General features: G+C 42.0%; 3 protein-coding genes across 6 annotated transcripts in view; 1 reads left to right on the forward strand and 2 right to left on the reverse strand.

The window, feature by feature from the left end:
- Positions 1-3,656: 3,656 nt before the first annotated feature.
- Positions 3,657-43,061, reverse strand: LOC138972484 (uncharacterized). Its single transcript, XM_070345114.1, has 11 exons — positions 42,801-43,061; positions 39,613-39,724; positions 11,877-11,909; positions 11,285-11,500; positions 9,686-10,657; positions 8,670-8,875; positions 7,687-7,816; positions 6,509-6,682; positions 5,953-6,121; positions 5,153-5,806; positions 3,657-4,871 (listed from the first exon to the last, which is right to left on the reverse strand). Exons 4-11 carry the CDS (start codon positions 11,447-11,449, stop codon positions 4,375-4,377), a joined length of 2,967 nt encoding a protein of 988 aa, XP_070201215.1. The 5' UTR covers positions 11,450-11,500; positions 11,877-11,909; positions 39,613-39,724; positions 42,801-43,061; the 3' UTR covers positions 3,657-4,374.
- Positions 43,062-50,654: 7,593 nt separating this feature from the next.
- Positions 50,655-55,434, reverse strand: LOC138972486 (uncharacterized). The gene is made up of 3 exons (XM_070345115.1): positions 55,138-55,434; positions 52,969-53,355; positions 50,655-51,209 (listed from the first exon to the last, which is right to left on the reverse strand). Exons 1-3 carry the CDS (start codon positions 55,346-55,348, stop codon positions 50,806-50,808), a joined length of 1,002 nt encoding a protein of 333 aa, XP_070201216.1. The 5' UTR covers positions 55,349-55,434; the 3' UTR covers positions 50,655-50,805.
- A 6,069-nt stretch (positions 55,435-61,503) lies between these two features.
- Positions 61,504-72,089, forward strand: part of LOC138972490 (probable maltase-glucoamylase 2) — a 66,804-nt gene continuing 56,218 nt past the window's right edge. For all 4 annotated transcript variants that reach the window (XM_070345118.1, XM_070345120.1, XM_070345119.1 and 1 more), the window contains exons 1-2: positions 61,504-61,643; positions 63,894-64,283. In XM_070345118.1, coding sequence (XP_070201219.1) covers positions 61,586-61,643; positions 63,894-64,283 — 448 coding nt within the window. In that variant the 5' untranslated portion in view covers positions 61,504-61,585. The remainder of the gene's footprint in view (positions 61,644-63,893; positions 64,284-72,089) is intronic.

Genomic DNA, 72,089 nt, shown 5'->3' on the forward strand with positions numbered 1-72,089 from the left:
AACTGAGCTATATCCCCGCCCACAAATAACAATGATGTCATGATGAGCAATTTGACGGCTTAAGCTTGTTTTATTGATTGACATGAATGATTGCGGACCAACATGACAGGACGTGTAACCGGCGCTTGCTTTCCGTAATTCTCTGCTACATGGACGGGTCATCGGGAGAGCTATAGATAGAGCAAGGTCTGTTCTGAGTTAGTACTGTGCATTTTCTTCTGGAACGGCTCGACAGGCACGATGATGTCGGATTGTGTTAGCTACATGTTTTTCTTCACAAGGAAGCGTGCTCGCTGCTGTCAAGTTACCTGTGCGCAGTGTCACGTGTCGCATTTAGTGTGGGTCTGTCGACTGATGTGTGCACCAGGGATATATACCTCAGCTCTGAACTGCACAAAATCTAGCAGAGGAACGCTATGCAAGTCTGTTTTCAGCGGCCACTAATGGAAAGTACCTTAACTTCTCTGCTACCGTGACCGGTCAACCAGTGACAGGTGAGTCATCCACGATCAGTTATAATGTTCGTGGTGTGGCGACACTTTTTTTTGTGCTTTAACCCATTGATGTCATTTGAATCGAGTTTTACGTTGAGTATAAATGGTGCATTAATGACGACGCATAGGCCGGTGGGATGAGAATTATTCTCGCATTGGAGGAGGGGGTGGGGGAGGAGAGCTGACTGCGTGTGCATGGGCGCGGCCATTTCTAAAAGAGTCCGAGCAAAATTCCGCAGACACCATTGATAGGGAGAAATGCTCTTTACACCTGATTAACTGCACAGGCCGCTTATTGGGTACAATTAATTGCAATCGTGTACGACGGAACGAGAACAATGATAGCTGATTTTTTTTCAGATCTATGTAAAGCATTGGCATTAAGCGTTACTTCATTATGTCACGACCTGTGTAGCCTAGTAGTCCTAGAGATGTGGCCTTGACCTGACCGAGGTATTGGTGCACAGTTAGTCGACATATTGTGCAATCGGCACAGTCTATTCATCGTTACGACATATCTGTTTTTACCCACCAGCTGGGCCTAAGCTTGTTTCTCCCTGGTCGATACGTTTCCTTCTCATTGAGCTTCCTCATTGGTACATAAAATAACTTGACTCTGCGTATGTCTTGTCTGCCTGTCTGTCCGTCCCTCCGTCCGTCCGTCCGTCCGTCCGTCTCTCTCTCTCTCTCTCTCTCTCTCTCTCTCTCTCTCTCTCTCTCTCTCTCTCTCTCTCTCTCTCTCTCGCTGACGTCATTTCTTTTCTTAGACATCATCAAGCTAGTCGATACTTTCGCACCAGCAGAGGGCAGTCTGTTTTGTTAGCCTTTATTGATCCGGACGAGCCCGTTACGTTTTGTTACATATTCTTTTTATTATCTAAAAAAGAGGACTTGTGTTATTCTGTGCTAGATAACACATGCTCTGAGCCTGATATGATTTGGGAGAAATCGACTTAGCGATGTCAACTTGACAAAGCTTGCTGCACGGATCTTTGACACTGACTTTTCGCGAAGTCAATTTCAGGCTCAATTAAGTGTAGCCTTAAGGCTAGTTATATCAAATCTGCACCTTCCATGTGCCGGGCAATATGTAGTGACGCGGAACCAAGGTACTGTTCTTTTCATTGACATTTTGCTCACCTAAATGCATAATACATAATTATACTCGGATGCAAGCGTTACAAGTTTATCATACACGAGATAATGATGTTCGGGGAAATAAATATCTTCAACACGTTATGATCAACATAACTGACGCTACAAATAATTGGCACACAACTATTGCACAGACACTTCAACAAAGCAAAACAATTGAGTCATTAGGTCATTGTTTGACGTAGTTCAACTGTCGCAGTTGCCGAATTAAAAATGGAATAACAACTTTAAAAAGCATTGTCCTGGGATTGATAACGGACAACAGAAACAATTGTTTTCATCTTTAGATAAACACAAGTTTTTGTTTGGCAAAGGACACCTAAATTGCCCCACTTTCAAAACAAGAGGCGTGTCTATGTCGTGCCGGATTCACGTAATTGCCCAGTTCCGCAAAAACGCTGCCCAATACGTGAAATCCGCAGTGTTTGGCTTCTTAAATTTGCCCATTTTGCGAAATCGGCAGGACCATACAAAATATAGTAGGGAGGTAAAGCAATGTTAATGCAATGTTCTGGTGACACAAAAAGTAACAGACTGGCTTTCGCTTTTGCGAAATGGGCAAATTTTAGAAGCCTTTCCACCTTTTCGCTGCCCTACACGCCACCAGGCGTGAAAGGCAGTAAGTAAGTAAGTAAGTTCCACATTTTCGGCAAAACGCTGCCGATTTCACGTATAAATGGGCACACATGTTGCCATTTCCGCGGATTTGGCAATTCCGTGAATTCGGCACGATATATATGTTAAGAACACGTCAACGAGATTTTCAAGAAAATATGTATCACAGTTTGCATATTCTTCTAAATCCGCGATGTCGTATCCATGGATAATTTAAAATGGGCACATAAACAAGCAAGCAATATTACTTTGCACACAAAGGTGCTAAAATATCTTTTCTCATAACTATCACAGAAACTGGTCAATCATAGAGAGTGCACACACACACACACACACACACACACACACACACACACACACACGCATACACATACACACACACACACATACGCATACACACACACACACACACACTCACACTCACACACACACATTATGCGGACAGATATTTGAGCAAAGTCTAACAAAAGTTATATGCATCACAGGTTATGAGGTATAATACGATTGTCGGCTGAATGTATGGACAGATATTAGTGATTGATAATACACTTTATGAAGGGTATTACACTAAAGAAATAAGAAACTTGAATATGGGGTATCGGACTGTTGCATAAGAATAAACTACTGAAGTAACATTGAAAAGAAACAAACAAGTTGCGGAAGGCGAAATTACTACATTTAGTCAAACTGTCGAACTCACGGGATGAAACTGAACGCACTGTATTTTTTCACCAAGACAGTACAGCTTCGTCAATCCCCGCGTGAAGGAAATCGCTCACCTTCCACGTGCAAAACGTAGTGATATTGACACGCCAGATTAGCGCGGTAGCGTATTGTGCTAAGCGGGTAAGCGCGCTTTTCTGTATTCTTGTTAACTTTCTGAGCTTGTTTGTTTTGAATCCAACCTATCATATATATTTATATGTTTTTGGAATCAGGAAATGATAAAGAATAAGATGAAATTATTTTTGGATCGATTTCTCAAATTTTAATCGTAAGATTAATTAATCTATTTTCGTTAATTGTGATCACATTTTAAGAGTAAACATGACATATGTATATTGTTTTAGATTCAGAATGTGATGAAGAATACGATGCAATCAATTTTAAATCTGTTTGCGAAAAATCGATTTTAATGACAACTTTAATGAGCAAACTCATCAATTAATTTGTAAGCCTTTAAGCTGAAATGCAATACCAAAGTCCGGGCTTCGTCGAAGATTACTTGACCAACATTTCAACCAATTTGGTTTAAAAATTGAGAGCGTGACAGTGCCGCCTCAACTTTCACGAAAAGTCGGATATGACGTCATCAAAGACATTAAAAAAAAAATGAAAAAAACCCGTCTGGAGATACCATACTGATGATATCTCATGTCAAGTTTCATGAAGATCGGTCCAGTAGTTTTCTCTGAATCGCTCTACACACACACACACACACACACACACACACACACACATACACCACACCCTCGTCTCGATTCACCCCTCTACGTTAAAACATTTCGTCAAAACTTGACTAAATGTAAAAACGTCCCCAAACATGAATACCTGATATTAATCATTTGTGTTGCATTTGGTTTATCTTTTGGACCTTTCTGTTGTTGTATGAGTTACCATTTCTGTTTACTTCCTGTTCTAGGGGGTAGACTCCAGCCTTAAGGAATAAAATGTACCAATAATTTAATGAGAGCATACCAATCGGGCCCACATGAAAAAGCAAATTAAATGATAAAGGGTTGCAATACCGTTACACCAAATAAGCTAAACTCCCGAAATGAATAAGAGTAAACTTGAAAGAAGAATACAGTCGATAAATGACGGTACACTTAATCAGTCCTTAAACAATGAGTGTACACCAAGTGATAAAGAATATATTAACTGAATGAAGGTACACCGAATACAAACAGACCTAAATGAATGAAAATACACTGAATGAATGAAAGCATACACGCAAAGAATGAAGGTAGCCTACATTGGATACTGTTTCAGTTATGGAACAAGCCAAGTTTGTGGGCAATTGTAGACACTCAAAAAGTGGTCATTCGACAGTGGAGCTGGCTTTGTCGACATTTCAGAGCACAAGCAGTGTAGCTGTGCGTAAGTCGAATCAGTCATGAAGACGTACAGTGTCAGTGAACATGTTCTCTAGGCTTGGACCCGTCTCGCCCACAAGCACCAGTTGCGCCGTGCAGCGAGACATGACGTCACAGGTCGGGTCCACGTAACGCGGGTACGTCTTCCTGACGTCACTGGTTCCTATGACAACCACGACTGGACGTTCAAGTCCAATGATGCTCTCTGGTTCTGCTACCTGCACGAGGTCAGGGTTTACTGGTTCAATGAGATGATCGACTGTCTCCGGATCGCTTCCCCCGATGACGTCATACAGAACGCCCCCTGTGTTGAGACCTGTGAGAAACCCTGGTATTTGGGAGGACGCAGTGTCCTCATCTGTGTCCATGTCTCGTGCTGACGTCACATGGCGTGTTGTGATGCTGTGGTCCCCGTCAGCGTGACGCAATATGTAGCCCGAAATGAGCACGTCACAAAAGCGCAGAGACTTCTGTTGTTTCTCTCCGGTTGTTGTAGAGGACTGAAGAGAACCTGAAACAATGCGATCATCATCTGTTCAGAACAATGTCTAACATAATGTTGATACTTTCCTGCCTTAAAACAACACTGAAAAACCTGGTTCATTCTGGCCGATGTAAATGTATTTAATTGAGAAGGGGGAATGTAGGGGAAGCTCTAAACAAAACACAGAATATTGCTATCGGTTTCTCTGTGACATCACAGCCACTGTACACCCATTGAAAAACTCCCTCCTTTGTAAGACCAGATTGTTCAGATGTTTGGAGGTGTTAAAGGTGTTCCACTGTACTCACCAAGCTGTAAGTCATGTGTGAGGAAGCGCGCCACCTCCAGTCCACACGCCCGACAGGACCACACCTCTCCGCTGTGTCCGTCACCGACGTGCTTAATCCGCTTCACCGGAGGTCCGTCAGAGGGGAACGGCGTACCGGACAGAAAGGCGGTGTCGAGTGGGGTGTAGCAATGTTTCTGAAACATCTCGTGCGTCACGCTCTTCTCAATCTCCTTGACGACTACGGGGGGACAGCGAAGGGGCTGGGTCAGGGTGACATCGGAGAAAGGGGTGGGGACCGTGGTGGACCGCGATGACGATGCCCACACCACCACCCTCTCCCTCCCCACCGCGCGCTCCAGTCTGTCAAGAAAGTGCTGGAGGAACCAGGGGGCTTCTGGTAGCACGCAGTGAATGGTCTCATGTGTGTCTCGAACTGGCTGGGCTGGCTGGGCTGGCTGGGCTGGTTTGGTTGAGTTGTGTTTTGTACTGTTCGTTACCTGGATGCTCTGGTTGAAGTCAGTAGATATCCCCTCCCCGTTCATCCCGCAGTGATTACTTACCTCCAACCCCCAGGCTGGCTGGTCAAATGTAGTGTTTGTTCTGCTCAGCAGTGGGATTGTGTGGTTGTGTTGAATATGACTCATTTCCTCGCTGTCTTCCTCTATGTCCGAATCTGTGAGACACCACAATAAACCGTAGGTGTGTTGTTGTTTTACATATATATACATGTTTGTAAATTTCATGACTATGTAAACAGAATTGAACATTGTTTAAACGAATCTGTGAGAGAGGTGGAGCTATGACCATAGATCTACTCACCTGTTCGCTGCTGGAAGAACGTCTGCTGGGGTTGCTTCGTGTGTGGGGCGTTGTCTCTGTTTGCGCGGCAGGATGTGATTTCCGTCAGAATATCGTCTAGATTTTTCGTTCCCTGTCCACTTAGCACAAGATGAGGCTGGTGGCCGTGTGCTCTCGTCTGTCCCTCGAGCTTAAAACAATCCGAACGCCCAGGTCGTTAGTTGGAACAAGATTATTGCAGTTGATGGCCACTCGTTAAGTGAAACATTGTTAATAATACCGGGTCAGTGCAGAAATTATGAGAGATGGATTGTTCACTTGTCCAGGATGGTTTTGAAATTGTGGTTTTAGTTTCTCAGGATTATTTCTAAAAAGTACAGTTTTGTTTGAATGGTGTTGTTTTTTAAAACTTATAAAAGAAAGGCTTAACAATTTGAAACGCTGATACATCGAGAGTTCCAGTTTTGTATCTTTTGTATCTGTTGTATATATTTTTCTAATCCAAACCAACAATCAAAAGAATAAAACAGAGTGACAAGTTTAAACAGATGTAAAAGTAAACTAAAACGAAGTGTACCTGTGAGAAGATGAGCTGTGAGACAGTGTCGCTGCCTTCCCACAGACTGACGATGACCACTGTCCTGCCCTCCTCCAGCCACTGCGAGGCTTTTAGTGACAGCACCAACCACTTGCCTGTACCTGCTGGTCCCGTCACTAACAATCGGCGGTATGAGTCCTTCAGAACTTGCACCTGTTGAGCAAAATATACTGTGTGTCTTTCAATTATTATTCTTCAGCCTTCCAGAATTGTCTGATTACGTGTGAGCTCGTTTGCCCATTTGGGTTCCCCACACTATGCTCTGAGAGCATAGTCAGCTTCACTCCGCTTTCGTTGAGTAGGCATGCTGAGTATTTTCGTGTTTCCATAACCCACCGAACTGACATGGATTACAGGATCTTTTCCGTGCGCACTTTGTCTTGTGCTTGCGTGTACACACGAAGGGGGTTAAGTCACTAGCAGGTCTGCACATAAGTTGACCTGGGAGATCGGAAAAATCTCCACTCTTAACCCACCAGGCGGCAGCGACCGGGATTCGAACAACTCACGACCTCCCGATTAAGAGGACGACGTCTTACCACCACGCCACTGCGCCCGTCGTGTCTTTCAATGTTTCTAAGTGAACCAAGTTAGGACCGCTGTTGATCCAATACCCACAATGCTCAGCCTTGCATAACATTCATGGAAATAATATTGAGGATTATTACAGGTGTACTTTGCGAAAGCAATTCAACACCATTTTGTTCAATCTCAATAGAGCTGTCAGTTCTGTGTATGTGTCCAAATTATCAACAACAACAAATATTGATGGCGGTGAATCGGACAGTCTAACCGGGAAGTAAGCTAGATTGCTATATTTATTTGTATGTGTGTTGCCTGACTCAAGAGCCCAGCATTGATCATATTCTCTATATTGCATATCACAGTCAAAGGTAGAAGGTTCCTTCAAACTTATTTTCGACTCGGAACAATATCCACCTCTTCCAAAAAGTTAAACAACAAAATAATTCTATACTCATGAAAGCTTCATCAGGAAACAGACAAAAACAAAGGCCAACAACAAGCCCAAGCAACACTGAACGGAACGAACACGGACACGGTTGGATGAAGAAGATTGAGGGGCAACACCAGACAGTTAAAGAAGAAACCGACATTGGTCAACAAGACCTTTCAGACAGAGAGAATGACGTCATTACCTGTCGGTCAGTCAGGACGCGGTCCGAGAAGCAGAGAGCGGTCTCCATGACGGCCTGTGACAGTGTCGCCACGTTGGCACGTGGTGTCCGTGCTGTGATCACGTACTGTCGGGTGGCGGGTCCGCACAGCCTGGGACAAACAGACACACAATGATTTGTCTTGAAGACACTGGGGCACACTGGTAATCAAAGAAACAACATGATTTATGATGATCCAAATTACCCCTTTGTAAAATAATCTCTCTTAGTCTCTCTGTCTCTGTCTCTCTCCCTTCTCTCTCCCTCTCCCTCTCCCCCTCCCTCCCCCTCCCTCCCCCTCCCTCCCCCCTCTTTCTCTCTCACTCTCTCACTCTCCCTCTCTCCCTCTCTCCATCTCTCTCTCTCTCTCTCTCTCTCTCTCTCTCTCTCTCAAATACATAATGCAACAAAACATGTGCTGAATGGTTCATCAATTCATTTAAAATGTATATGCATGTTAAACAAAATTGTAATAATATTCAGATCTAAATTAAGTTATGTTAAAATGTGACACTTTTTATCATTGACAATTGCACTAAAAATGCAGGATGACAATTTATTTTTAAATTTGTATCTGTATATACAGTATAATGTGTTAAGTTTGATGTGATAGTTCTTTGATTATATTGTTTTCTGTTCTTGTTGACCCTATATTAGGGCTAGGGCTGGATGTAAAAAAGCAATATTCTTGCGTATCTATTACCCTCGATAATAAAGATTTGTCTTGTCTTGTCTTCTCTCTCTCTCTCTCTCTCTCTCTCTCTCTCTCTCTCTCCCTCTCTCCCTCCCTCCCCCTCCCTCCTCCCCTCTCTCTCTCTCTCTCTCTCTTTCTCTCTCTCTCTCACTACCTCTCTTTCTCTCTCTCACCCCCCACCCCCCCCCCCCATTCTCTCTTTTTCTCTCTCACTCTCTCAGTCTCTTTCTCTCTCATACGTGTGTCAATATGTTGGAAACAAGGCACTTACCGCGCAATGATGGACTCGTATTCTTCGTCACTTAATCCTTCAAACTGTACACCTTCCTTTAGCTTCGCCCAAAACTGATGACGTATGTCATTCATGATGTCATTAGTGACGTCAACAGACCGGCCGATGGGCGGCAACTGCTCAGAATAAATGCACCGGTCAAGTGCTGCTTCCAGGCCGTCCACTCCAAGACTCTGGTAGAAATACTGGAACAAAACCACGCCGATATCAAGGATTCATTTCGTCACAGGGGAGACAGCAGACTGCGACCTGGCAGCTGTGCTTGTTTCTGTTTGTGTGTTTGTGTGTTGTCGTATTCACGTGGCTAGGCTTTACATTGTGAGGCAATGTTTTCCTCAGGAACGAGAAAGAAGTGGAATCTGTGTTGCCGCTCAGTCATCCATGGCTTGATTCACTTCAGTGCCGTATCTGGCGTGTAAGCCATCAATGTTCATTGTCAGTCCATTCCATACCCTTTTCCCAATCTATCTTACAGAGCTATTCGGTCAGGTAAATGTGTGTTCATGTTTCTTTTGTATTTGTTTCAAATACTGTCTTATCATGAAATCCGACCAACACGTATGACATCGCACGATAATTCTGCCGATAGTTCACCCGCCTTCCCCCCTCTCCATATGAAGCAGGAGGATGCAGATTGTCTGCTTGGTTTTATTGTTTTCTGAATTTGTTCAAATGCTGTTTTACCACCCCCACACCCCACACCCACCAACCCTGGCAAAGCTTAGCGTCGTGCAGCAGGGTTACACAGACTGACTGCACTGTTTTAATCCATTTGTTTTCTTCTTCTGCACTTGTTTCACGTGCTGTCTTGCCTCCCCACCCCCAACGCACGCACACACCGCCCGCTCCTCCACTTCCCCCATATGCTGTCTAGCCTTGAAGTTAGTCAACACACGTATGGCATCTCACGATAATTGTGCGGATAGTGCGCCCTCCCCCCACCCACCTTCACCCAGCCCTCCCTCCACCCACCTTCACCCAGCCCTCCCTCCTACCTGGCAAAGCGTCCTGTCCTGCATGAGGGCGGCACGGACTGTCTGTCTGGCCAGGTTAGGCAGCACCAGCCCCTTGGTGACCGGCAGTGACGTCACGTCCACAACGTCCCCCACCAGCTGCCTGACCACCGCCTCCTCCTTGTCCAACTGTTTCAATGACCGCTCCACCTTTTTCCTGATCACCGCAAACTGCCCGCCAATGTCGAGGTCACTGGACAGGCCGAAAGCGTCTCCCATGGCCTTGACCTTCAAGAGGATGACCCCTTTCTTGCGGTGGATGATGAGGATGTCGAACCTCCCGCGCTGTAGTGAGCTGTCAAGGTCACGAGGTCTTCGGAACAGAGATAAGTCTGCTTCGGTAACGGTAACTTTATGGTCTGTGTTGGGTGTTGAACAGTCTCCGTTCTGATGCAGAGTGTTTTCCCTGCGTAAAGCTTGACTAGACTGAGCTGCCTCTCTGTTCTGGTCACGCGGTCTTGGGAATTGAGATACATATATTTCTGTTACAGTTCCTCTGTGGTCTGGGTTAGACGTCGAACAGTGTCCGTTCTGTTGTAGTGTTTTTTCCCTGTGTGAAGCATGACTGGACTGAGCTGCCCCTGTTCTCTTGTCTCCTTCAGTTTCTTGTATTTCTGCATCAGTGTTCTTCTTGCGTTCTTCACACCCGTCGCCGGCAGTGTCTGGGGTGTTCAGGTAGTTGTCAAAGTCAAGGTTAAAGATAATGAGCATGACGTCATCAGAGCCGTGTACGTCACAAAGGCGAGAGAGTACGGCGTGAATACGTTGCTGTGACTCGTCCTCTCTGACGTCACTGAGCTGCTCTGTGGGCTTGGGTACTGTGACGTGTTGGCTGCCGATAGTGACGTGTTGGTACAGCAAGCGGTTGAAGTGCACTGGAGGAACAATGTAAGCCCTGCTGTGAGGGTGCGGGTACTGGCGGTGAATGTGGGCCGACCACTGAGACATACACCTCTGTGTGACAAAAGAAAAACAAATTGGTCGGGAAAACTCTCTCTTCCTTCACTCTGCCCCCCCCCCCCCCCCACCCACTCAAATGTTGCAGGTTGTTGTTGGGTGGGTTATGGATTTTTTGTCCAATGAAGGTTTTAGGACAATTGTGTTGTTCCTTTAACCTGTTATCCTCGTAAATCATACATTGTTCATTTATTCAGCCTCTCAGTCTCTCAGTCTCTCAGTCTCTCTCTCTCTCTCTCTCTCTCTCTCTCTCTCTCTCTCTCTCTCTCTCTCTCTCTCTCTCTCTCTCTCTCTCTCCGTATATTTGTATATCTGTGTTTCACCTCGCACAGCCTGTCTGTCTGCCTGTCATATAGGTTGTACTTCAGATGTACGTGTTAGTCTTGTGATCGCTGTGCTATTTATAAGAAATCCATATATAAGCGTGGGAAGAGACACGATAGCAAATAGCACGGACCAAAGGACCTTTTGAACAAGAATGGCAGCAATGGCAAACAAAGCCTAAAGGTGGTTCTTCATTGAGTCCGACAATTTCGTGCAAACGCTCCGTGTGGCCAGCTTTGGGCAGTAAGCTTTGCAAAGTCGACTCCGCCATTTTAAATTGAGTCTTAACAAAACACTTACCAGCTTCACTTGGTTTGATGTAGACGGATCATATCGAGTTTTCTTGAGCCCCTGCTGGTGGTTTTGGTTGGCAGTGGTGGGGCCGCCATGTCTTCTCCGGACACTCTTGGGGTGATACTGTTGGACCCTATGCCAACCTTGTGTGTGGTCAGTCGGTCTCTGCATCCTCCGTGGCTACATGTGTCGCATGTATTCCCCCTTGTCACAGCAGCTGCCCTGTAGAGTTGTCTGCCTTGAGCACCGAGCTAGTTCAATTGTTTTCTCTCTCTCTCTCTCTCTCTCTCTCTCTCTCTCTCTCTCTCTCTCTCTCTCTCTCTCTCTCTCTCTCTCTCCCTCTCTCTCACTCACTCTCTCTCTCTTCCCCCCTCTCTCTCTCTCTCTCTCTCTCTCTCCCTCACTCTCTCTCTCTTCCCCCCTCTCTCTCTCTCTCTCTCTCTCTCTCTCTCTCTCTGTCACACACACAAACACACACACACACACACACACACACACACTGACACACACACACACACACACATACGCACACACACACACACACGCACGTACACACACACACTCACTCAGAATTAAAGTCAAACAAACATAGACATACCTTACGACAAGTACGCCTGGTTGCCGTATATTACTGAAACAAATCAGACGGAGAGTGATACCAACATGTGTGCCCGTGGTACGGGAGAACTTCCTCTTTGTCGGCACGTATACCTCCCTGTAATATGATCTGAGTTGATTATTATGTAACACTCAAAATCCCCTTCTCTTACTTCCTGGTTTACAATTAAAGGACCATAACAGGCTCTTTTTTAAGGTCAGATAAAGCAGTTGGGGTTGATTTAATGATATAGGTAAGCATCTACATATGCAAAAACCGATCAGTAAATCTCAGGTTTTGTGTTGCATCAGTCTAATTTTACACAAAATGCATGCTCAAAAAGCGACCAAATTCGTCTGCTACGCGAGACTTCAAATTCCCCGCGGCGGCAAGCCCTTGGCTGTGACGTCACAAGGGGGAACCAGAAGCGAAAGTAGCAACGCTCGGTGTGCGTCTTTGCTGCAGCTGTGGATGCGCGCGTGCTCCCGACATCATGCCGAGAGAGTGTGCTGCTGCCGAATGTTCGGAGTTGCAAAAAAAAGACTCAGGCTTGAGTTTTTATTTGTTTCTATCCGACTGGGTAACAACTTTACAACGACGACAATAACACTGACAACAACTCGAAAACCAAGAACAACTACAATGTCAACAACAACAGCTTTACACTGATAAACTGCAGGTGGAACACGATTGATTTGACACGTTACAACCCTGGGACAGGCTGATCTTTCTTAACCCAGTGTGGGATTTTCAGTGGGGCGACCACCCCCAACCCAGCGCGTCCCCGGGTGGCGGATAGGGGAACGGTCTTCAGATATGGAAATCAGCCGCTTGCGGCCGCGGACCAAACTGGCTCCGGGTGGGATCCCGGCAAATCCTCCCCCCTGTGCTCTCAGGGTAGGACGTACGGGCCATGAGCTAAGGGTGAGGTAACCCCGACAGAAAACCCCGAATGCTGAAGACGGAGGACCCGGGCCGCACGGCGCATTCTAACAAACCACGGGTACACGCACTTACGCAAATGATGCGAACACCAAGAAGAAGAAGACACGTTACAACCTTGGTTTCATCTACGACGACGACAACAACAACATCAACTTAAATTCGAGAACATAATTATACGTCTTCAACAACATAGCCAACAACAAATCCGATAGAACTTCAACTACAATCACAACAGTGATCATGGGCTGCCTAATCTATTTGTTGAGTCTGGCAGACATTTTACTTCCACCCTTGAGAGAGAATGTTTTTTCCTCGTACACTTTGTGCCTCAAACCTGACTTTCTTTCTTTATTTGGTGTTTAACGTCGTTTTCAACCACGAAGGTTATATCGCGACGGGGAAAGGGGGGAGATGGGATAGAGCCACTTGTCAATTGTTTCTTGTTCACAAAAGCACTAATCAAACATTTGCTCCAGGGGCTTGCAACGTAGTACAATATAATTATTACCTTACTGGGAGAATGCAAGTTTCCAGTACAAAGGACTTAAGAGAAAGGGGGAATGTACGTTCTGGCTCACCGATTCCGACAGACCCTAAATATTAACGCAAAATAGGCTTCTGGACTAAACTTTTACTAAAATGAAACATGCGACAAAATCAGAAAAATACTGCATAAATCCATACAAAAAAAAATACAGTAAAGTAAGGTTGTTTTGAACCAATGCCGGGTCTGTCGGAATCAGTAACCCAGAACGTACATTCCCCCTTTCTCTCATACAACCACGGAAATTACAAGCCGTTGCAGGTGTTCAAGCTAAATAATCGTCTCGTATCGAAAACAAAAGCAGACGACAAATTTAGTCAGTTGGAGTTGTCTCCCGTACTCCTGTAGCATGCACTATTCAGTTTAGATCAGTGCGCTGCAGATCTCTGTGGCTGCACCAGACGGTTCGGGAATTCCCAACAAAAGAAAAGATCAATACGGCACTGGCAACTTCAGTGTCAGCTGAACACGAGAGCGTTCGGTCTTTTAGAAGATTTGTATCTTGAAATGAAAATTAACGAATATCGCGCTGTCCGAAGGAATGGAGTACATATCGGACAATGACCACGCTCAGGCTAAAACGATAGGACATCTGACCGACATGCGGCAATGTGAATCTGACATTTGGGGATTTTCATCGTTATATGTCCGACGCCTAACGACATCCCTGCCTACATTATTCTGATTGATCACAACCAAACCTACTATCATTGGACACATCCAAATGCAAGCGTCTGTTCTTGAAAATTTCCCACTGATCTAAAAATAAAACCAGTGCAATTTCCTCTGTCGCGCTTTGCCACAGAAACTCACGGTTTGGCCTGTATTTCTGATTTGTGCGCAAAAGCTTTCTTTCTTTTTTCTTTTTTTTAACATAACAATGTTTAATGTCACTGTATGTTTAAAAGACCATGGTCATATTTGTAAAAAAAATGTTAAATTAGAAAATAAATAAGACTTTGTTATATGATTTTTCCTACACCTGTGCTCAAAATAAGACATAAAAATGTTGGTATATAAGTCGCTCAAATACAGTTAGGTATGAATGGCTCGGTTTGAGTTTGTTGCAGTTGACCCTGCACAATACAATCTATGATGTTTTTGGTAACAATTTTGCCGTCTCCCCCTCCCATAGGGTGACGTATTTCACAACTTCCTGTGTTACACAAACTCAGTGATGACCAATTTTGCCTGTATGTGTACCAGAAACAAGCCAGCTCCGAAATTCTCAAGAATTCTAGGATTCTAAAAATAGTACCGTTCACGCGTGAACGGTAGGTCTTGCTGGTAAACCGGCGGCTTGGGTCACTCTGTTCCAACGCTTCGCTTCACTACGCTTCAATATTTAGGCTGCCTTTTCAGGCGGCCACCGAGTGCACTTTATGCAAATGACTTGTTTAATATTGTTCCACCACGATTGGTTCTGGTGTATCACGTGGTTCATGAATATTAAAACTTGTTTATTGAATCAAGCTTTGAAAAGTGTACTTGGTGGCTGCTTTGAAACTCAACAAAGCCTACTCCCCTTTCACAAACACTTCCCCGTCATAGCGGGTTTTCCCGATTGACAAAAATTCTTATTACACACATTTGGAGTCGCGTTTGTCCTCCAGTGTCCAATTGCATAAGAATATTCTGGTGATGAATAAACGCGCTTTGTGTCATTAGCATCTAAAGATTTCTTGTTTACAATAGTTGTGTTGATCTGATGAAGCGCGGAACTGATCTTAGGGTTGTCATGGTGAAACACTCGCTTCTGAAACAGTGCTTCCTTGTAGTTATCATGCGATATGCTCGACTTTACAACCTGTTTGCTTACACCCTTTGCTTTTTTAACCACCCCTTTCTCACTTGCAACACTGTACATCTTTGCACGCAATCCAACATACTCCTTAATTATCTTCCCATTCATTTCATCTTTCATCTTTCCAATAACCTTCTTGTTAACATTTGAGTGCAATGGTGATTCTTTAGGGTAGTCGCAAGTGTCATAAAAAGAATCTTTTCCTTTTACTGCAGGACTTTCAGCTTCTAGATCTTTGTAAATGTCATCCGCTGGAATGTCAAGTAAGAATGAATCTGTGTCTGTGTAAAGTACTCTCGATTTGGGATATCTTGGTTTCAAATAATCATACAAAAACTCAAGCATCAACAGTTTTGACAACTCTAGCACAGTAAAGCCTATGAATACTGGTTTGTCAAGCTTGACTACAAGTTTTTTCATTAAGATACCATACAGCTGTTCATGAAAGTATTTAAAGTCTTGATACTGTGGTTTGGATGTCAGCTTGATGGCCTCATTTTCTCTTGTAACAAGTCTAACATCCTTTCTCTTGTGTGGGTTTTCCATTGTCTTACCAAAGCAACTGTTGTTCATCAGTTTAAAAAAGTCTTTCTCTGATGCATCAGCGGCTTTGGTTCTCAGTTCTGTGTTTTTCATGATGTAAGGTTTCATAAACTGTTCTTGATCAAATAAAATTATACGATGAACAGCCTTCAAAATTAATCCATGTCTAATGTAAAACTGTAACAGTCTGTAGTGACACACATACTTCTTTTTGTGAAACAGATTGGGCACCAGCTTTGGAGGTTCTCTTGGGTTTACTTTTAACCTCTCAGCCGCTAAAGGATAATCATTATGTAGATCATGAAGTGATAGTGGATAGTCTAAGTCAACTTCTAGTATCCATCCCTTTCGACTGTCTGGGCCTGCTTTTAATATTGTCAGCACAACACATTGTGAAAATGGTCCTGAATAGATCTTAAAGTTCCGAAGTGGAAGCGTCTGACACATTGCCCAACCATACAAATTGTTTGCATCTAGATACATGATGTAATTAGAAGGTTTCATAGGATCAAAGTCGTCCAAGTATTTGTTGTTGGCTTTGCAGTAATTGTGTGAAGCCATACTGATTCCTCCACGTAGTCCATTTTCAATCATCTGAAGTGTAGGAAGATCTGATAGCAAGTCAATCTTTACTCCTGTAAATCTAAGAAATGCATCCCAGCTCATGCCTGGTGCAGATATGTAATGTGAAGGATCTAGATTGTAGTGCTTCATACATGTTCTTCTGTAATTCTCAAATATATCTGCAAGTAAACAAACATCAGCCAACAAATATTGATCATGATAATCACCCATTGTATTACATCCTAATTTATTCCATGCAGTCTTAGCGTGTTCATAGTCTTCGTCACTTATACCTTTACCCTTCAGCCGTGAGAAGTAAGCATCCTTTGGTGGTAACTCATCTTCATCAAACCTCTCCCACGAATCCATGTATTCATATGGATAGACTCCCTTTCTAACTAAGTCACTGTCAAAGTACTTACATGTGATTGGGAAAGCAGTTAGTGATGAAGATAAAGACTCAAGTGTTCCCATCAGATGTTGAGCAGAATCGTAGAAGTATAAACTATTCAGAGTAAAGGCCATGTACTTTTCTGAAGACTGCGCAATGCATCTTGCTTTGTATTCATCAGTTACTGCCTGCATGATCAGATGTGAATCATAACCGCGCAAGTTATGGAAGAAGATTGGAAGCTTCCAAGTCTTAGGATCAAACTTTAATTGTAGATTACATTTGCTGTGTGCTGCTCCTCGGAACTGCCCACTTACATGATCATGATCTCTTACTATTGGATTGTCTGTGTTTGGTGTTAGACTTTGTTCGCATATCCAACACTGTGTGGTAGAGTTAAACTGTTCTTGGTCTTCAGGTTTCATAACAATGTCTGAAAGATTCAGTTGTTTGGAGCAGTCATTTCGCACTTGGTTCATTTGCTGTAAGAAGTTCTTTGCTGCATTAGGTCCTCTGTACAATTGCGGTTTAGAATGTTTACCATCTGAACTAACAACAATAAATGCATATGAACAGACTTGATGATTACTTAGAGTTACTGTTTTAGGTAGGTCTTTTGGTAAAGGTCCTTCATATGGCACAATGATAGATTCAAAGTCAGCATAAACAACATAAGGACTTTTCTGTAGTTTGCATACATTCTTAAAATACACTTTGCTGTCTGGCGGTGGTGTTGTTAACTTCACAACCGCATCATCAACGCTCTTACAATGTTGCTTGTGTATAAGTGCTGCATGAATTGATGGAATACGCAAGAGACATCGCCTACAAAAGTCTTGTTTACTATTGTGATTGCTTGTGCTCGCCATCAGTCTACTCATTGTACGAATCAAAGTGTAATGATATTTTACACCATCAGTCATTAGTAACATGTCAACATGGTTAGTATCACAATCACCAATCGTTGGTGAGTTCTTTGATATTCTGACTGGTTTCAGTTCATCTTCCTCATCCCACGTGTAAACATTTACGGTGATGGGTTTGTTTTGCTGTTCAAATTTGTCAATGCTTGTAATGCTGACAGGAAATTCAATACCAGTAAAGTTTAGTTTATTTCTGTATGCATGATAGTTAGACACTCTTTCTGCATTTTTCTTTACACTGTACAGTCTTGCCAGAACACACCACATAAAACATTTGTCATCATCATTCTTTATGTTCAGCACAGCACGTTTTTTGACAAGAGCAGGAGGTAAAGGTATGTAACTTCTACCTCTGATGGGGGCAAATTTACTTAGCTTCAATTCTATTTTTAGAATTTCACCTTCTGACCATCCGGATCCTTTCATCTTTGCATCCTCTGCAGCTTGCTCAAACCGTTTCATCATTTCATCTGCCCAGTTTCCATTCAATTCTGCCATAGAATTAAGTGCTAGTTGTCTGGTTGAAACATGAACTTCTAGCACCTCATCACTGACTGTTTTGTATTTTATTAAACTGACTATCTGCACTTTTACTGGAGGTTCAATCAACAAATTGTTTGGAATTTGTTCAATGGCGTCTTGCACACTGGACTGCACATTTTGAGGATCCGTTACTTGTAATTCAACGGTGTCAAATACTGTCGATAAAGATTCTAATACAGAGTCTTCCATCGCTGTGAGTTTGATTTTATAACTCAAAATAAAAATATAAATTAAAAAAATGAAGTTGCAATTCTTTCTCAGAGCTTCCATTTTTGTTAACACTATAAAATCTGAAATAAAAAATCATTTAACATTTGTACCACGTGGAACTAATTGTAATTCCTCTTTTACAAAGGCTCTTTGCGGTGCTGGTTCTCTCAAGTAATATATAGGTGGATTTGTCTCTACTACTCTCTTGATTTCATGAATGTCAATACTCCAGATTGGATCCGTTGCACGCTTCCTGCTGTCACCCTCAGCTTCACCGGGTGCATATAAATATCTGACTTTCTGATTGAAAGGTAGTAATGCCACTGGTGTTGTTGACTTTGGAGCAACAGGTATTGTTTTCTGTTTGATTGCATCAACTGGTCTTAACCCTGTAGCTTTAAATACCTCCAGATTCATTGCTCTAAGTACTGATGGTAATCTTTTGACCCATTCAGTGTTACGCAATTTACTTTCTGTGTCCAAAAATTCCTGATGGTACTGATATGAAAACAGTTTTTCTGCCAACTGTTTGTTAAAGCTCTCAACAATAGCCTGTGACCTGTGGTTTCCTGGAATACCTCTCTTCACTGTAACATGATGTTTTAACAGAAGCTGGTTGACAGCTCCTTTAAACTCCTTACCATCATCGCACTGAATCATTCTGGGATACTTTAGTGGTCCACGTCTGTAAATTTCTTGCAGGGCAACAGCTGTAGCTATAGCACTTTTCTCTGTCAACGGTTCAGCATCTTTGTATCTTGTTGCAACATCAACTACAGTCAGTGCATACTTATATTTCTTCCTTCTGACTGTGTCATGCGGTAAATACAGCAGGTCTATTTGATGAGTGTCATTCGGTTTAATGTTAACAAAGTGTGGTCGTGTAATTTTTCTTGGTGCAGGTAAATAGATCTGCCAAACTGCCTGCTTTGACAACCATTTCTTTGCTATATCTTGAGAAACACCTGCTGCGTCACTGAGCTTGTCAATAGCAGTTCTTCCTTTCCAGTATCCTTTTGGGGAATAATATATTTTAGATAACAAAGCATCACTCATGGTTTTTTAAATGACAGAATATTAAGATTTGACAGCACGCGCAATAAAGTAAACAACAGCCATACCAATAACAATGAAAACAATCTCGCCCACCTTCTGCTCTTCTGAAGGCTGATAAAAGTCACCCAGTTTTGGAGGAGCACTTGTCTTCATTTTCTTTCCAGTTACAAGATAGTATTCTTGAATGGCTGCATCAACATTGGCAAAGGTTTTGTTTGCATGTCCTTGCTGCCTGAGTTTATCATTCATAAAGTCTAACTGCGCAATTCGTTTCTTCTCGTATTCATCCTGTGCTTTCGCCAGTTGTTCCATGGCTTTGTTGTGCCTTTCCCTCTCTTCACCATTTTGCAGTTTAGAAAACAAATAGTTGCTGCCAGAAAATGCAAGCGCATTTACAATCGCACCTCCCACCATCATAACCAAGCTAGCCATTTTATTGTCTTACATGTTTATATTTTCTGGAATAATTCCTTGCTTCACCAGGAAGTCTTTTGTTGCAAAGGAAGCTGTCACAACACCAATTAGTTTAGCACCGTCTTCGAAGTCTAACTTTCCCAAGTCGGCTGGTTTCATTCTGAGGAGACTTTTACCCAGCATTGTGTAACCTACACTCAAGCCTCCAATCACTGCAGCGTGATAAACTAGATTAACTATTGTCTTTTCAGAACTCATTTTTATGTTATCAAAATTAAAATATTAAAATTATTCCATATGAAATGAATCCACTGCAGGTACTACTGTGGGCTTTTTTATTGTTTGTACTGCTTTGTTTGTTGGTTTTGGTGTTTCTGATTTTGGTGTTTCTGACACTTTATATTTGCCTTGCCAAAGTTTGTAAAGCAAGTATCCACCTCCTCCAACAACAGCTGCTACAGCTACTTTTCTGTATGATAGAAATGAAGATTTTAATTCTTGATCAGTTTGTGTGACCTTAGTCACTTCAGGAATGTTTGGTGTCTGCTCAACTTCAGACATAATGTTCTGCTTTGCCTTTTGATTTAACTTTTTTTGTCTGTTCCATTCGGCTAGTTTTTTTCCTGCTTCTACTCTACCAGGTTTCTTTGTCACTGTGTTCACTTCTGGTATTTTCGTCTGCTCCACTGTCTGCTTCAACTGATCTGTCATCTTTTTTATTCTGAAAATTAATGTGTTTGAAAGTAATTAATCCAGCAACAAATGGTACTAATAAAGCACCAAATCGATAATACAGGCCACAGGCAAGAGATTCGAGGGACTTGGAAACAACAGGGTCATGAGTTAGATCATGTGTTAAGTCTTCCTCCGAGTCGAGAGGTGTAAAATGTCCAAAAATCTTTGTGTACAAACCTATAACAGTCTGTCCAATACTTCTAACCATCTTAGAACCAAGCACTGATTCATACCGTCCATGATACTTTTCTATATCTTCTGAGGAAAGATGTTGTACTTCTTCCACAGTTAACTGCCGCCCAAGGTAGTGTTTTGTTTTTCCACAAACAGCAAGTGAATACAATCTTTCTTTTTTATCAGGTATAGTCCTACTGTCACAGATTTCAATATCTGTAGAAGTCTGCATCAGCAATTCATCACAGTTCATTTTATTTTGATGCAGAATAAAATAAAAATCTAGTAATTAAACTTGAGTAAGAACTTGGGTAGGAACTTAACAAGAACTTAGGTAGGAACTTGAGTAAGAACTTAGGTAGGAACTTAACAAGAACTTGAGTAAAAACTTAACAAGAACTTAGTAAGAACTTGACAAGAACTTAGGTAGGAACTTGAGTAAGAACTTAGGTAGGAACTTAACAAGAACTTAACAAGAACTTGAGTAAGAACTTAGTAAGAACTTGAGTAAGAACTTGACAAGAACTTGAGTAAGAAATTGACAAGAACTTGGTAAGAACTTGAGTAAGAACTTGACAAGAACTTAGCAAGGATTTCTACAAACATACATACTGAACTGGTTGATCAGTTTTTAAAACCAGTTTCGAGTGCTTAGAAGATTTCAGATTATTCTTTATTCTTTCTCTCTCCTGTTTGTTTTCAATGACATCATTTTCTCGAAGACACTCTTCAAAACTGTCACGGTCCTTTGAATAGAACAATGTTATTGTTTTGAGTTGCTCTCTAAAGTCTTTCAGAACTGCATTGTATTTTTGTGTTAATATCCAAACTGATATTAATGCATGTCGTCCACTGAATGCAAGCTTTGCTAGTGCACTTTTCTTTCTAACAATGTCACGTTCTGCTGCACAGTCATCAATAATAAACAGTGTTGGCGTGTTCTGAAAAAGATCGAAATAATGCTCCAAGCAAACATTTAGACGATCAGAAGGATTTACAATAAATATATTTTGATCAGACCATATGAATTTTCTCTCCTTGTATGTTCTGTTATGCTTTATGGTTGGACAGAATATGACTATGTGTTCAAAGTGATTTATGTAAACAGTCTGTAATAAATCCAAAACATATCTTGTTTTGCCGCAACCTGTTGCCCCACAAATCAAAGAACAGTGTGGATCTTTTGGAAGAAAATCTAGATACTTCATTTTAACACGTTCAATAAACAATATCCTGTAATCTGCTTTCAGAGATGTTTAACTGCGCATCTGACACAACAAACACGTAGATCTTAACTGATTTACTACTACTCCCTACTTCCTTTTCAATTTGTATTGTGATTCCTTCTGATCCGTTTTCAATTCGCCTTCCACTTCCATGCAGTTTGTTGTCGTCAGTTGTTCTGAGATCCAGCCATAACGCATATTTATTTGTCAAGAAATCTTCTACGCCAACACCGTGTAAATGTAGATCTTTAGCCACAAGATCAGATGTTGGGTCTTTCAATCTTCCTCCAGTAAAGTACTTTCTTGCTTCATCATAGTGTTGGTATGGCAGCATGCCAGATGCAAATATTTGGTTTGGCTGCCCTTCAATTGTGCAATATACTCTATTGATTAGTGGATTGTAAAACTTTTCTATTTGCCTTTCATATGAATCTTTTGGTTCCTCAAACAACATAAGTATTCCCTTCATTGACCTAGCTGGTGTATTCAAGTTAATGTTCCAGATTGGATCAGCCTGGCTTTTTGAAAGTGTACTGTGATTCAACACTCTTTCATAATAGATAGGCAGCTTAGAACTGTACTGATTTTCTATAAGTCTAGCCAGTTCAGGATGGTTTACAACATCAAACTCTAAAGAAATTCCAGACACCTTATACTTTGCTTCCGGGTCTTCTGAAAGCATAACACGATCATAACTATTGAAAGTCAGGTCGTATGACAGCCTGTCACGCAATGCTCCTTGATAGAAGGGAGGATGTGAATTTATGAGTTCAAAGTCAAGTGGAATACAAAATTTGTTTCCAAAAGCAACATTGACAGCGTTATCTTTTTTGTTGTCAGCTTTATCTCCGGCTCCTATTCTAACTTTTATCCCATTGTCTGACTGAATCCCTTGAAACACTCTGTTTTTCTTTTCATTGTCAGTCAACCAATTATCTGCATAAACTAAAAATACATCTGCATTATTCAATGACATCACTTCCCGCCCTTCCAGTTTGACAGTAATCTTCCTCACAATTGCTCTTCCTACATTATAAGCCAAAGTCCTATTTGCATCTGAGCCAGATTCTAATTCTAATTTGAATGATAGTCTTACAGTGCCTGGTACAATAACATCGTTCTTACCTAGATTAGGAAACCTAACAGTAAGTATTTCATTCTGATCAATAGTAGAAGGATTATTTGTGACTATAACTGTTTGCCTTATTCCTTTTACCCCGAGAGGTTCTTTCAGCCTTCTGTAAGGATCAAGAACAGAACCGAACGATTGTGCCATCTTTTTTTATTTTCAAAATAAAAAATAAGTTACAAATGGCAGAAGGTGGATTTGAAGATTTATTTGAGCCAGCGGACGACATGAGCGAAGCAATCCCTTTGGTTCCCTACCATCATTCACTGCATTATGAGGTGGCACGACATGAACTTCTGGAAGGTAAAGTTAGAGATTTCTACAAAAGTTTAGGAGAAGAACCTGATGTTTTAGATCCAAACCAGTTCAAAATGGAAGCAAATCATTTATATACAACTAGCGATAAAGGAGAAAAAGTCCAACTTACATATAAATCTAATCCTGCTAAGTTTCTATCAAAAGTTTCACTAAAACAAAAACTTACTGCTAATCGACTTAGGCAATTAGATATTGTGCCTAGCACACGGTCATCATCTTCCCATGTTGTTTCCTTACTTCAACAAGCAGAACTAGGACTACCAACTGCTACTCAAATAGAATCTGTTCCATTGCAAGATCTTAATAAACTTGCAGATGAGGCTGATCAACTTATACAAGAGATAGAGACTTCTTTTTCTGAGGAAACTTCACTGAAGACTCCACATGAACTATTACCTATGAGAGAAATAGAAGCCCTTAATCAATCACTACAAACCATCAGAGGTGAAATAGCAAATAATCTGTCAAAACTAGGTCAGCTGGATGAAGATATAAACAAAGAGAAACAAAAACTTGCTGATGCTGATGATTTGAACCTAGAACAAGAAGTAAAAAACAGAATTTCTAAGCGTTTAAAAGATTTGCAGGAGGAGAAAGCCATAAGGTTAGAAGTTCTAAGTAACAATAGAGAACAACTGAGAACACAGGTCAGCAGAATAAAAAATACAATTCAAAGAATCCTTTACGAAGACACAACTCTTGCTGAAAGAATTAGAACGCTTTTCAGAGAGCAGGGAATCACAATAGCTAGTATACTAACTGCGTTAGGATTTGCAATAAGCACATTAGTGTTAACACTCACAGGTGGCACTGTCACACCTCCACCTCCACCTTCACCTTCATCTCCATCTGATCCGGGATGGGTAAAGAAACAACTCAAACACATTGCAGAACTATTAAAGAAACTAGCAGCAAAAGCTTTGGATGCACTTCCAGGAATCATTGGTTCAATTGTTAGCTGGCTGTTATCTTTTGCAGGTAAAGTTGTTGGTTTCATGGCTGAACATCTCTGGACTCTAATAGTTTTAATTGCGGGTGTTCTGCTAACGAGAATAAAGCAAAAGTAAGCCTACACCCACTCCACCAATTACTAGAGCAGTCTTCTGCGATTCATGATCATCACTAATACTAACAGCTTGATCATCACTAGTGACAGAATGATCTTCACCTGCAGCGTGATCTTCACTTGTCACGCTTTGTTTCTGTTCATTGTGATATGGCTGTAGCATCGTTCTGATTTCTGAATTCAGTTCTTCACCCTTTCCAAGCGGCTGGGTGTCACTAGCAATAATGATTTCATTGTTATAATTTGTTATTGTTCCAATCTGCAGCTGGAGATCAGAAGGTAACATGTAAAGGCCGTTACCAACAGCAAAGTCAACTTTTGATCTTGCATAACGGAGAGAGTCTTGATACCTTTTGATGCTGGAAGGCAGATCAACTGCAGAGTTTATGACATCTTCTAAATTTGATAACAACTGTTTCTGTGCACCAAACCCTGTGCTTGTTCTCATTATGTTTGATCGTGTCTGTGCCTGCGAGCCTAGCAAGCACCACGCATATGTTCGGATAGATTCATTGATCCTTTCAACACCTGATCCAGTGAAACCTTTGCCGGTGTCTAATATAAAAGTAGTCCATGCATTGTGGTGCTCTTGTTCTATTGATCCTAACTGTACCTGCACATTTGAAGAAAAAGATGTATGACCTGGCCAGTAATCAAAATTATACCTCCTGTGGACACCCCATAAATATAGTGTTCCCATGCCATGGTTTTTGTCTTGCTTTTGCCTAAAGTCGGTCTTAAAATCTATATTGAATTCATTGCAGAGACGCTCATACACTTTCATGTTTATCCTATTGTTGAATGGGTTCCAGCTCTTTTCATGCGGCATTGGTGCCTGAAGTTCAGACAAGATTCTCCTGCACTGATAGTAAACGTGAAATGTGTACACACACTTTGTCAGTAAGTTTGAATTATTCATGTGGTCTGCATAGGACACTCCACATCCTGTGGTTGCACAGAATATTGCAAAGTTTAACTGATTCTGATAGAACTGAATTGGGTGAGAGTTCCACATCTTTGGAACACTATCATTTTTGATTGGGGGATTTAGGTAAGAATGGAATGGGTCAGGCACTTTAACGCGAATGGATTCTGTTTCTGTTACAGCAAAGTCCAACTCATGGAAAGAAATAGTCTTTGGATTGTAATATGGTCCAGTTTTGTATTTAACGTCTTTGTTGAATTTATACTGAATCATTTTTGTTGTTGAATAAAAAATGTTTATCACACTAACAAATGTGAAGACTAGTGTGCCAGTTAAACTTGCAAACCCTATCAACAATCAAAATGGAGGAATGAAAGTTGCACTGCATGAAATTATGTACAAGGTTACTTGGTATAATATCAGTAAAAAAAAGGCTAACAACTGGGTTAGAATTAATGGTAAAACACATTCTGTAGAAGATGGTTACTATGACTTCTGCACTTTAGAGAAAGAATTGTTTGCTCCAGTAGGTATTACAGCGAGTTTAAATCATGCAAGTCTCATTGCTACTCTTACTATGCCCAAAACTAGAGAAGTAAACGTTGAGTTTCCAACCAAACTCCTTGATATGCTTGGAATTACAAATTTATACAAGGGAACACGTCCCATTGACATGGATGTTAACAGTGTACTGTTTGTTCACATGAGAGAGCTTAACACATCCTATAATCTGTTTAATGATCAGCGTTCTGATCTGCTTAGGATTCTTCCACCGAGTGATGCCTCTTTTTGTAAAATGCACGTGCCAACATTTAAGACACTTCAGTTCAAGGACTTGGAGGAAGGGTGTCATGAATTCCTACACATTGATCTGAAAAATCAAAGTGGACAACCAGTTGATTGTTTGTTTAACATTACATTGGAAATAGTTCCATAAAATATTGAGTATTAAAATGTCGAGTGGACCTACAATAGCTTATCCTGTTGCATGTTCAACTATAGAGTTGAAAGATTTAGCAGACGCTATCGACTTTGAGAGCAATGCTGAAGTTGGTGCAGTGTATGCATTCGAGTTTACAGACACTGGTCATTACAAGAGAAAGGAAATCGACGATGAAAAGAAACCAAGATTTCTCAAACTAGGTCAAATCCGTGATGTTAATGTACCTGATCCAATTGTCGATGACACATTCTACATGTGGAAACATCAGAATAAAAAATGGGTACTTAGTCCTGTTATAAAAAAGATTGACTGGGAAATGAAGTTTGAATTTGTGAGTCCATACACTCTTGTTGGAAAAGACGACACATTCCGTAAGTCAATCAATGCTAAACCACTAATTGTTAGCCTTGCTCCTGCGATTAACAGCAGGGGAGAAGTTGCAGTTAAACCTTTCCATAAGAACAACTATCTCATTCACAGAAAACAAAGTGTTGAAAAGGACGCTGACACCATTGTCGATTTTATACCCAAGCTTCCAATAGGGCAGAATGCAACTATGATATTTGATATAGTTGTCAGGAAAAGGGAAGAAACCACAAACACTGTTCTAATGAGAGGAATAAATCTCAACTGGAGACCATTAAATGTTGAAGAAGTCAGAGTATTTATTGCTGTTCAAAAGGATTCTAACACAATAAAAAAACAGACGTCAAACCAAAATGTTGTTGTTAACGCAGATATAAATAATTTAACAGAAATAAGAAGTATTAATCTTACTTATCTTGATTTGATTGCTTTCTACTATACAGATAAGGTGTTAAGCAATGAACAGCTTCAAAGCTTAGCAGAAACACTGGCCAGTGAGAATTAAGATAAATATTTTATATTTTGCATTAAAAAGATGACTAGCAGTGTGAAGCTTTATCCTAATATTGATGAAAGTGCAGCAGAAAGTCAACAATTCAGACTGGCACACATTAGTAATATACAAAAACAACTAGAAGATGAATTAGAAAAATATTCTCGCGCTAGACGTAAGTACTCAACAACTTACAACAGCCTTTCTAATGCCAGCACTGGTTTTACTATCCTTGCATCAGCTGCAGGTGTAACGGGAACAATTCTGTTAGCTACCGGAGTAGGGACTCCAGTTTCTCTAATCCTAGGTGGTGTCGCAGCAGCAGTTGGTGGTTTATCATTTATAGCATCAGCTATAATGAAAAAAATTGTGAAAAAGCTTGAAAAACACGAATCCATTTCCACTCTTGCATCATCAAAATTGTCTAGCCTAAAACTGTCTATCAGTAAAGCACTTGAAGATTCAAAAGTTTCTGACGAAGAATTCAAACAGATACAAACAGACTTTGATGACTACAAAAGTAAGAAAGCAAGTATTCAAACAAAAACACGAGCTGAATATAACAAGCCACTCGATATAGAAGATCTGAAAAAGCAGTTTTTAAAAAAGGGGATTCAAATAGGACGGGAAGAAAAAGTAAAAATAGAATCACTTGTAAAGAGTTAACTATTCGTTTAGACAGTCACATTGCATGTATCAGATATAATTCTAACAGTGAAAGAACATATGAAGTAAAGTTTGTAAATGAGAGAGCGTATTGAGCTTAAGAATGTTGTATAAGAGAAAGGGAGAATGTACGTTCTGGGTTACTGATTCCGACAGACCCGGCATTGGTTCAAAACAACCTTACTTTACTGTATTTTTTTTGGTGTATGGATTTATGCAGTATTTTTCTGATTTTGTCGCATGTTTCATTTTAGTAAAAGTTTAGTCCAGAAGCCTATTTTGCGTTAATATTTAGGGTCTGTCGGAATCGGTGAGCCAGAACGTACATTCCCCCTTTCTCTACTTAACATTTCTTACATACTGCTTGACTAAAATCTTTACAAACATTGACTATATTCTATACAAGAAACACTTCACAAGGGTAAAAGGAGAAACAGAATCCGTTAGTCGCCTCTTACGACATGCTGGGGAGCATCGGGTAAATTCTTCCCCCTAACCCGCGGGGGGTCTCAAACCTGACTAAGAGGATACAATTCTACATTAATCCCCGATTATCAACCCAAATAGGTGGGACACTTCCGTCTCAACTCGGACGCCGCTGTAAGAACGATCTCCAGTAACAGACGCTGATAACGATACAGCTATCTGCTCGCTCCTAAGCCACTCCTCCAGCCTGTATGTCTACACACTGGCACCAATTAAACCTCCAACTGAGCTGTTAACCCGTGGTTTGTAAAAATGTAAAAAATATTGTACAAATTACGTCGAACCTAAATCCGCGATTTGTAAAAAAAATTAAAAAAAATTCTCTATTCAGCCTATTGTCCCATCGCTGGGAAATTCGGATCGCTTCCTCCCAGTGGAAAGCTAGCAGCAACAGAGTCGCGCTACCCCAAAGTCAAGGGATCCATTAGATTTGTTTTTCTTTCTTTTTCCATTTCGTTATTTTCCTTCGTCGCTGGCGAATTCGGATCGCTTCCTCCCAGTGAAAAGTTAGCAGCAACAGAGTCGCGCTTGTGGTCCAAGTTGTGGAAATGTCCAAGTTGTGGAATGTGTCCAAGTTGTAGTATGTGTCCAAGTTGTGGTATGTGTCCAATATGTGCAATGTTGTGGTATATGTCCAAGATGTGGAATGTGTTCAAGATGTGGTATGTGTCCAAGTTGTGGTATGTGTCCCAGTTGTGGCATGTGTCCCAGTTGTGGTATGTGTCCAAGATGTGGAATGTGTTCAAGATGTGGTATGTGTCCAAGATGTGGAATGTGTCCAAGATGTGGTATGTGTCAAGTTGTGGTATGTGTCCAAGATGTGGTATGTGTCTAAGTTGTGGTATGTGTCCAAGATGTGGTAATGTGTCCAAGTTATGGCATGTGTCCAATATGTGGTATGTGTTCAAGATGTGGTATGTGTCCAAGATGTGGTAATGTGTCCAAGTTATGGCATGTGTCCAATATGTGGTATGTCTCCAAGTTGTGGTATGTGTCCAAGTTGTGGTATGTGTCCAAGTTGTGGTATGTGTCCAAGTTGTGGTATGTGTCCAAGTTGTGGTATGTGTCCAAGATGTGGAAAGTGTCCAAGTTGTGGTATGTGTCCAAGCTATGGTAATGTGTCCAAGTTATGGTCTGTGTCCAAGTTGTGGTATGTGTCCAAGATGTGGTATGTGTCCAAGTTGTGGTATGTGTCCAAGATGTGGTATGTGTCCAAGTTGTGGTATGTGACCAAGTTGTGGTATGTGTCAAAGACGTGGTAATATCGTCATGTGTCCAAGTTTTGGTATGTGTCCAAGTTGTGGAATGTGATGGGACAATAAAGAAATGGAGAAAAAAAATCTAATAGATTCACTGACTTTCGGGTAGCGCGACTCTGTTGTTTCTAGCTTTTCACTCGAAGGAAGCAACCCAAATTTCCCAGCGATGGGACAATAAAGAAAAGGAAGAAAAAGCTCATAGATCTCCCTTGACTTTGGTTTATCCCGACTCTGTTGCTGCTAGCTTTCCACTGGGAGGAAGTGATCCGAATTTCCCAGCGACGGGACAATCTAGTAATGATATGGAGAAAGAAAACAAAATCAACGCCAACGGAGTCGCGCTACCCCAAAAGTCAAGGGATTTTGTTTTTGTGCCTTGACTTTTGGGATGACACGAAGATATCGGGGACATTAACGTGATTTGTAGCACAAAATGATTACAAATCACGGCGCGCGCAGACCCTTGATTTTAACTCCCAGGCTCAAAACTGTAAGGTTCAGCAGCTAAAGTTGCTTCTATGAATACGGCTTCTGACGTCATCGAAAATTTTACCCAGAATTCACCACTTCCGTACTCTCGCGGACGTTCGAGATACAATGGCCGCCAGATCGGAACGCGAAAACGCTTCGCTTCAGCCACGAAATTCGTCGGATTATGGCCTAAACGATTCCGAAATAAACTAAACCCTGTGAGGGAAGGTGAGAAAACAATTTCCTACGGCATGCATATGTCTGGTTAACCTAAGTCACGCCAAAACGCAAATACACGCGTTTTTGACACCTACAATAGCCTGTTGTGGTCCTTTAATGGTGACACAGCAACAGGTATATCATACGTTATTTGTTATTTTACAGTGATCGAAACAACTATTGTTCTCTGTGACCGCGCTAGCGATCAAAGTCAACAATGACTGTCGATCAAGTTCAAGAAATTGTCTAGTTTCGTTCCCGTAGAACGGTTGAATCCGAAAGAAAAATAAATTTGCAGCAGTGCTGAATCCAGCAAGACTTGATGAAAAACTGACTGCTCTCTCTCTCTCGACTGCATCTGTGACCCTCCACCACGAAATGAGTCGCATGTCACATCGCGCGGTTCTGCGCTAGGCTTAATATAAGTCCGGGGAGTGTCTGGTATCAGTGTGAGGGTCACCTTAGTCACAGGCTTATAACTCAAACAGTTTTTGCTCTTTTCTAAAACGGTTTTCACCACTGGATAGAGCATAAAAAAACTCTTTATGTAAATGCGACTCATTCCGTGGTGGAGGGTCACAAATATTGAATAGGGCCTTTTACACCAAGGCTATTCTAGGCGACCTTGACCTTGGCCCGCTGTGCCTCGGGCAAAGTCAGCCACTTTTGCGCGTTGTTTGAATGGTGGAGCTGTACGATGGTGCACAAACATTGCTGTTATGGCGTGTGTGGAAGTGATTTAAGAGACCGTGAGAGATCACACATGGCCGGTGTTGGATGGGTACCGTTTTCCAAACCCTCTAGAAATTTAGAAAAGTGCCGAAAATGGATTAAACTATGTGGAAGAACGATCGACAGGTTCAACATCGAAAAAGTCAACAAAGACAACTACATTTGCACAAAACACTTCGTGGGGGGCACTTGAAAATGACATGCTGCTTTTCTTCATAAGTATAAATGGAACAAAAAAGATTGTACCATGCTTTGACTTTATGTGCTGAGAGAGGAAGAAATGGTTTTAATGTAGCTTTTTCATATCCCCATAAACCAAAGTGTGATACTGCAGCTAGTTAGCAAAACAATTTCACTGAAAAACTAGACAGCAAGTGACACATAATCTACAAACCAGGAACACAAAGGCATTTAAGAAACAGGATCATTCTTTTAATCTTGTCTAAAATTTTGAACATGAATCTCACTGCAAAAACACAATCTGACAGAAGTGGCAGAAAAACAAAACTACTTCAGCATACAAATGGCCCAAAGAATATGGTCTGAAATCAGACACAAAGCATGACAGCTCGGTGCTTGCAGTTGCATACAACAAGAACACAAAAATGAAAACAAATGGTCAAACTGAAGTATGTGTCGTTCAAAGGAAATATGGTTTGCCTCAAGGAAAAAGACTGAGAGACATCACATAACTGTACAAGATCACAAGAACTATTGGTTGTAATCATGAGTACAACTAGACTGAAATGATAAATAATGTGCATCACAGTACTATTCAAGCACTAAAAAGGTGAATGCTCGCCTAACAGGCTTGAGGTTTGCTGGTCGATGTGAATGCGTTATATATTGTGTGTAAAAAATGTTTGTTTGTCTGTCTGTCTGTAAAAAAATTCCATTTCACACGGCAGAAATTAATATGTAAAGCGCGGAGAGCACAGTTAATTGTGGTTCGCGCTATATAAGCTCACCATAATAATAATAATAAAAAGTGCCTTCCACTAGCTTGTCACCAAATAAACAAAGTAGGTTGTAACAAAATTGCAGATTAATAAACAAAATAGTTCAATCAATAGTATGTCACACCTGATATTAAACTAGTAATTTCCATCACTATCCTTTTCAGGCATTAAAAATAGTTCAAAGCAGCTAGCCCCACATAGACGTAAGAGGCTCATTCACAAGCTAGTTACAAGCTTTTCATTCTTTTGTTTTTCTCAAAAGAAAATTCATAGTATCACAACAGTATTCACAGCAGGCAGTTTTAAATCACGCAAGGGCATTCTCCGGGTGTGTTCACGAAATACATTGTAATTTTAAACAGAGACAATTTTCAGTTCACGCGTGAAGATGATTTTACTGACCAAGTTTCTCCCCATATATTTCATAACCCTGCAGGTGAAAATGGGAATACCAGCACAGAATGATTGTCAGTGAAAAATTAATACCAACACTTCAAACTACATCACTCATCATAAAACAGAAACTGTGACTCCAGAGTGGATTTAAATGAAAATCAAAAAGTGGAAAAACTCATACTCTGATAATTGTTGTCCAAGTGTTTCAAACTACATCACTCATCATAAAACAGAAGCTATGACTTGGATTTAAATGAAAATCAAAACGCGGAAAAACTCATACTCTGATAATTGTTGTCCAAGTGTTTCAAACTACATCACTCATCATAAAACAGAAGCTGTGACTTGGATTTAAATGAAAATCAAAACGCGGAAAAACTCATACTCTGATAATTGTTGTCCAAGTGTTTCAAACTACATCACTCATCATAAAACAGAAGCTGTGACTTGGATTTAAATGAAAATCATAACGCGGAAAAACTCATACTCTAATAATTGTTGTCTAAGTGTTTGTGTGGTTAAAAAAACAAATGTACCTGATCATGAATGAAATCAGAGCAACCCATATGATCATTAACCATTCACTGCCACTGGTCCATAGGTATACTCTTTTCAAAAAGGAGATGGGTATGGAAGAGGCAGTGCTACTGTTAGTAATTCAAAGTGCCATACATCCCATCCTAGTGCTGTGAAATGGGGATATATTCAATATTTCATGGAAGCTAACTAATATTTGCATGTATGCATGCAAACATACTGTCTGTACTAATACAGTAAAAGCATTATTGAGGGTGAACAGCCTGCTTAACTTGGTTTCAGTGAGGATTAACAATACTAACAATAACAATATTAACATGCCTATGTTGTGAAATGTAAGAGTACTTGCCCCCCCCCCCCCCCCCCCCCCCCCCCCCGGACACTGGCAAAATCCCAGCAGAATGTCCCCATCTTCGCTGACGATTATGCACAGTTTATATGAGGAAGTGTGCAGGTAGCTTGTCTGCCTCTGTGTCGGTTATACCTCCGCGGTGTAGACGAAAAACTTTTCCACTTCTGCACATGTATCTCAAGTTGAGCACAAAGTCATGACCATAAAAAAGGCGTTATATCTTCAAAGGATTTGTAAGCTTTCGCCTTCTTCTGGTCGAAATCGTTCTTTTTCTCAATCAGATACTGAGATAGTTCAGGATGTCAACAACACCGATCCTGGGTGCGTTTGATAGGTCACTTTTTTCTTCGGATGTAAAAGGATCGCGTGGTGGAAATCCGATCTGTCGAAGTTTTTCGGAAAGTTTTTCTTGCACGTCCTGTCTTGTAAAATCCGGATCGATCTAACTAATCGGTAGTTCCAACTGCTGTGCAGTTTTCACAAGTTGCAGCAGATTATCTCGTCTGTATCCAGTAACAGTATCGACAGCGAGTTTGCCCGTACCCAAGGGGAGTAACTCGAAATTACTCAGAGCGCGGTCAGCTGTAAAAGGTCCTATTGCGTTCGATCTGACGTCAGTGGAGGGGTATCCACAACAAGAAGATCAATAAAATGCAACACTGCATTAAATCAATCAATCAATCAATATGAGGCTTATATCGCGCGTATTCCGTGGGTACAGTTCTAAGCGCAGGGATTTAAAAAAAAATGTTTATGCAATTTATATCGCGCACATATTTAAGGCGCAGGGATTTATTTATGCCGTGTGAGATGGAATTTTTTGACACAATACATCACGCATTCACATCGGCCAGCAGATCGCAGCCATTTCGGCGCATATCCTACTTTTCACGGCCTATTATTCCAAGTCACACGGGTATTTTGGTGGACATTTGTATCTATGCCTATGCAATTTTGCCAGGAAAGACCCTTTTGTCAATCGTGGGATCTTTAACGTGCACACCCCAATGTAGTGTACATTAAAGGGGTGTATGTGTACTCGTTCGCTATACTGGTTAGCCTCATACTGTACTAGCAGTCAAACATATTTGCATAACACGTGTAGGAGTAGGGAACAAAGTTAACACCAATGCCTCAAAGTGTTCCGTACACAGCTTGTAATCAACATCAACCCATCAAGTTTGTCCAAGTTCGCAATAATCTGATGGTTTTCTGTCACTAGTTAAATGCGTTAAACTATATTTTTGCTATCACTTCTGTTGTAATTGTTGTGGCAACAAATTATATCTGTTAAACAATAGCTTTAATGTTATGAATATTGTCACCCAAATGAATAGTAAGATGAACAAAATCAAAAAGAAGAAAGGTAAGTTGTTGGAACGTTTTTATTGACAACAATACGTTACAATCACAAATATATCGACCCAACGGTCTTTTAAGTGAACAGACAAACAAATAGTCACACAAAACTTATCTTGATGGAATCAGTGTTCGCCCACTCGCCAGGAAGCCGAGCGAATGAATGAATAAAATGTGTGAATATTTGTTTGTCTGTTCACTTAAAAGACCGTTGGGTCGATATACTTGTGATTGTAACGTAATTTTGTCAATAACAAACGTTCCAACAACTCACCTTTCTTGTTTTGTCATTCTGAATTTTGGAACGTTGGCAGTCTATTTTTGGGGGGATTTAGTAAGGTGAAAATTTGTTTAAAATCAGCTTGTTAGAAATAACGATTTTGTTATCAGTGAATTGCAACAAATTTCATATTCAAAGAAATTCCGCGAGTACGCTGCCGCCATTTTGTTTCTCAATAGGTGCGATTTTACGCTGTCGACCTAGCGTCGCGGTATCGACGGGAGGGGCAAGATGGCGGATAGGTGACATCCGGTTGAGTCAACGTTTTGATAGCCAATAAGAAAGGACGCGCTATCCATTATTTTCAAATCAGTAGTTCTCACGTCGTCCCCTGAAGGAAGTGGACCCTAACAGGAACTGCTTGAGATATGTGAAACGTGCTTTGGACCTGATGACACGGATCTTTGAACCTGCTGACACGGATCTTTGAACCTGCTGACACGGATATACTGTCAGGCGTTTAATATCGCTAGCCAATGGTGTGTTTTTGGTAGTTGTGAACTTGAAGTGAATTACAATCTTACAGCCATTGAGAACGCTAGCAAAACAAACAACAACAACAACAACAACAACAACAACAACAACAACAACAACAACAACAACAACAACAACAACAACACGCCAAAAAATTATTAAACAGGACTAATTATTTTGAACAAAGAAGAAGTGTTGCAGATGAAAGAAACATACCCTACTTTCTGTAAACGAATCGCAGTCACCGTCACAGCAGCTGTGTCAAGGCTTATACACGGAATAAAACCATCCTTCAACACACCAAATATATACAGCGTGTCTGCCTCCTGTGAAGAGCGAGAGTTTTGTGTTGAACTAATTTCGTAGATCGTGTGGGTGTCTGTTATGACATTAATTCGTCAAAACATTCCCAAATTGCCAAGGAAGCTGCCAGGCTGTGGGTGTTATTTCTCTATGTGAAAATATGCTCTTATCCTTGAACAACATGCAGCCTTGCGGTTGAGTTTGGGGTGTGCCCTAGTGTATGTTCTCATCACATGAAAAAACCGCGACAGATCTAAGCTGGTTTGCCAGATGGTTTACATAGAAGTTGACAGGGTTAACATTGTCCACAGGAATGATGAAACCTAGGGTGTTCACTAAACAGATCAGCAATGATGTTGGCAGCAAGCTAGAGGAGTACATTAGTGATCAGAAATGTGTGCGAGTCGTGTCACCGAACACTGCCTGTTGAAGAAATACGTTTCAACTTTTTATTTTATAGATCTCACATATGTCATATTTATAGGACATTACACTCAGATTTGGCAGGGGTTACAAAATAACATGTGTCACAGTGTGAACTTCCTTCATTCACAAAAAAGGATTGCTGTTACGAGTTTTCAAAGGCCCAATGACAGCGAATGCCGAGACAGCTAGGTCACTTCCTAATACGGTTAATACCAATTGTATTCGTCCCAATTAGGGCTTCACGCGACCCGGAAGTTTCAAAAGACGCTTGAACTTGAAGCCATGAATTAATGTCGTTTTATCAATCACTTCCCCACTAGCGCTGAGTCATTAAAATCACCTACTCAAACAAATACGTTTTCAATTAATACTGCCAGGGCTCAGCTTACAGAACAAGAGAAACGTTGAGAGTCAAGCATCAAAAATGTCAGGAATGAAAAAGTCGGTGGGTAAAGCATGTGAATGCTTGATTGGTCAGTGTGTGAGTGATTTGGATTGACTTAAAATAGATATCAACAGTGAACTAACAACACATTTAAGGAGATGAAATAGACTCCGATTGCGGCCAAAAGGAAACATCCGGACTATTTCAGGTGACTGCTCGATGAGATACGAAAACCCGTAGGCATAGTGCCATTTTATGTATGGATTCCAACAAACATGACATGAACGTGCTACAGAAGAGGATCGCGAATGGTGGTTTGTCAACAGATGAATTCTGTCTTTGACACACTGATAGCTTAAACGGACTTCAGTACTGATCCACGGTGTGTGCTTTATTGTAAGGGAGTAAAAGTTGCGTACACCTGGCGTTGGGCAGTACATTTCTCGTGTTAGAGTGGAATAATTTATTCGTTATTTATTTGTCCGAAGAGTAACATTTTCTTACGAAATGTTTATTCGGAACACACCTGTCGTGGGGAGTAATTTTCTCGTGTTACGGGGGAGTAATTTTTTTGTAAAGGGAGTAAAATGTTCGTACGAAACTTTTACTCCGGAATCAAAATCTCGTGGGCGGAATTTTCTCCTGTTACACCGGCAAGGCGCAGTTTATGGGGCCTATCCCCCCATGGTATTTGAAAGGGATACGTTGGCGGGTCTCTCCTTAAGAAAGATAGGTATATTTACCAGAAACTGAACCCAGGACACCCCTCCCCTCTCCCCCTTACCCAACCTGCCAGATACAGCCTCGGAAGGCACGCTAGACCTCGTAACTGCGTATAATATTCATGAGTCAAACACGAGGGTGTCGCACCCTGCTGGTTACATTCATCTCCCGATAGCCGTACAGTTCGTCTTTCACGTCGTTGGTATTTGTTCGTCTTCTTCTTTTGCGTTTTTTTTTTTTAGTTTTGTACTCTCAGAGTTTTCATGACAGCCCTTTTGGTAAATAAAATCGGTAAAAAAAACAGTATTGCACCCATTGTTGAACCCAAACTGAAGTTTTCATTCCCATGTCAATTCATTCAAACTTTCTATTCCATAAAAGGCCTTCCACTTGGCTACTTGGCACATGTTTCGGATCAAAGATTTCTTCAACGTGGGGGTTGTGACCGTTGTACAAATAAGGGTATCCCCAAAATCGACCTGACAAAAAAATAAGTTACCAATTAAAATTCGACGAAAATTCAGAATGAGCACAACTTGGCAAAGCCAAATCAATATTCTAGACAGAACAGGTTGTTTTCTTTCGCTATCTTGCGTATTTCTTTTCTACTGATGCAGGTGTCCATCATATAAGCGGTCAAAAAGGGGCCGTTTTGTGTCAATGTCGCCGGGGTTTCCATGACAAAGAGCGCTGTATTTCAGCAATGACCCAATGGATTCCTTCGAAACTTTGAGGATATCATGGCAACACACGTGACGAACTACGGGGAAAATGTTTTGGGCAAATGGCTCATGATTTGACAGCGAACATACCTAATATTAAAACTCAGAACTGATCGTGCCTACCTCTCATCCTCGTATTTTTCGCGATGAACTTAAAATGCTTCTCATATTGTTCCCACCGGTGCATGTTTATGAAACACGGCGCATACGGATGTGGTGGTAGTGCTACTAACATTCACACTAATAAATGTAGAACTGTTTATAACTCAAGATTCAATTCAAGATTACTCTTGTGTGCTATTAACACAAAATAATTCAAACATTGACACCTTCGACACTGTGAGGTGTCCTTCTTTTAAAAGTATTGCAGCTAAACGAGCTATAGCATTTTTTTCAGGCGCAACATGTATGTCAAAAGTAAATGAATTAAAAACAACTACGAACATTAACAATGATTCTATTCCCAGTTCCCTAGCCCCCTCCCCCCCAAAAAAATTTAAAAAAAAATAAAATAAAATAAAAAATAAAAATAAATAAATAATTAATAATAATAAAAAATAAAGATAAAGCCTGATAACAGTACTGACAAGAAAAAGACCGAAGCCAACCTACCTTCATCAACATCAGTCAGACAGTGACGCTGCTCATTGCTTGAGACCAGGGTTTGTGGAGGTTGGGCGTTGAGTGGTGGGGGGGAGATGGGGGGGGGGGGGGGCTTCTTAAAGAAAGGTCTGGAACAAGAAGAATTGGGGAAGGATCGATTTTCTGTAAATGCTTGCCTCGGAAATTCTGTTTTGGGAAGGTGGCCTCATAGATGACGTTCAGACTCGCCCCTTCCCACCTCGCCCCCAATTATCTTGGGTTTTGCCAGAGAGGGGGTTCGCGAGATGGAACGGTGCCATCGCATCTCGCCACCAATTATCTTGGGTTTTTCCAGGGAGGCGGTTCGCGAGATGGAACGGTCCCATCCCATCTCGCCCCCGCTATGCATTAGCCGACTTCACGCTCTACGTACTTTCATATTATGAAAGCACATACATTCTTATCTTAGTTTTTTTATGTATTCATTGTTAGCAAACATCGGCATTATTCATGTTTTATTTTAAACGCAATTATTGTTATTTATAGATCACAGGCACTTGATGTAAAGTAGGTCACACACGTGTAAATGTTGTGCCCAGTTTTTGTTTCTGTCTCTGTTATTATTTTAGTTAGCAGGTCTATACTACTTATTTGCATGTGTGATATATCTGTAGGCCTAGGCCTATACTAGTGATTACTGTGTGTGATACATGAAATGTGATATGAATGCTGTTTTTATATGTAATCCCAAGCGCAAGACAAATTCTTCTATGTGAAAATTGAAGCCAATAAAATTTGAGTTGAGTTGAGTTGAGTTGAGTTACCTCGCCTCCCTATAACAGATTGGGGTATTTTATTCTACTCCACCTTACTCGGCACCTTAAAGTTAAGAGATAATCGGAAAACGTTTAGTGACGCGCTCATCATGTAGTAAAACGGACACTAATTTTTACACTCACTCATTAGATCTTTGTTCATTTCTAAATAAGAAAAATCTTAGTGAATAACATCAAGGTTATAAAACGGTGATTTGTTCTACATTTTCAGTCTGTTCTGGCTGGAGCAAAGATGGGTTAGTCAGTATTAGACATACCGTTTACGTTGCTGTTGTTGGTGTATGCTTGTGGTCGTCGTTGTTGTTGCTGTTGCTGTTGTTCTTCTTCTTTATACTGGTTGTGATGGTGAGGCAGGCGACGGCGTTGATGCTTTGATAGAAACAAATAGAAAAATCGCGTTCAAAACCAAAACTACGATAGTTACACGTACGTATTGTTTGAAATGCTTCAACCTACACAGCATAATCAGAGACAATACAACTGAACCATTTTTTACAAGGATCTGTCGTCTATGCTTACAAACATGAAACTGTGAATACAGAGAAAGAACCACGGGCGGGCCCTTCCAAGAAGACCCACTTTTGTCAGTGACCGGCTTTCGTCACGCCAGACAAGACAAGGGGGATGGTTTGTTGTTGTGACGTCATTCGTTGCCGTTTGTTTAGTAACAGTACGTGACTGTCTGGTTGGCCAGTACTGTCTAGTCAAATGGGTCAAAATAGCCATTTCTGCACTTTCGCTGCTTGTGGAAGACACTTCAAATACAATCGATTCCGGTTAATCGGCCACTTTTGGGACTGACTGAACTATGGCCGATTAACCGGAATTGACTGTACTCCTATGATACGAGTGATAAATATCAAGCCTACCGACAAACTGCCACATTTTCGCGTTTCGTTACATTTTCATTTTTATATAATTTTCTCAAGCAATGGGAACTCCCGGGGATTCCCCTTTTACGCGCGTCATGAAGCTCGGCTGCAAAATGCACTTGTCGCTATTTTTCATCTGTGCCCTGCTTGTAGCGTTTTGTGGCGAAAGAGGACGAGAAGAACGTAAGCCGGTATACACATAATTGTATGCAATTGTGGCAAACTATCATTCATTGAATGCGTTGCATTGTAGTGATCTAGTACCGTTTTTCCTTTTTGTCACCCCTCCACCAGCCCCCACCCCCAACACACACACACACACACACACACACACACACACACACACACACACACACACACACACACACACACAGAGTACAGATAAAGAGAGAGAGAGACAGAGAGAGACAGACACAGAGAGAGAGAGACAGAGAGAGACAGAGAGAGAGAGAGAGAGAGAGAGAGAGAGAGAGAGAGAGAGAGAGAGAGAGAGAGAGAGAGAGAGAGAGAGAGAGAGAGAAGCATCCCACAAAGAGAAACTTGAAAGCGTAATAATAACTGGCGAGCCCGGCCTTAATTGAGTAAGGACGGTACTAGCTGTGGCTCTGACTCATAACCTTGACCGACTTATAGCATCCTGCTTTATACTAAAGACCGTGTTACATAGTCGTTTTTTCGTTTGTTTCGTTCTATTAATTCTGTCCGGTAGATTTTTCTTCTACTGGCCATTGTCGTATTACAGACACAAGTGACACGCATTTGCCAGGAATCAGATGTTCTTGCAGTAAATGTTTACTTAATTTGTGTTAGATGTAATAATAATAGTAATTGTCAGTAAGTACTGGTGTCACATGACTGATGTGAACCAGTTGATTGGCTAAGAGCGTATTCTTCCGCCCTTTGCCTAAGCGAGAGTGTACTCTCATCCTCAGAATTAATTTATGACATGTAGCTAATATTCTCTACAATACCAATGATTATGACCATAAATTTCCTGCTTCTCAATTAAAGCAGAAGTGTTGGTTTTTTCTGACAGATTGCTTGTGCCTGTGCCACAGTTGCCACTGATCTAAAAATAGAACCCGCTGTGTCTAATTGTTCAGTTTCGACTTGCGAAGATTCCTCTCATAATTATGCCATGTTAGTGGCATGTAGCTTATTATCCACATTACCAAATGATGAGTTAGTATACAATTCCCAGCAGCTAACAGAAAACACAAGTGTTATTCCGATAGCGTAGCAGCTAGATCAGCACGTAGCAGACTACACTGAAATACGACTGCATCTGTTCAGTAAATGAATGTTTTCCGAATTATTATTTCAAGGCAAGAACAATCGGAATCGAAAACGTGTAGGGTTTATAACGTTCTTACCATATATAAGACGTATTACCAGCCTGCCTCATGCGTGCAGACTCAGTGCAACGTGACGAGCAATTTTTGTTTTTGAAATGAGACTCAGTGCAGTGGTTCGCCTAGCAGACGACATAAATCCCGCTCAGCAAATTAACATGTTGGGCAAATGTGAACGATAAAACGATGGGGATATAATACGTGTAGGGTTCAGAGCATTCTTACCGTTCATATTTAGTACCAGACTCCCCGATGAGTGAAGATACCACACGAGAAACATGCCACATTTATTTTGAAAATGTGCTTTCCGTCGACCTTGGCAAGGGGCAAAACTCTGCACAGTCAATCTGTCGAAGCTCGATGAAGGTTTCGAATCGCAAATAACTAAGAGCACAGTCCTTTCTCCGAGTTTAAATGAGGTCTCTATGAAAGATCATCACTTTTTAGCTTAACGCTACACTGGAATTTACCAACAGAAATTAAAACAAGAGTTTGCGTGTGACGAAAGCACGACACACTTGAGACAGCCCACACAAAAGTAGAACCAGTGACACAAACCTGACCACACAGTTACGCCTATCCAAATGCGCGTTGCAAAATGTGCGTTTTGAATCTTCTTTTTTCTCTGGCGGTACTGACAATATCGTTATTGAAACAATCCCAGTGCACTAAGGGATTTATAGAGCAAATCTCGAAAATAATTATTGAACTCAGCGGTCTCAATAATAATAATAATAATAATAATAATAATAATAATAATAATAATAATACTAATAAATGAGCATTTATATAGCGCAACATCATAACTTTACAATTATGCTCTTTGCGCTTGACACATTTAAAATTAAAACACAGTTATACAAGCATTTACATCTACATTCATAGTCAGCAACGCTTAATTAAAAGCATACACCATCAAACATACAGTCATTACAAAAGATTCTTCCTCTAACTAAGTTTGATTTGATTTGATTTGATGTGTCTTGTTAAAGTTGAATCCTACTGTTGCGTCTCTCCATATCTTTCTCTATTCGGTTGTTATTGTTTCTTTATTTCTTTGTTCGTCTGTTGTCCGCCACTACTACCTCCATCCGGGTTTTTTAATCATGATCTTCCTGTTCGTATCTATCATGTTAAATGGTTTGAGATAAAGACACAGAAGTATTTTCGTATGGCTACAAAAGAGTAACACAATATACAATATATTTCAAAAGATCTCACCTCCAGCACACAAAGTAAACGCAGTTTCGTTCAGCCTGGGACCGGGCCAATGTGAGATGGAATGATCCAGAATGTGCACACATCCTGAGTCACTGTCTGGGTCGATGTTAAACTGAAGTGATTCACTCTTAAAGGTCCTCGTCTAAAAATGTTTGACAGAAATTGACATGTAACCGTTTAAATGCTGAGTCTATTCACTTAAACTTTTAAACAAGCACCCTTCTTCGATCAGAAGAACGAAGCGAGGGTAGCCGTTTACAAGTTCATTGACATTGTAGTATTTCAGCGTAGTAGGATATCCTTGTTTGGAAGGCCGTGGCTGGAGATCCGGTGAGCCAGTTACGACGGGGCCTGGGGCTAGGGGACGGTTTGATTGGTCGATATTTTTAGGCAAAGCACATGATCTTCTAACACATGACCGACATAAACATTTACATATATTTTTGTTGGGATAACTTTTCCCCCATGCCATGGTTCATTCATCATCTGACATAACTTTTTACCGAAATCGATGTAGACGGGGAACTTTTTCGCGACACGCCGGAAAGCTTGTTATTCTTCAAGCGCACAGGTTGCTGAGTGTTTTACTTTCTGTTTCAGCGGTTTTTACATTCAGTCAAGTTTGGACTAAATGTTTAACATAGAGGGGGAATCTAGATGAAGGTCGTGGTGTGTGTATGTATGTGTGTGTGTGTGTTTGTGTGTGTGTGTGTGTGTTTGTGTGTGTGTGTGTGTGTGTGTGTGTGTGTGTGTGTGTGTGTGTGTGTGTGTGTGCGTGTGTGTATGTGTGTGTGTGTGTGTGTGTAGCGATTCAGAGAATACTACCGGACCGAATTTCATGAAACTTTACAGGAGAGTTCCTGAGTATAATATCTCCACCCGTTGTTTTTTTTATATTAATGTCTTTGATGACGTCATATACGGCTTTTTGTGAAAATTGAGGCAGCACTGTCACACTCTCATTTTTCAACCAAATTGGTTGAAATGTTGGTCAAGTAATCTTAGACGAAGCCCGGACTTTGGTATTGCATTTCAACTTGGAGGCTTAAAAACTCATTAATGAGTTTGCTCACTAAAATTGTCATTAAAATCGATTTAAAACAGATTTAAAACTGATTGCGTTGTATTCCTCATCTTCTCCTGAATTCACAACTATATAGATATGTCATGTTTACTCTAAAAAATGAGCTCAGAATGAAAGAAAATAGGTTCAGTAAGTAGTACTAGGGACGCGTGCTTCGCGAGGGCGAGCGCACAGAACTTATATTCGTTCTGTGGGCGAGCGTGACCGGTCTCGGTGGTTAGCCGAGACTATCTGAATGTAGTCTCGGCGATGATTGGTTTGTGGTGTTGATCTTGACTAAATGTCTTTATATCTGCTTCACGCGACTTGTTTTCTTTTCAGCACGCCATGACGAGTACAGGTTATATATAACTGGAGACGAATACAAGCCATGCTTTGTTTATATGCAATGCATTACAACACCATAACACACACACACGCACAGACACAGACAAACACACACACACACACACACACCCACCCACACACACACCCACACACACACGCACTTCCGATTTCTTCTTCAGAAAAATGAATTGTGTTAAACGTAAAGGCACATTTTTTTCTTCTTGTGTTTACAAACGACTTGACTCACCATAGTTTGACTCGACCAGGTTTTTATATTGGGCAAGACCACCCCTCCGCCTGGATAGATCAACAGAAGGCTTGGTGCTTCCTGTCAAGATTAGGAATTTTTGATGAATGCATTGCTGCCTTACCCAAACCATGTGTAGGTGTACGAAAGAACTCAGTTTAATTCTTCAAAGGCAAACAATGATCCCAGACTGCACCCACTGAAGCGGCTGTCAGGGAGTGTATTGGCCGGGTATGCGTCTAAGTGGAGGGATACTCTTATCCCATGTAAAAGCCGGGAGAGGTCTCTGTGAGACAGTGAGCCGAACTCTTTACACGAAAAGGAATGAAGAGCACGTGCGACACGACCTGCGCTTGATACTGAAGCCATCCTTAAAGGCAAACCAAGGTTTTCATGAATTGTTCATGTACTGTTTTTCAAGGACCTAGGCCGATGGGTTCATAATGATATTCAGTGGAAGGAAAGTTTTAAAGAACGCACGATATTTCTAGACGGTGCACTGACCTTCACATTGCAAATAAGAGAAATTCCATCCGCACCTTGAACCGTATGTCCTGCACAACCAGATTAAACTGATGTATCCCCAATCAGAACGGCAATGGTGAGAAAGAAAAAGACCATACACTGTGTTATTCGTATCGTCACCGTTAAATCGTGAATTGAGTATTTTTGTTGTTGTTGATGTATCCATGTTTAACGTGTCACTGTGCACGGTGTGTGTGTGTGTGTGTGTGTGTGTGTGTGTGGGGGGGGGGGTGTGTGTGTATGTGTGTGTGTGTGTTTGTATGTATGTGTGTGTGTGTGTATGTGTGTGTGTGTGTGTATGTATGTGTGTATGTGTGTGTGTATGTATGTGTGCGTGTGTGTGTGTGTGTTTGTGGGTGTATGTGTGTGTGTGCTTGTGTGTGTGTGTGAATATGTGTGTGTGTGTGTGTGTGTGTGTGTGTGTGTGTGCGCGCGCGCGCGCGTATGTGTGTGTGTGTGCGTTTGTGTGAGTGTGTGTGCATGCGCGGTTGTGTGTGCATATGCGTGTGGCCTGGCGGAGAATAACATATGCTAACTTTAAAAAGGCTGCCACGTGGACACACTCAGTAGGGACAGCTGGAAGGGCTCAGGCAAGATATATACATAGAATCGTGCAACTAAAAAAGTTCGAGGCAAAATCGTAGACATGAAAATATCTGTCCTTACCTTTTGACACAGTCTATGTAATGCCGACCCGAGGTGTTTTGTCGTTCACCTATAGCTACCTCACAACACTCTTCAATCAGAGGCGCCGTTACACTTCGTGATTAGCTTCACTTCTGTCCAACTGAGACCCAAAGAGAAGGGTTCGATAAGCTTCACTTGTGACACAAACCCGTTTATAACACAAAACTCGCTTCACTTATGAAACAAATGGCGCAGTCTATCTCCAGCTGTTCAACTCGACTGATAACTAGCAAAACGGTGAATATATAATAATTCGTTCCCGCAGCCTCTTAGTGCCACGCGTCATGACACACAAAAAGAAACAGAAAGCAGTTATCACAGGCTCAGCAATGTTTATAGCCAAAGTCTGCAGCGGTGAAAGTTCGTTCCTCCGTATGTCTCTGGTCGAATAAAGAATCAGCAAAACAGATCTAGAGTTTGCATTTATACATCTCCTTGCTTCACACAATCAAAAAGGCGAACCAGACTCGCATCCTTCTTGTGAGTCCTTCGTGTCAAATGATCGGCCATTGTTCTTCAGTGTAGTGTAGGTGTCAAACATATGTTCACAAATTATGTAAATAGTCCCGAGCTACACGTTCTAAAAATCCCAACTAAATAGAAAGGTAACTACAAAGTTTGCCTGTTAAGCTGTGTTTCCATTTCGCGACGCGACGCGACGGCGGCACGATGGTTGCGGCGAGGTGGCGACAGCGTTAAAATCGATAGCAACAGTAGTATCAAAGAACGCGTGTTTCCATATGTGCGACGCGATGGCGACGACGTGCCGCGCGACAGTTTGGCGTCAAGATTTTGTTCACTCCAAGGAGCGAAAAAAATTGCTGCCGCGCGATATTCTCGTCCAAAGTGGGCGTGGTATAAGTCCTTCACAACATTTGAGGACCCCCCACAACCAGGTTTATGGTCTATTTTGATTTTTTTCTTCTCGTCATATACATGTATTCCCGGAGCTGAACATAGTCCAGCAAAAAATTCTTCAAAGGTTGTCAAAGGCACCGTGTTCGTTTCGCTTTTTGAGCATTTTGTTGAAACAAAAGACGCGTTTTCTTACGTTTCTCGTCTCTTCAATTTTCTAACCAACATAAGTAGCTTCAAATAAAGTTTCTCTTAATTAGGGTATGGTTGTGTGAGTGTTTGACCGATTTATAAGAAGAAGTCAAGCCAGAAAGAACCATAATCCGCCTGCCGCGCCGCTTTTAGTAATGGAAACACTCACAGCAAAATTCGCTCGCGGCATCGCGAGTTTATCGCCGTCGTGCCGCCGCCGCGTCGCTAAATGGAAACATTACTCAGTTTCGAATAGATAGTGGCATTCCAGTTTAGTTTAAGTTTTGTATTTATTGTCTAGTTAAAATGGTACATGTATATAATTGCATAAGTTTAAAACTGAACACACTTTGGAAACCTTCGGCTAAACATTACCTGAAAGGCGACCGCGAATCGGAATTTCCCGAAGTTTGTTTTTACGTAGAACAGGCAGACGAAGTTGTCTCCTTTCCTCATTCAAGCCTGGACATGTCTACAGCGACACGGCGTGTGCTACGCAGTGCAGTAGTGAGGTTCATTCCGCGCAAGCAGTGTCGTGTTGTGTGCAAGGTGCAACATTGTGTCCGAAATGTATGGTCCACAACCATGCCAGTGTGTGGCAGAGCAAATTATTCCTGGTTCACAGTCAGTATTATTGTGTCACGCGAAAAGAAAGGTTCTTGTGGTGGTTAACAGAAGACGATTCACTGAATCCGGCAAATTGTATCGGTGAAGTGCTGCAGTAAACCTGAAACATGGCGATATTCGCCAAGGTTGTCTATTTTGTGCCATTTGTCCGGTGAGTATTCACATACTTTTTTGTTTTGTTATTGTCGCTGCCATTGATTTCTTCGTGTGGGATGTTATAGCGCTTGCAGTCTCTTCCGAAGATGACACGCGACGCGAATGACAGTTTACAGGGTAAAGGTGTGGCCTTATAAATGGACGACATGCTACGTGGCAGAACGTGGTCGATTGACAATTGATCTAAATAGCAATGCCTATTGTGGTTTTGTTTTCTACTTTTTCAACTGCACTTTAAAACAATGAAGGGGAGTAAATCTCTTCTGTTTATTTACTAAGATATAGTTTTTAGCCATGTTCGAAAAAAAAGAAGAGAAAGACATGTTAGCAAACCGGCTCATTTGCATATATGCATGCAGTTGTGTGTTGTAGTATTGACGCTCTGAAAAATCAGCCACCACATTTCTGAGAAACTTTCCTGTCGGTAAAAGGACATGGTTCCGCTTTTTATGTACATTGATATTGCTTTCATCCACGCAAGGAAAACCAAAACACGAAAAATATTAAAAAAGCATGTGGGGTTTTTAGTTGCCGCGTTGTGGAGACACACCGATACCGGCGAGAACATTCCAGAGAAACTTCCTTGTCGTCCAGGTCATATGTGCACCGTTATCAATATGAGTCATACACATATTCCTTATTTACGGATATATCGCTTCTCAGCCATGCACGGGCATAACAAATACGTTGAAAGCACTTTTGCGTGTAGGGTTTTCAGTTGCCTTGTTGTGTCGACGCAAGTCTTTTATGCATTGCCTTCCGCGGGCATTCACAGCGGCAAAACAACGCAGATTCGAGTGTCATCGTAATGTTCTAACACAACGGGGGTATGCGGGAACCTTCGCATCTTTTTGTTGACGTTTATTTTACATTAACCACAAAAGTTATATTTAGCTCAGATGACTCACAATCAAGTCCGCTTGGTGGAATTAAAAAAAAAACATTGAAAGGGGATTCTTGGGGGTAAATACGCAAAAGTCACTGTGTGTGTCACTGTGCTCTATCTTCCTTGCCCTTGCTCTCCCTTGTACACCCTATGAAATACAACAATGTATAACACACACACACACACACACACACACACACACACACACATACCCACACACACATACACCACACACACACACACCACACACACCACCCTGCACACACACACACACACCACACACACACACACACCACACACACCACCCTGCACACACACACACACCACACACACACCACACACACCACCCTGCACACACACACACACCACACACACACACACACCACACACACACACACACACAGTGATACCCCACCCTGCACACACACACACACACACACCACACACACACACACACCACACACACCACCCTGCACACACACACGCACACCACACACACACACACACACCACACACACACACCACACACACACACACACACACACACACACACACACACACACACACACACACATAGGAATAAGAACACTCCTCCATGTGGACTCGTACTAATTATCCATCGTTTGCAGAGTTTATATTTGTTCGATTAATTTATTTCTTTTAATGAAATTTAGTTGAACAAAATGCTGCCCGGTAGTCAGCCAAGGTGGGGATGTGTGGTATCGTTGTCCAAGCTGAAGGAGGTTCTGTTCCCATGTAAATGTCATGGCGGATATGAGACGGTAAGCCAAATCCTTTACACGGGAAAGGCTATGTCTGTTAAAGGTACTGAACTTGTCAAATCCAGGTGCACGGAGCCCCTGGGGCTTTTAGTCATACCTCAGGCAGCTATCCGTTAGAAGAACTACCAAGTTTCATTGACTTGCACCCAAAGAGTCAAGAACTGCGATTTTTTTACGAATTAATTTCGGACTCTGTCCCGGCTGGTCTTGACCTATTTTTGGATCTAAATTTAGATCAGGTAGATTTACATCATGCACAAAAAGACACGTCACTAGCAAACTATGTCAGACATCATCATGAGTTTATGTAAAACAAAATGAAGGCCGGAATCACTCAGTTGAATCGAACTCCGACCAAACACCACGTAATAACTAGGTTAATTTATGCACTCGCGTGAACAAGAAACTGTCGAGCTTCACAGATGTCGTTGTTGGGTAGTTTTGGGTTTGTTTTACTACCATGGGAGGATTTTTGAACTGTAAATGCACTCAGCTGCAACAAAAACGCAAAACGAAGGCTGTGAGCTGCACTGTGCCTTTAAACAAGGCTGTGAGCTGCACTGTGCCTTTAAACAAGGCTGTGAGCTGCACTGTGCCTTTAATTAAGTTCATGTATACACAGTGGGGTAAACTCATAACGATGTAAAACACATTTTAAACCTTTTTGCAGAAAACCGCTACAACGTCCATTCTCAGGTTCAGTTTGCTCTAAGTACTGGAACGAGTACAGATGATGGTCTTTGTTATTGTTCTGTGAAGTGTGGAGAGGCTGCTACGTGAAGTTATATATTGATTGCATATCAACTGGAGCTACCCTGCAAACACACCATCACAAACCATGATTTCTTGCCGTGTTCCAGGATTGTGGTTGCTCTCTGTCAAGCGCTCGATTAGCCTGGCAGCACGGCGGATTTAAACTACATGTTTTTTTATGAAACGAACATGACCCCGCTGTGACCCCAACATGACCCCGCTGTGACCCCAACATTTGACGAAGGTTAACCAAACTGCGGTCACCTCGTGAAATCTTCAAACCCTAAAAGTGTGTAACGTTTCAGAGGTTTAACTTGAGAAACATCCGAGATAACCTCGACGTTATTTGTTTTGTCAGCGGACGGACGCCGCGGCGGCGTGTCAAAATACCTGTGCTCATTCTAATTAACATATATTCAAAACAATCTGTTTGTATTTGAAAACTATGCCGTTTATCTGTCAACAGTCACACAATTCTACAAATGTAGTTTTAGGCAAAAAAAAAAATAGGTCTGTTTACGGTAACATAGGCCAAAAAAATAGGGTCGGTAGGTCGGGATTGTTTTTTTTTTTTTTTTTTTTTTTTTCCAAAAAACCATATTTTTACGTTATTTTGCCAAAAAAACCGAGATTTTTTTTTTCTTTCCCCAAATGCCAAAAAAAAGTCTAGGGTCGCGCGAAAAAACTAGGGTCGGTCGGGTTACCGTAAACAGACCTATTTTTTTTTTGGCCTTATATAATATATGATTATATAAGGAGCGTACTAAAAAGACAAAAAGTGTACGATCCGTTAGGTAGGTTTGCCAGCAACATGAACAGTCACTGGAGTCAATTTCAACACAACATCCAATCATCGTACTCCTGGTTCCAATGTTGACACTTGACTACGGCAGCTCATTGTCGGCATTAGACCCGTCCACCGTGCTGTCGTCCGGCAGGTCGGACGCGTCGGCCACAGAGCTTTCGTCGGCCACAGAGCTTTCGTCGGCCACAGAGCTTTTGTCGGCCACAGAGCTATTGTCGAAGAGTGGGGAGGACGCCTTGGTGTCAGCTGACTGCCACGTGGCAGCCGTGCTCACAGCGTCGTTTTCCAAGGTCGTTGCTGCCTCCAGATTCCCGAAGGCACGAGCACCAACAGCACCAGCTCCGGCCTTGCGGCGATAGTACCCGAACGCCAGAACAGCCCCGATGGTGACCGCCACCACCACGCCCAAGGAGATCACTGTGATCATCACGATGTTGTTGTCTGCGCTCTTTGAGCCCTCGCTCTTTGGGTTGTTCTCTGGAGCTGGGTACCAGAATGGGTCATGGGAGTCAAAAACTGAACTGACTTCAAATCCATCAACAATGTGTTCATAATGATCTTTAAGACACTGTGAGCATAAAAATGTATAATTAAAGCTATTTCGTGAACTGGTAAAACGAATCGTACCATTAGCAATCTTTTGCAATTGTATAAAGAATATTCGTGTCAAATGTAAAAGCAAAACATCTAGCCATTACTAAACTACGGAATTTTTACCCACATAGCACACACAAAATGACGCGAAAACGTTTTACCGCTTCTGACGAGGCTGATACCAGTCTTCTTCAAAATGGCAAAACAACACTGCTAGGCACAAAAGCTGAACCAAATCAATTTGTGTGGGTAGAACATGAGTTGTTCTTCAATTTGATATCAAAAGCGGGGTCACTCTTGCTTATTGTGATTTTTTGGTGTATTTTAGTGTCTGCAAATTTACTTTTGCGAATTTGATTTTTGGGGGTGTCCTAGGTCTCCGGTACACTGCATAAATACTAATTGATGAAAAAATGAAACTCTTTGTTTCAAACGGTAGGGGAATAAATTACCTTTCTAGCAATATACTTGGTTGTACTATAACTGGCCGCATCATAAAGTTATACAGCTAAATGTATGTATAGGTTTTTTTTATGACGATTAGTGCAGATATTTTGTCGGGAAGCATACAGTCTTGAGTTTGTTTTGGCTGCCACCCGGCAGACGCCCTACCTAAAGCTATATGTAACTTGCCATACAAGAAAACACACCATTTGATGGATGTCATATCTCACGTCTAGTGACAGCTGATTCATATACCGATATATGGCGGATGTGTGCCCTTTTACAACAGTGTCGATGAACAGTAAGATACTACAAGGGATGGCAACATTTTACAATTGTAACCCACCTGCCGGGCGAGTAACTTCAAGAAAGTCACTAGCCCGCCGTAAATGTTGCTGGCCCGGTACATACCACACAACAAATGATGAGTGTAGATGTCTGTACATAATCAACACAGCGGTGACACGCACAGAAGCCTCGCTTTAAGTTTCACTACAACATGGCGATGAATTAGCAGGCGACAGAAATTCCTGCATCTGCAGTATTTATATGGCTTTAAAACTCGATAGTACAACCACACGTTTTGCAGTGACCAGAATGTTAACTAACGTAGCGACCGACACCTGCATTACTTAGTAGGATTAGCATAGCACACGCAAAACGCAAGCTAGCTAAACAAAACAACCTGTTCGGAGTAGATCATTGATCTGGCTTCCTTCTCGCACAAATTCCAAAGTTTTGCCCATTGTGATTTTTTGTTGATTTTTAATTAGGCTCTTCCGTTTTTGTCCAGTTAATTTTGAGAGTACCCTCATTTGAGCGGCGGTCACGTGATCCCTGTGAAATAAATATTTGATACGAAAGTTGATCCAGAAAGTAAAGTGAAAGGAATGAATTGTTTTATTTGGGTGCGGAATTTGTTGCTCACACCTCGATCTGATATGATTTCAGCTTTCTCGACATTGAGACTGATACACGTGGATAGCAGACAGTCAAGTCTAACGATAACTAATATTCGACATACAATGTACACGTAAACAAAACGTATACATGCATTCATCTGATGTTTACTCTTACCTGTAACCTAAACAACGAAGTGACTGTGGTAAGATGAACAAAGTTAAAAAACAAAGGAATACTGTACTCACCAATACAAGAACGTATTGTATTGGTGAGTACAGTATTCCTTTGTTTTTTAACTTACCTGTAACGTTAACCCCCCTGCAGGCAGGATTGATGTACGTTGTCAGAGGATTCTGAAATCCAGAGGCAGGAATGCACGCCTTTTCACACGTCCAGTCACCACCATCATCTTCTCCTACCTCGCTGATGTGATAGACAAACGTGTAATGCGTCACGTTCTGACGACATCCACAGCTGGTTGAAGACGGGTTGTCAAAGCTGCAGGTGTAGTCTGCTGAGCCCACCGTACACCGAGGTACGATTCCATCTTGTGTGAAGAACGTATTGTTTGGAGCGGTTTTACATTTTGCAGTGATGCTTCTTTTCCTCACTTCGCAGTATAGCGTCACTGACGCGTTCAACACCCATTCTTGTGGACACGTCAATACCACGTCATCTTGACCACGGACTGAAAAACAGTATCATTTTATTAATTTCATCTCAAGTAAATATATCGTAATATATAACTATGAATAGCTAAATAGTTGCTCCAAACAATATACGTTATTTGTATGGACGAAAATACAAATAACATTATGTATCGATCGATTTTAGTTGGAACTCTTTTTATTTTTCACCATTGAATGCACACAAACATGCACTTGACTAGCCCCCTAAATCTAAATTTTTGTCGGACTCTGACGTCACACGGCTCAGAGAATGGAAATGAAATGTTCAATGGATACATGGTTGATCACTTGGGTTGCTGTTGAGTTTTCAAGTCGATCAGTCCTGCGTAAAACCGTGGCCGCTACAACTTACAACTTGTGCTCGACGGGGACAGGCTTGTCATGTCTCATCCAACACGTGCTGACACAAGGCCAAGGTCAGGCATACCCCCGTCACACGTGTGACAGAATGCCTAAATTGTGTTGTGGTAACAACAACCAGGTCCTTTGTTAATTAAGAAATGAGTCCGCCGCCTCTTTATATGGTCGTAGCAACAACAACAACAACACCACCACCACCAACAACAACAACAACAACAACAAACTTTCCCAGGTACATGTGGTCGTAAATAAATTTAAACTTGAAAAACGGTCTTAATAAACACAACATTGCTTTCTGTGAACAGAAAATGGGTCCTGATTCCAACTGATTGTGCGATCTATTGGCGGGAAGATTTATGCTTGCGCGCGAGAGAGAGAGGGCGAGAGAGAGAGAGAGAGAGAGAGAGAGAGAGAGAGAGAGAGAGAGAGAGAGAGAGAGAAAGAGAGAGGGAGAGAGAGGGAGAGAGAGAGAGAGAGACGTGCGCGGATGGGTGCGTGCGTGCGGGCGGGTATGTGTGTGTGCGCGCGCATGCCTACATGCGTGCGCGCAAATACAATCCGTTTGCATGTCGGTATTGAATTGTTAAAATGTCTGTCTGTCTGTCTGTCTGTCTGTCTGTCTGTCTGTCCCCCTCTCTCCCTCTCTCCCTCTCTCTCTCTCTCTCTCTCTCTCTCTCTCTCTCTCTCTCTCTCTCTCTCTCTCTCTCTCTCTCTCTCTCTCTCTCTCTCTCTGATTCCGCCTCCACATAAACACAAGAACATAGCATAGCATAGCATAGCATAGCATAGCATAGCATAGCATAACATAACATAACATAGCATAACATAACATAACATAACATAACATATCTATGTTTTCCAACGATGATTTAAAAATACCATTGTTCATAAATTGTGCGCTGCGTACGTCCTATGGCGGTCTCAGTTGAGTTGTACATTTGTAGAGAACATAAATTGTCTCCAGTGTTTGTCAATGCATTTTTGAACGTGTTTTGTGTTCCTGCTGACACAATGTTGGGTGGCAAATTGTTCCAGTTATTCACAACACGGTTAGTACAAAATGTGCATACAGGTTAGTCTTAACAGTATTGTTGTTAGTTTATTATCATGCCCTCTTGTGCTGGAAGCCTCGTGTAACTGGAGAAGTGAGTTCGTAGCGCGTTACTCGTAAAGTTTGTGTAGGATTGTGCAAGTCTGGATCATGCTGCCTCTCAACCTCCTGTCCACCAGACTTGGCGTATTAACAACTTCAATCTCTGTTCATAGTTTAGCCCCTGGGTGCCAGCAACTGTTCGAAAATCCCTGCTGTACACTTTCTATGAGTAATATAGATATATGCTTCTTTAAGAAAAGTGACCACACTACGTTCCAATACTCAAGACCCTCTTTTGACATGCCCGTAATGTACCGACAGCACTCACCGTGCACCAAAGCGCAGTATGTTGACAAGAGGGCAAGGCAAGACAAAACCAATCTCATGGTGGCTTCAAATCCATATTGCCAGAGGGGGAAAAGTGAAGGCCACAGCAATTTGTTTCGGCCTGTGCATGTAGATTGTGACGACAAATGTTGTTCCAGAAGAAGGACGTGCATAATTGGTAGGTCTCGGCTACATATTACGTCATGCATCATTGAACAGTTTCGGCTAGCCGGAATGACTGGAATGAGTTCGGTTGTTTTCTGAATCCAAATCTACACAAACGTCCAGCGCAAAGCAGATTCCAAGCGATAGATTGACAAAGGTCTAAAACTAACCCCTTGACTGCCTTAGGACGGGTATACCCGTCCTGCACTTGTGCATTATTTCCATGATTAGATACTAAAAACAGATTCTTGGTTGAATTTCTTTTAAAAATAACATAGGTTTTACTTTTCTACCTACTGCCAGTTTGGAGCTAGAATTTTTTGTGAATTATTACACCCCGAACTCCAATATTCCCTGGCAGTCAGGAAGTTTTGATTGGCAGCGAAAGGGGTGTGAGATTGTGTTCCTCAGAAAACGTTCTTATCATAACGGTTATTCGGGCGTCGCGATCAGTGTACGTATGCGTCGTATGCGCCGTGTTCAGTGTGTGCGTCTTATGCATCGTGTTCAGTGTGTGCGTCTTATGCGTCGTGTTCAGTGTGTGCGTCTTATGCGCCGCGATCAGTGTGTGCGTCTTATGCGCCGCGATCAGTGTGTGCGTCTTATGCGCCGTGTTCAGTGTGTGCGTCTTATGCATCGTGTTCAGTGTGTGCGTCTTATGCGTCGTGTTCAGTGTGTGCGTCTTATGCGCCGCGATCAGTGTGTGCGTCTTATGCATCGTGTTCAGTGTGTGCGTCTTATGCGTCGTGTTCAGTGTGTGCGTCTTATGCGCCGCGATCACTGTGTGTGTCTTATGCACCGCGATAAGTGTATGCATCATATGCGTCGCGATCAGTGTGTGCGTCTCATGCGTCGTGTTCAGTGTGTGCGTTTTATGCACCGTGTTCAGTGTGTGCGTCTTATGCACCGTGTTCAGTGTGTGCGTCTTATGCGTCGTGTTCAGTGTGTGCGTTTTATGCACCGTGTTCAGTGTGTGCGTCTTATGCGTCGTGTTCAGTGTGTGCGTTTTATGCACCGTGTTCAGTGTGTGCGTCTTATGCGTCGTGTTCAGTGTGTGCGTTTTATGCACCGTGTTCAGTGTGTGCGTCTTATGCGTCGTGTTCAGTGTGTGCGTTTTATGCACCGTGTTCAGTGTGTGCGTCTTATGCGTCGTGTTCAGTGTGTGCGTCTTATGCGTCGTGTTCAGTGTGTGCGTTTTATGCACCGTGTTCAGTGTGTGCGTCTTATGCACCGTGTTCAGTGTGTGCGTCTTATGCGTCATGTTCAGTGTGTGCGTTTTATGCACCGTGTTCAGTGTGTGCGTCTTATGCATCGTGTTCAGTGTGTGCGTCTTATGCGTCGTGTTCAGTGTGTGCGTTTTATGCGCCGCGATCAGTGTGTGCGTCTTATGCATTTTGTTCAGTGTGTGCGTCTTATGCGTCGTGTTCAGTGTGTGCGTCTTATGCGCCGCGATCAGTGTGTGCGACTTATGCGCCGCGATCAGTGTGTGCGTCTTATGCATCGTGTTCAGTGTGTGCGTCTTATGCGTCGTGTTCAGTGTGTGCGTCTTATGCACCGTGTTCAGTGTGTGCGTCTTATGCATCGTGTTCAGTGTGTGCGTCTTATGCGTCATGTTCAGTGTGTGCGTTTTATGCGCCGCGATCAGTGTGTGCGTCTTATGCATCGTGTTCAGTGTGTGCGTCTTATGCATCGTGTTCAGTGTGTGCGTTTTATGCGCCGCGATCAGTGTGTGCGTTTTATGCGTCGTGTTCAGTGTGTGCGTTTTATGCGCCGCGATCAGTGTGTGCGTCTTATGCATCGTGTTCAGTGTGTGCGTCTTATGCGTCGTGTTCAGTGTGTGCGTTTTATGCGCCGCAATCAGTGTGTGCGTCTTATGCGCCGCGATCAGTGTGTGCGTCTTATGCATCGTGTTCAGTGTGTGCGTCTTATGCGCCGCGATCAGTGTGTGCGTCTTATGCGCCGTGTTCAGTGTGTGCGTCTTATGCATCGTGTTCAGTGTGTGCGTCGTATGCGCCGTGTTCAGTGTGTGCGTTTTATGCGCCGCGATCAGTGTGTGCGTCTTATGCGCCGCGATCAGTGTGTGGGTCTTATGCGCCGTGTTCAGTGTGTGCGTCGTATGCGCCGTGTTCAGTGTGTGCGTCTTATGCGTCGTGTTCAGTGTGTGCGTTTTATGCGCCGCGATCAGTGTGTGCGTCTTATGCGCCGCGATCAGTGTGTGCGTCTTATGCGCCGTGATCAGTGTGTGCGTCTTATGCGTCGTGTTCAGTGTGTGCGTCTTATGCGCCGCGATCCGTGTGTGCGTCTTATGCGCCGCGATCAGTGTGTGCGTCTTATGCGTCGTGTTCAGTGTGTGCGTCTTATGCGCCGCGATCTGTGGGTGCGTCGTATGCATCGCAATCAGTGTGTGCGTCTTATGCGTCTCGATCAATGTACGTATGCGTCGTGTTCAGTGTGTGCGTTTTATGCGTCGTGTTCAGTGTATGTGGCTTATGCGCCGCGATCAGTGTGTGCGTCGTATGCGTCGTGGTCAGTGTTTCCGTCTTATTCGTCGTGATCAGTGTGTGTGTCTTATGCGCTGTGATCAGTGTGTGCGTCCTATGCGTCGCAATCAGTGTGTGCGTCTTATGCGCCGTGATCAGTGTATGCGTCCTATGCACCGCGATCACTGTGTGTGTCTTATGCACTGCGATAAGTGTATGCATCATATATGCGTCACGATCAGTGTGTGCGTCCTATGCGCCGTGATCAGTGTGTGCGTCCTATGCGTCGCGATCAGTGTGTGCGACATATGCGCCGTGATCAGTGTGTGCGTCTTATGCGCCGTGAAGAGTGTGTGTGTCTTATGCGTCGTGATCAGTGTGTGCGTCTTACGCGTATTGATCAGTGTGTGCGTCTTACGTGTCGTGATCAAGTGTGTGCGTCCTATGCGTCGTGATCACACACACACACACACACACACACACACACACACACACACACACACACACACACACACACATACTCACACACACACACACACACACACACGCGCGAGCATGCATGCACACATACGCGCCCACACACATATACATGCACACACACACGCACACACACACACACACACACACACACACACACACACACACACACACACACACACACACACACACAAACACACACACTCACATACATACACACACTCACTCACTCACACACTCACACATACACACACACACACACACACACATACACACACACATACACACACACACACACACACACATACACACACACACACACACACACACACACACATACACACACGCGCGCGCACGCTAAAGACAACACAAGTACTGTTTGTGTCTTTCCTGTGTCTGTTTAACTAAGGCACAGCATTGGATTTGTATACATGTACAACAGTATCCATCACACTCGATACAATGTAGCTTTTCAATCTCTTTTCTTGATTTACCTTCCCTAGATGATAGTGAAATACTGAACACATTGTAAAGTTCAATCAAAAGTCTGATACCAACAATTGTCAGGTTGCTCCTTTACCAAAACACAAACAAGCATGTGTTTCTCTAACGTTTTACAATCTTTTATAATTACTTCGGGTTTTTTTTTACAACATGAAATTAAAATATTTTCAATTTTCAAAACGTATGGGAAGATACTATTCTGAAGTCAACAGTAGTCTTGAGATCAACAATCCTGATACAAAACGTATGGGAAGATACTATTCTGAAGTCAACAGTAGTCTTGAGATCAACAATCCTGATACAAAACGTATGGGAAGATACTATTCTGAAGTCAACAGTAGTCTTGAGATCAACAATCCTGATACAAAAGAAAATTTGCAAGAACAGTTCCCGTTATAACTGTTCACTGACGTCATTCCTCTAGTTCCTATTATTCTCCTTGACTCTTTGTTGAGATAAGTGGATGAACAAAACTGTTCTGTTTAGGCATGTACAACATTTATACTTGAGTATTTTTTTTCTTTTAACAAAATACGTACATGGGGTCAATGCAGATAATTGCCTCTGGTACTTGCGTTTTATTATAAAGAAAAAATATTCTCATAGGTGGGTTCGACTGTACTTGTACTCTTCCTTTCTTTGACATATTCAGCTGTTTCAAAGCAATAAGGCTCGATTATTTTCTCAAAATGCCTGGTCACTCAAAACGCCTGGTCACTCAAAACGCCTGGTCACTCAAAACGCCTGGTCACTCAAAACGCCTGGTCACTCAAAACACCTGGTCACTCAAAACGCCTGGTCACTCAAAACGCCTGGTCACTCAAAACGCCTGGTCACTCTGGTCACTCAAAACGCCTGGTCACTCAAAACGCCTGGTCACTCAAAACGCCTGGTCACTCAAAACGCCTGGTCACTCTGGTCACTCAAAACGCCTGGTCACTCAAAACGCCTGGTCACTCAAAACGCCTGGTCACTCAAAACGCCTGGTCACTCAAAACGCCTGGTCACTCAAAACGCCTGGTCACTCAAAACGCCTGGTCACTCTGGTCACTCAAAACGCCTGGTCACTCAAAACGCCTGGTCACTCAAAACACCTGGTCACTCAAAACGCCTGGTCACTCAAAACACCTGGTCACTCAAAATGCCTGGTCAATCAAAACGCCTGGTCACTCAAAACGCCTGGTCACTCAAAACGCCTGGTCACTCAAAACGCCTGGTCACTCAAAACGCCTGGTCACTCTGGTCACTCAAAACGCCTGGTCACTCAAAACGCCTGGTCACTCAAAACGCCTGGTCACTCAAAACGCCTGGTCACTCAAAACGCCTGGTCACTCAAATCGCCTGGTCACTCAAAACGCCTGGTCAATCAAAACGCCTGGTCACTCAAAACGCCTGGTCACTCAAAACGCCTGGTCACTCAAAACGCCTGGTCACTCAAATCGCCTGGTCACTCTGGTCACTCAAAACGCCTGGTCACTCAAAACGCCTGGTCACTCAAAACGCCTGGTCACTCAAAACGCCTGGTCATTCTGGTCACTCAAAATGCCTGGTCACTCAAAACGCCTGGTCACTCAAAACGCCTGGTCACTCAAAACGCCTGGTCACTCAAAACGCCTGGTCACTCAAAACGCACAAAGAACATATACATACTACTGGACAATCAAACTGATTTGAATACCAAACGATCTGTGATGTGAAAGTTGACATTACGTCATATTAAAGGTCCTTGTCTACATTACCTCACAGAAATTGACAGTTGACCGATATAATGCTTATTCTATTCACTAGCACAAGACGAAGTACGCACGGAAAAGATCCTGTAATCCATGTCAGAATTCGGTGGGTTACAGAAACACGAAAATACCCAGCATGCTTCCTCTGAAAGCGGCGTATGGCTGCCTAAATGGCGGGGTAAAAATGGGCATCAACTTAAAAATCCAATCGCGCACAGTTACGAGTGTACGTGGGAGTTACAGCCCACGAACGCAGAAGAAGAAGAAGAAGATTGGTCGATATTGATAGACAAAGCACATGGTCCAACACACGGCAGACATAAACATAAAAATAAAAACTGTTATTTACATATATTGTTTTATCCTATGACTTTTTTCCCCATGGTTCATTCATCATCTTGACATAACGTTTTAGCGAAATGTTACCGTGGGTTTATTCAAAACAAGAAAACATGTACACGATCACCTTTACAGCTCGCAGGTTGAAGAGTGGCGCATTTGACCGACCTATTCAGTCTCCTCGTCAAGTGACATTCTGTCAGCTACAAAAGAGTGCATTGACGAATGGACTGCAGACCATAATTATACACAGACATCATGCTTAGAAACAGTTGCATCTGTATAACAAACGCAGCATGTTTTGCCAGTGTTTCATTTTAAATCAAAGTATTCTTAACAAGATGAACCAGAGAAGTTCACCCTATAGTTTGCTTTTCAACTGACTCAACCGAACTGCCCAAATTAATATTCACCGACCCGCACAGAGAGAGAGAGAGAGAGAGAGAGAGAGAGAGAGAGAGAGAGAGAGAGAGAGAGAGAGAGAGAGAGAGAGAGAGGGAGAGAGAGGGAGAGAGAGAGAGAGAGAGAGAGAGAGAGAGAGAGAGAGAGAGAGAGAGAGAGAATCCTTCCTTTCATCCAGGCTAGCCGAAACTGTCCAATGACGCATGACGTAATATGTAGCCGAGACCTGCAAATTATGCACGTTCTTCTTCTGAAACAACATGTGACGTCACAATCTACAGGCACAGGCCGAACACAATTGTTGTGGCCTTCACTTTCCCCCCTCTGGCAATATGGATTTGAAGCCACCATGAGATTGGTTTTGTCTTGCCTTGCCCTCTTGTCATCATACTGCGCTTTGGTGCACGGTGAGTGTTGTCGGTACATTACGGGCAGGTAAACAGGCGTCAAAAGCAACAATCGAGTGGTGTGGATTGGAACAGCACCGTATTGAGGGATCGCTGAATCATCTGCCCGATCCCAGGGACGAGTAAAACATCCGCCGGGCTAGTAGCAACCGCCTGGCCCGACTGGCTAGTACAAATTCTGGTCAAATGCAAAACTGTCGGTTTTACTATCGAGTTTTAAAGCCATATAAATACCATGTTGTAGTAAAACATTAAACGAGGCTTCTGTAAATTTCACCGCTGTGTTAATTGTGTACAGACATCTAACATTCATCATTTGTTGTGTGGTATGTACCGGGCCAGCAACATTTACGACGGGCTAGTGACTTTCTTGAAGTTACTCGCCCGGCAGGTGGGTTACAATTGTAAAATGGTGCCATCCCTTGTAGTATCTTACCGTTCATCAAAACGGTTGTAAAAGGGCACACAGCCGCCATATAATTGGCATGTGAATCAGCTGTCACTAGACGTGAGATATGACATTCATCAAATGTTTTTTGGTATGATACATATAGCTTTAGGTAAGGCGTCTGCCGGGTGGCAACCAAAACAAACTCATGACTGAATGCTTCCCCGCCAATTTTCTAGAAAGAGAAAATCATGCCAAGTTCTTGCAAGTGAAGCAGATTTGGGATGAAATTCGGTAGATTATACCCAGAAATTCGATCAATAAGAAAACGCACCGAGTGGGAACGTATACGTTTGAATGAGAACAAAAACTCATGGCCGTGAAGCAGATTCCTATGTCAAAAAAATACAATAAAGTCTTATTTAAAAACTATAGTCGGTTTGAAAGACTTGCAGCAATGTTCAACTTTATCAATCGAAAAAACTAGACATTGTTAAAGACTTTGGTGCACAGTCTTCTTGATCTGACAGTATTGTGTGAACTTTTCTTATAAACTTTCTTCCATGAAGTGTACGTATTTTTCTAGCAATATGCATGTCTCCTGTTTTGAGCAAACACCGTTTTCGTGGTGCACGTAAAAATAAAACATGCAAAAAATACACACCGGCCATAATTATTACTCTTTATGACAAGACTAACAACCATGCAACACAAAATAATATCCCCCATCATGCTAAAGGGAGATAATCAATGAAACACAAGCCTTATGATCAGTCAAGTTCATTTTTACTGGACTGATAAATCAACATAGGTAAAGGTTTTGGCATAAAGTGGGCACGGATTGGCGGAAGATAAGCATGGCTAAGGGGGGGTAACTGCTTTATTGTGAAATTCCATCCCTCCAAAAGCTGGGCCTGGTTTAACTGGCAACAACGCGTCTGAGATCCACTGCAAACCTTCATTTTACCCTGAGTCAGCATGGTCGGGGTGTGAAACCATTACCATGTGCTTGCTTTCCGGCACCCATGCTGCTGTTTTGCGGGGCTTTGCTACCAGCCCCAGGCCTCAGATCTGGAGGGAGCAGGGTCCCGAACCGGCCACGGGATATCCCATCCCGTGGTTACGCTTGCCACATCCCGTGGTTCGCTTGGGCTCACCTGTGGACCCTGCGTAAGTCCAGTAACAATCTACCAAAATACAGCAGAATGCAGTGTCCCCCTCTGCCATGCTTATCTCCCGCCAACAGTACCAGGTGACAAGAAATGCAACAAATAATAGTTTAAAACTTGCGAAATATGCAGACTCCTAGACATAGCCTACCGTGCCTTCATAAACATAAATTCCCTGCATATTTGGCAGGTATGTGTACAACAACGTTAACATCTCTAGCATCTGTTGACAAATGTGTAAAATACTGCTTACAACTAAGTACGTCAAACACATTTTCGACTTATTTCATCAAGCAATTTATTTTTATTTTTTTGGGACCCAAAATTCAATGGTTAATGAAAAAAGGTGGGGATGGAGGGTGGTTTTTTTTCCTTCAGCTTCTGTTGTCTGTTGATCTCGGAAATGTAGATCGAATGGAATAGAACGCCAACTGAATAGCGATAAGCCGTTTGAGAATGACTTGTTTGCTTAAGCCCTTCTCAAACGGCTCACTTGCAGGTTGCTTTCGCTTTATCATAAACTCATTTATAGCTAAGGCCGAAATGTATTTATTTGAATACATTTCAACTTCACAAACATTCTTGTAACCTACAAATCGATGCTCGGGAAAATATGCAAGCAATTCAGAACTCGGGGTGTGCAACCTTTAAATTTGTACGTGAGATGAAATTAATGAAATAATATGTTTTCAGTCGTTGGTCAAGATGACGTGGTATTCACGTGCCCACAAGAATGGGTGCTGAACGCGTCAGTGACGCTATACTGCGAAGTGAAGAAAAGCAGCATCACTGCAAAATGCGATACTGCTCCAAACAGTACGGTGTTCACACAAGATGAAGTAACTGGTCGGTGTACGGTGGGCTCAGCAGACTACCACACCTGCAGCTTTGACAACCCGTCTTCAACCAGCTGTGGATGTCGTCAGAACGCGACGCATTACACGTTTGTCTATCACATCAGCGAGGTCGGAGAATATGACGGGGGTGACTGGAATTGTGACAAGGGGTGCAACCCTTCCTTTGGATTGCACAATCCTCTGACAAAGTACATCAATCCTGCCTGCAGGGGGGTTAACGTTACAGGTAGGAGTCAACATCAGATTAATGCATGTATACGTTTTGTTTGCGTGTACATTGTATGTCGAATGATATTATTAACTGATATTATTAGTTATCGTTAGACTTGACTGTGGTATCCACGTGTATCAGTCTCAATGTCGAGAAAGCTGAAATCATATCAGATCGAGGTGTGAGCAACACATTCCGCACCCAAATAAAACCATTCATTCCGTTCACTGTACTCTCTGTATCACCTTACGTATCAAAGATTTCACAGGGATCACGTGACCGCCGCTCAAAATCAACTGGACACACGAAATACGCACGCTAGCTAAACAAAATAACCTGAATAGCTTGCATATTTTCCCGAGGTTCGATTTTAGTTAGTATGTTCCCAATTGTTGGTGAACTTCCATACCCAACCGTAGCACTTACCTGTTAACAAAGAATCCTTCTATTTATCATCCTTCTTTATCATGTATTATCGGTATGAAAATATCTCAAGTCGATTACAGTATTAGCTTCGCTGGGATCACAATGGGCAAAACTTTAGAACTTGTACATGCGAGAAGGAAGCCAGATCAATGATCTACTCCGAACAGGTTATTTTGTTTAGCTAGCGTGCGTATTTCGTGTGCCATGATATTCCTATTCATCCTGAACTCAGGTCAAAATGAGTTCGGCTCATTCTCTCCCTGACATGACAGGATGCCTTGAGTTTCCTTGTCTGGCAAGGAAACCGACTTTTTTTGTTTACATATTTAGAGCTTTTTGTAATGTATTATTGATATAAGCAGATTTGCGATCGTCGATAATGATTTTTCATGGTGTTGTGTAATTTTTAAATTACAAAGGAATTGATTTGTAAGACAGTTTCAAGGGAGCTATTTTTGTCGCGGATGTATTTACTGTGGAAACAACTCTAAATATGGGAAAAGTGTCACGTGATAATCAACCGTTTGGTTTCGGCGTTCGCTGAAGCAGACGATTTTTTTTGTAGTGATGCAACCATATATTACGGTCTCCTTCCGGTCCCAAAATGTCGACTTGTTTTGACCTTAGAACGATGTCTTTATCATAACTGTGAGGAACAGAACGGAAATCACTGTCGAAGTCGGCCAATCTGCAATCATTTTCGTCTCGCGAACACTGATCTCAAATTTAGATCAGTGCTCGCGAAAAACATATGGGAGATAACTCTGTATTCCTATTTTTGATAGATTCGCGTAGGACTGTCGCCTCCGGTCAGGGAGAGAATAAGCCGAACTCATTTTGACCTGAGTTCAGGATGATTCCTATTATGTAATGCAGGTGTCGATCGCATGAGCGGTCACAAACGGGACTTTTTTCTTTGTATAACGTGTCGTTATATTTCACATCAGCCCTATGTCGTTATAATTCACATCAGCCCTATGTCGTTATAATTCACATCTGCCCTATGTCGTTATAATTCACATCAGCCCTATAATAATAATACGATAATAATAATACGAATATAACGCGCACATATCTCACCAACAGGCGACTCAAGGCGCACATGCACTCGTTCACACACACGGAGACTTAAAGTCACTAACACACACACACCATCAACCATTAAAATATGTACAGTTATTCAGGGTGGGATGGGGTGGGCAGTGTACAATGCATGGATTATTTGGAAATATGTCGTTATAATTCACATCTGCCCTATGTCAATATAATTCACATCAGCCCTATGTCGTTATAATTCACATCAGCCCTATGTCGTTATAATTCACATCAGCCCTATGTCGTTATAATTCACATCAGCCCTATGTCGTTATAATTCACATCAGCCCTATGTCAATATAATTCACATCAGCCCTATGCCGTTATAGTTCACATCAGCCCTATGTCGTTATAATTCACATCAGCCCTATGTCGTTATAATTCACATCAGCCCTATGTCGTTATAATTCACATCAGCCCTATGTCGTTATAATTCACATCAGCCCTATGTCAATATAATTCACATCAGCCCTATGTCGTTATAATTCACATCAGCCCTATGTCGTTATAATTCACATCAGCCCTATGTCAATATAATTCACATCAGCCCTATGCCGTTATAGTTCACATCAGCCCTATGTCGTTATAATTCACATCAGCCCTATGTCGTTATAATTCACATCAGCCCTATGTCGTTATAATTCACATCAGCCCTTTGTCAATATCATTCATATCAGCCCTATGTCGTTATAATTCACATCAGCCCTATGTCAATATAATTTACATCAGCCCTATGTCGTTATAATTCACAACAGCCCTATGTCAATATAATTCACATTAGCCCTATGTCAATATAATTCACATGAGCCCTATGCCAATATAATTCACATCAGCCCTAACTTCATTTGCACATCACCGCCCCTCTCATCACAAACGCACGACAATGTTGGGCTGTCACTCCTTAAGCACACTTCGTGACACACGTGTAGAACGCACGATAAAAGCAAATAACGTCCACAGTTTTTGCAATTTGTCCATTAAAAACTGTCAGACCATTTGGTTTCCCCTTTTACCTGTTACGAAGTTATCGTTGTTTGTCCTGTTATTTCAATCAACATGATTTTGTGCCCAACTGCTTTTGTACTAACATACACAGCATTCTTGCGGAAGGATATCTATGCACCCGTTGTGCCGTTGCATGAAAACGTCGCCACTAGCAGACGGTTTGTTTCTCATCTGCTCGCTCGTGTTACGAAGTTGTTTCGGCCATTCGTTGCTGCCAGTTCACGAAATAACTTTAATTATACATAATTTGGATGCTCACAGTGTCTTAAAGATCATTATGAACACATTGTTGATGGATTTGAAGTCAGTTCAGTTTTTGACTCCCATGACCCATTCTGGTACCCAGCTCCAGAGAACAACCCAAAGAGCGATGACCCAAAGAGCGATGACCCAAAGAGCGAGGACCCAAAGAGCGAGGACCCAAAGAGCGAGGACCCTAAGAGCGCAGACGACAACAGCGTGATGATCACAGTGATCTCCTTGGGCGTGGTGGTGGCGGTCACCATCGGGGCTGTTCTGGCGTTCTGGTACTATCGCCGCAAGGTCAAAGGAGCAACCCAAGGTCAGTCTGACAAGGCCGGAGCTGGTGCTGTTGGTGCTCGTGCCTTCGGGAATCTGGAGGCAGCAACGACCTCGGAAAACAACGCTGTGAGCACGGCTGCCACGTGGCAGTCAGCTGACACCAAGGCGTCCTCCCCACTCTTCGACAACAGCTCTGTGTCCGACGCCGGCTCTGTGGCCGACGCGTCCGACCTGCCGGACGACAACACGGTGGACGGGTCTAATGCCGACAGTGAGCTGCCGTAGTCTTGTGTCAACATTGGAACAAGGAGTACGATGATTTGATGTTGTGTTGACATTGACTCCAATGACTGGCAGCTGCCGTAGTCCTGTGTATGAAAACCAGCACTGCCTGAAAATGTAAGGAAAAGCAATTAAAGGCGTTGTTTCACTAAATGAGACTCAGCACACAGTTATCGTCTCGCGCATACATTTCTTCACATGTATCTTTATATATTTTGCACCTACGCTCAGAGCAGGCATTTTTATATGTAGTAACGTGCATGTTAGGTCCATTACACTCCACCCTTACCTGTCATTGTGCCTCTCAAAATCCTTTCATGACAGAACTTTGACTTACAAAATTAGGGTGTGTGCTTCGGAAAAGAACTCTCACACTTAGTGTTTATAAGCTATCTCATCAGAGGTACTTGCAACTAAAAGCCCAATGGATACACTTCCCTCTGATATGTATTTCAGTAGATTGTGGCTTACAAAACGTCTTTTATGAGATTTGACATTATCCAGAAAAATGAAAATGACGTGACGTAACAATTTCTGAAATGCAAGGCCTCCTGGTGCCGCTATGTGTTGCACGCAAACAATCTTTTTACTTGCTGTTTAACACCTTCCAATTACTTAATAGTTCACTCAAAAATATTTAGTCTGCTGCCTTCGGTTCAACTGATATGACCGAATTTTGCAACAAAGTGTTTTTCTCTGAAGTGCATTTTTAGAAAACACTGGGCTACTTTGCCTTAAAATTGCGTATAGCTGCTGCCACTTTTGGGTACCAAGAAAGGTTGTTTCAGAGACTATATGCATTTGTCTGTCAAATGAAACCAAATTTGCTCGGGAATACCTCCCGTGCCTTAAAATCGGCCTTGGAGCCATGTTTATTAATCGTCTGTATGCTGTTTGACACCTATAGTTGGAAACTTGGTACAGACATATTTAAGAGCATTTGCTTGAAATCTTTGTCCCCGATTTTGGATAGGGCTATTTGATGACGTCATATTTGACCGTTTGCAAACTCTCACGGCAACAGGTGGTGTGTTTTTTTTTATCAATTTGTTTGAAATGTTCATTACATGATCTTTGACTAAGTTCGGACTATGGGATTGTATTTAAAAATTCGCTAATGAAAAATGCACTAAAAAACAGCAGATTTTATCGATTTCTGACAAATTGATATTTCAATCACAAAGGTGACATCATTGTATTTTGTATTACCTCCTGTATCAGAAAAATTATTGTTTGTTGAGTTGAATTGAAAAATAGGCTTAAATGAAGAAAACCGTTAAATAGCAACTTTTTTTATTTTAAACAAATACAAATTATTGGAAAGAGCTTTCCTCTTCTAAAGCTCCACATTTGTAAACAATTTCTTGTTATATGTTTCTTGAAAAGTCCCGAATGAGCCAAAACATGAGTGTTTCGTCTAACCAGACAGTACAGGTATGAGTTCAAGGGTAGGGTGGATGGTGGCGAGAGAGGTGAAGGGACAGGGAATGTTTACAGTGCCGTGTACCGTGCGCCGGTCTGTGAGCAGTGCCCGCCAATGTTGAGCTCAGGCACAGTCGCGGTAGACGCGCCTTAGTTCTATGTAGTAAAATGTAGTGCGCTATTCTGGCCATCAGGCCAACTCTCGACTTCATCTCTAAGGCAGACTGATACCAAGAGGTGTCAGTTACACCCACCTTCAGACTCAGCATTTTCAAACGCTCGATTCAAGCCTTAATAAGGCGAGTATGACGCATTTTTAGTGACGTAATGTGTAGTGTCTTGATGTTCCCAGATTGCTTGCAATTTACAGAGAATCCTTCCCAAAAAAATTTAAAAAGAGAGAAGAAACAAGTCACGTAATGCGAAATTACTACATTTAGTCAAGCTGTGGAACTCACAGAATGAAACTGAACGCACTGCATTTTTTCACAATGACCGTAGTCCGGAGTGAAACTGACGAGCCTGTTCAGCGCGGTAGTGGTTTTGCTGTGCTGCAAAAACACGCTTTTCTGTACCTCTCTTCGTTTTAACTTTCTGAGCGTGTTTTTAATCCAAACATATCATATTTATATGTTTTTAGAATCAGGAACCGACAAGAAATAAGATGAAATTGTTTTTAAATCGATTTCGAAAATTTAATTTTGATCATAATTTTTATATTTTTAATTTTCAGAGCTTGTTTTTAATCCAAATATAACATATTTATATGTTTTTGGAATCAGGAAATTATGTAGAATAAGATGAACGTAACTTTGGATCGTTTTATATAAAAAAACCAAACATTTATTACAATTTTCAGATTGTTAATGACCAAAGTCATTAATTAATTTTTAAGCCACCAAGCTGAAATGCAATACCGAAGTCCGGCCTTCGTCGAAGATTGCTTTACAAAAATTTCAATCAATTTGATTGAAAAATGAGGGTGTGACAGTGCCGCCTCAACGTTCACGAAAAGCCGGATATGACGTCATCAAAGACATTTATCAAAAAAATGAAAAAAATGTTCGGGGATTTCATACCCAGGAACTCTCATGTCAAATTTCATAAAGATCGGTCCAGTAGTTTAGTCTGAATCGCTCTACACACACACACACACACACACACGCACACACGCACACACACACGCACATACACCACGACCCTCGTTTCGATTCCCCCTCGATGTTAAAATATTTAGTCAAAACTTGACTAAATATAAACAAGTCGCGTAAGGCGAAAATACAATATTTAGTCAAGTAGCTGTCGAACTCACAGAATGAAACTGAACGCAATGCCATTTTTCAGCAAGACCGTATACTCGTAGCATCGTCAGTCCACCGCTCATGGCAAAGGCAGTGAAATTGACAAGAAGAGCGGGGTAGTAGTTGCGCTAAGAAGGATAGCACGCTTTTCTGTACCTCTCTTTGTTTTAACTTTCTGAGCGTGTTTTTAATCCAAACATATCATATCTATATGTTTTTGGAATCAGGAACCGACAAGGCATAAGATGAAAGTGTTTTTAAATTGATTTCGACAATTTAATTTTGATAATAATTTTTATATATTTAATTTTCAGAGCTTGTTTTTAATCCGAATAGAACATATTTATATGTTTTTGGAATCAGCAAATGATGGAGAATAAGATAAACGTAAATTTGGATCGTTTTATACATTTTTATTTATTTTTTACAATTTTCCGATTTTTAATGACCAAAGTCATTAATTAATTTTTAAGCCACCAAGCTGAAATGCAATACCGAAGTCCGGGCTTAGTCGAAAATTACTTGACCAAAATTTCAACCAATTTGGTTGAAAAATGAGGGCGTGACAGTGCCGCCTCAACTTTCACGAAAAGCCGGATATGACGTCATCAAAGACATATATCGAAAAAATGAAAAAAACGTTCGGGGATTTCATACCCAGGAACTCTCATGTCAAATTTCATACAGATCGGTCCAGTAGTTTAGTCTGAATCGCTCTACAGACACACACACACACACACACACACACACACACACACACACACACACACACACACACACACACACACACACACACACACACACACACACACACGCACATACACCACGACCCTCGTTTCGATTCCCCCTCGATGTTAAAATATTTAGTCAAAACTTGACTAAATATAACAAGTCGCGTAAGGCGAAAATACAACATTTAGTCAAAACTTGACTAAATGAAAAAAATTAGGAGGCAAATCCAATCGAAATGTGATGTGAAAGTCTGTCTGGTAATTCAGCCCGAAGTCGACTACGCGAAGACTTCGCGAAGGGTTTTGAGTCACTTGAGAAAATGTGACTCTATGTAATCGGTCAGTGTTAGTCTGTCCGGCCGGCCGTCCGGCCGGCCGGCCGGCCGGCCGTCCGTAGACACCACCTTAACGTTGGACTTTTCTCGGAAACTATCAAAGCGATCGGGCTCATATTTTGTTTAGTCGTGACCTCCAATGACCTCTACACTTTAACGATGGTTTCGTTGACCTTTGACCTTTTTCAAGGTCACAGGTTAGCGTCAAAGGAAAAATTAGACATTTTATATCTTTGACAAAGTTCATCGGATGTGATTGAAACTTTGTAGGATTATTCTTTACATCAAAGTATTTACATCTGTAGCCTTTTACGAACGTTATCAGAAAAACAAGGGAGATAACTAGCCTTTTCTGTTCGGCAACACACAACTTAACGTTGGGCTTTTCTCGGAAACTATAAAAGTGACCGGGCTCAAATTTTATGTGAACGTGACTCCCAGTGACCTCTACACTTTGACGTCTGCTTTGGTGACCTTTGACCTTTTTCAAGGTCACAGGTATGCTTCAGGTATGCATTGTGTTGTGAATAGCAATTTCTTCCTGTCCATCTGATGCCTCATATAATATTCAGAACTGCGAAAGTGACTCGATCGAGCGTTTGCTCTTCTTGTTTGTTAACGGAAACTCAGAAACGTTACGTGCGGCCAGCTTCGCGATGTACACTTCTCGTAGTCGACGTCGCCCAGTTAAGGACAGGCCTA

The sequence above is a fragment of the Littorina saxatilis genome, linkage group LG8 (assembly GCF_037325665.1).
Source record: "Littorina saxatilis isolate snail1 linkage group LG8, US_GU_Lsax_2.0, whole genome shotgun sequence".
Classification (NCBI taxonomy): Eukaryota; Metazoa; Mollusca; class Gastropoda; order Littorinimorpha; family Littorinidae; genus Littorina; species Littorina saxatilis.

Excerpts from the sequence above, each read along its gene's own strand:
- LOC138972484 (XM_070345114.1), bottom strand. The coding sequence starts at position 11,449 with ATGCAGAGACCGACTGACCACACACAAGGTTGGCATAGGGTCCAACAG. Across the intron at positions 10,658-11,284 it reads CATCAAACCAAGTGAAGCTG|AGGTGTATGTCTCAGTGGTC; the intron begins GTAAGTGTTTTG and ends TTTGTCACACAG. Across the intron at positions 4,872-5,152 it reads CACACATGACTTACAGCTTG|GTTCTCTTCAGTCCTCTACA; the intron begins GTGAGTACAGTG and ends GCATTGTTTCAG.
- LOC138972486 (XM_070345115.1), bottom strand. The coding sequence starts at position 55,348 with ATGATGCATGACGTAATATGTAGCCGAGACCTACCAATTATGCACGTC. Across the intron at positions 53,356-55,137 it reads ATACTGCGCTTTGGTGCACG|TCCGTGGTCAAGATGACGTG; the intron begins GTGAGTGCTGTC and ends ACTGTTTTTCAG. Across the intron at positions 51,210-52,968 it reads CAGGGGGGTTAACGTTACAG|CTCCAGAGAACAACCCAAAG; the intron begins GTAAGTTAAAAA and ends TCTGGTACCCAG.